This window comes from Aedes aegypti, chromosome 3 (assembly GCF_002204515.2).
Source record: "Aedes aegypti strain LVP_AGWG chromosome 3, AaegL5.0 Primary Assembly, whole genome shotgun sequence".
In the NCBI taxonomy this organism is placed as follows: domain Eukaryota; kingdom Metazoa; phylum Arthropoda; class Insecta; order Diptera; family Culicidae; genus Aedes; species Aedes aegypti.
Genome location: NC_035109.1, coordinates 78997915 through 79070003, shown reverse-complemented (window position 1 = coordinate 79070003; position 72089 = coordinate 78997915). Strand labels below are relative to the sequence as shown.

At 37.5% G+C, this 72089-nt stretch overlaps 1 protein-coding gene across 4 annotated transcripts; it reads left to right on the top strand.

The window, feature by feature from the left end:
* The first annotated feature begins 36301 nt into the window (after positions 1-36301).
* Positions 36302-68527, top strand: LOC5570169 (period circadian protein). Of its 4 annotated transcripts, XM_021854834.1 has the most exons (7): positions 36303-36453; positions 36512-37168; positions 64100-64467; positions 64585-66893; positions 66961-67257; positions 67363-67776; positions 67835-68527. In XM_021854834.1, exons 2-7 carry the CDS (start codon positions 36876-36878, stop codon positions 68066-68068), a joined length of 3915 nt encoding a protein of 1304 aa, XP_021710526.1. In that variant the 5' UTR covers positions 36303-36453; positions 36512-36875; the 3' UTR covers positions 68069-68527. The 4 variants fall into 4 exon arrangements, with proteins under 4 accessions (XP_021710529.1, XP_021710526.1, XP_021710527.1 ...); XM_021854835.1 differs by having other exon boundaries at positions 36303-37168; positions 66964-67257; XM_021854836.1 differs by having other exon boundaries at positions 36303-37168; positions 66961-67224.
* Positions 68528-72089: the final 3562 nt, after the last annotated feature.

The following is a 72089-nucleotide window of genomic DNA, read 5'->3' as shown; positions in this document are numbered from 1 at the left end:
AAAATGATTTTGAAGTGTAGAGCAAGCAAAATATGATTCGACACCGCCGTCAGTCACATTCGTCCTCGATTATGCTTTCAATTAAAAGCACCAAACGAAGCACATTGTGCTTTACTTCAAGAGTTTTAAAGAGTAGAGCTGGAGCTATCTTTTGTCTCTCACACAGTTACGGCACTACTCGCACTTTCTCGCACAGGAGACGCACGCAAAAGTCAGGCGCAGCACATGCATATTTTGCACCGCTCCGAGTTTTTTGCCATTTTCTGCCCTCAGCTTGGTCATGCTGAATAGCTGCGCGTTAACCGCTACGGCTATCTGGGCCTCTGGGCACGATGACTTGGATGACTGTTTCATTGATTTTGAATAGTTTTCAGATTTTTCCGCAAAAATTTCGTGAGCGCTCTTCAGAGAATATAAGATTACGATTTTAATAACACCTTGTTTTAAAATTTTGGTCGATCCAATGCTGAGGATATAACAAATGTTTTTTCAGTGTGTTTTATGACAAATGTCACAACTTTAAGTCAAAATTTAGTATACAAAATTCAAAAAATGTTTTTGGAAAAATACATACACAGTAAGAATAACTCTTTGTCTTTCGAATGCGGCTTAGAGAGTTTCAATTGGACGTGTAATCGCAGACACTTTTGTATGGTTTTAGGGGGTGTTTTTAGGAGTTGTATACAGAGCAAATCTCTGGAGCAATTTCTGAGACAATCACCGGAAAAATCAAAAAGTATTTTATGATAATAAGTTATAATACCATCAAACAACTCTTCCAAGAGTTACTGTTTTAAATTTGAAATAAAATATATAAAAAAAACAATCCTGGGAGAATTTGCTGAAGACTTTCATGAACACTAGAGAACTTCCTGACAGAATCTCTGAGAGTTTTCTGAGAGGTGTTTCCTGAAAGAGGAAGAAAATTAATATTTATTTTAGCCTTATAATAAAGAGTTCTTACAAAAATACTTTTAAAAAATTTAAAGTCAAATTTATCACAAAACATCATCAGATTTTTTATAGAATCAATCAGATTAGTTCTCACGCGTCTTTGGAAAGATTTCTGAGAAAGACAGTGAAAAGGTTCCTAAGAAAATTTCTGAAGAGATACCAAAGAAAATTACTTGAGAGGCTCCAGAGAAATTTGCTTGAGAGTTTCCTGAACTCGGGAGAGAATCTCTAGAGAAGTTTCTGAGGAAATCTCTGGTAACATTGCTTAGAGAATCTGGAGAGATTCTTAAATAATCTTTGGAGAAACTCATGAGACAATCTTTATACAAATTCCACAGAGAATTTCTGAAGGGACCAGAGGAAATATCTTATGAGCTTCTAGAGAGAATCTTTCAGAATATTTTCAAAAGTTCATATGTCATGAAGTCATGAATGAATCTTTGGAGAAATTTCTGAGAGAACCCCTGGATATATTCAGGAGAGAATTTCTGGAGAGGTTCCTATAATAATCTCTAGAGATATCCCGTAGCGTTTTTAATATTTGGGGCGCTTCTTGAAGGAATCTAGGGAGACATAACTGAAGACATCCTTGGAGAGATTTTATTTTAAAATCTTTGAAGTGATTACTAAGAACGTCTCTGGAGATATTCTTGAAGGTATCTATGGAGGAGTTCTTCGAAAGAATCTTCGCAGATTTCCAAGAGAAATCTCTCCATTTCAACGATAATCTTTTGAGGGATTCTAGAGAGAATATCTGCAAAGATTTCTAAGAGAATATCTAATTAGGTTTCTGAGTGAATCCCTGTAGATAATCCTGAGAGAATATATGGGAAGATTCCTGAAGCAACTTCAATATCTAATGAGGCTCATGAGTGAATCCATGTAGATATTCCTGAGAGAATATATTGGAAGATTCCTGAAAGAACAGAGAAAGTCAGTGAAGAAGTTCCTAAGAAAATTTCTGGAGAGATTTCTAAGAGCATCTGTAGAGAGATTTCTAACAGAATCTCTGTAGAGACCCCAGAGAAAATGTGCTCGAGAGTTTACTGAACTCTGGACAACTTCCTGAAAGAATCTCTAGAGAAGTTTTGAAAGAATTCTTGAATGTGTGCATATATCTGTGCACGCAAGCTCCTTAAGTAGGCTGCAGGTAGAAGGACTCATTGCATGCACAGTGAAATGGCTTCGGTGGGAAATTTCCACTGTCTTATGTACTGGATGCTGCAATCGATGGTCCGGGTGGTGTGATGATGGAGAGCTCAAGTTTGTCGATAGGGTTGCGTGATGTAGTGTGTGTGTGAGGTTCAGGTAGGAAAGGGTTTTGTTAGTGGTGGTAGCCGAAATACTCGCGGCGACTCGAGGTTAGTTATGTGGATACTTTACATAAATGGGAATAGGGGGGAATGGATTACATAGACAGGATCAACAACAGGGTGAAACGACGACTGAACTGATCAGGGTTGAAATGTTGCACACCGTTCGCGTTTTGCGTGAACAATCTTAGGAGAAATTCTAGGGCACTCCAAATCCGCTACAAATCAACGAAAATCGCGAAATCCACGAGAATCTCGAAATTCGAGACTGTTGTAACAGCCCTGGCAATAGAGTGCAGAGCTTTTTGGGCACTTCCATGATTCACTTTGGCATGGGGGATTTGTCGGCTGAATTGTCTGAAACTTTGTAATAAGATGCACTTTAGTACGACGCACATTGTGGCCAAATATGAGCTCTGTAGCTTTCAAAAAAACCCACTGCCGAAGTAAATCAAAATTGCCAAGAATAGGATCCGATGTGTAAATTACTATCTAATGGAGCTCTTTTTTGAATATAGGATCTCAAGAGCTAATCGATAGTGCTTCGTGAAGCCCAAGCAGGACAGTTCAGTTTTGCGTCGTCCGATAAATTTGGCTCACGGTTTCGCGCATGTTTTCGTCGCCGGAGATTTTTTTTTTTCCTGTTTTCAAGCGTCTTGCTGGGTAGTGCTTCGTGAAGCCCAAGCAGGACAGTTCGGTTTTGCGTCGTCCGATAAATTTGGCTCACGGTTTCGCGCATGTTTTCGTCGCCGGAGATTTTTTTTTTCCTGTTTTCAAGCGTCTTGCTGGGTAGTGCTTCGTACGCCCAAGCAGGACAGTTCAGTTTTGCGTCGTCCGATAAATTTGGCTCACGGTTTCGCGCATGTTTTCGTCGCCGGAGATTTTTTTTTTTTTCCTGTTTTCAAGCGTCTTGCTGGGTAGTGCTTCGTGAAGCCCAAGCAGGACAGTTCGGTTTTGCGTCGTCCGATAAATTTGGCTCACGGTTTCGCGCATGTTTTCGTCGCCGGAGATTTTTTTTTTTTTTTTTTTCCTGTTTTCAAGCGTCTTGCTGTATAGTGCTTCGTGAAGCCCAAGCAGGACAGTTCGGTTTTGCGTCGTCCGATAGATTTGGCTCACGGTTTCGCGCGTGTTTTCGGCTCCTAAGATTTTTTTTTTCTGTTTTGGAGCGTCTTGCTGGGTAGGTATTTGGAAGGCACAAGCAAGACGGTTTGTTTTCGGGACGCCAAGAAGTTTTGCTGTCAGTATCAGTTTTGTGTTCAGTCGAGGATGGATTACCAACTGGTGAGTTCGTTTCATTCTTGTGATAACACATATTTTCTTGAAAGCGTAACTTTTAAGTAATTTTAAAACAAACTTTGTATGGTTCGTCACTATAAGTGTCGGCATTATGTTTTTTTCTTATACAATTTCAATATACATATATTTGTCTCTTTTATACGTTATTAAAAATTATCTTTGAATTGTTCGACATTGTGAATGTTGACGTATTTTTTAAAACTTGTACCATATCGAGACAAAATGCACAGTAATACTCATATGTAATTTTCAAACAAACTATGTATAGTTCGTCACTACAAGTGTCGGCATTATTCCTGTTTCATATAATTTAAAATATATACATGTAATTTTCAGTTTTCGTCATTAATAAAAACATCTTTTGAATAGAGTAGTGTTTGATCCTTCGACCTTGACACTTGCTCCTGCTGGGGCGGGTGATGAGGGCAGGATCAAACATGTCGCGCGTCGGTAGTGAAGCGGTGAAAAAGTGATCGGTTCGTAAGTAGTGTTTGATCCTTCGACCTTGACGCTTGCTCCTGCGGGGGCGGGCGATGGGGGCAGGATCAAACTTGTCGCGCGTCGTTCGCTCAGAGAAATGAAAAAGCGCCGCGGATCGCTAGTAGTGTTTGATCTATTGATCGCGTCGCTTGCTCTTGCGTGGGCGAGTGACGAACACTTGTTCGGCGTTTAATGTGATTATCGAATTATTTCGCGAATCCGGTTAGGCGTGATTATATCATGGCTCGCATCACCAAACATTGGTGACTCCCAGATCTTTACCTTATCCCACTAACCCAATATCCTCTCCATGACAACCGTGGAGATGCAGAGGTGATCTCGGTCTCTAGTAACAACGGTAGTCACACTAACATTCCTTCCCTTCCCCGATGACCGTAAGGACGTGGCCGGCGCCGTTATTGACTTTTAAATTTGAGCTCTTGATTTGTGCACATTGAAGAATGGTAAGCTAATCCCAAGCCCCATTCATTAATTCCCTGTGCAACTTCGATTGTTCTGGTCAATCACGGAGTAGCAACTACGAATTGTACGGTCATCTATGCTTATGCTTATGCTTATGCTTATAGGATCTCAAGAGCTAATCCCAAGAGAATCTTTCGATAGCTTCCTGAGAGAATCTCTAGAGAGATTCTTTAGAGAACCTAGAAAAAACAAAAGATAATCTGGATATATGCCTAGAAAATCTTTGGAAAAATTCTGATCAAATCTCAGGTTCCTCTGAAGATATTCCAGAAAATCTTTAATCATGTTTCCAAGAGATTCTCTGGGGAATCCCTGGAGAGATTTCTGAAAGAACCTCTGAAGGGATTCCGGTGGGATGCTTCTCAAAAGAAATTTTGAAGACATCTCTACAGGAATCTTTGTAGTGTTTTTTGAAGGAAAGTTTTAAAGTGATGTCTTTAGAATTCTAAGGAAAAGTTAATGAGAACATCTCTGGAAGAATCTTCACAGGAATTCCTGAATTCCATCTATGTATAAAATCAGAAGAAAATCTCTGGAGAGATTTATGAGAGAATAACTAGTGAGATTTCTGAGTGAATCTATAAACATATTCCTTGGAGAAACTCTAGAGAAATTTCTGAAATACCTTCAGGAGAGATTCCAGAGATAATCTCTGGAGCGATTCAATGAATAAAGAATTCACTCAGATATAGATAACTTAGATACCTATGTCTAAAACCATTTGGGTACATCCAAGTGATTGAATCTCTGGAGCTAATCTCACGAGTATTTGTAAAGGTTCCTGGGAGAACCTGTTCAGAGGTGCCTGAGAAAATCTCTGAAGAGATTTCCAAGAGTGATTCCTGATTTTCTGGAGAAATTTCTAAACTGTGGATAACTTCCTGAGAGAATTTCTGAGGGGAGTTCGGAAGACTATGGAGATGTAGGTAGCAGAAGGTAGTAGAAGATCATTTTACAATTCAATCAGTTACGATTGCATAAACAATCGGTAATGGAAGTGAACAAAGACTGTTGTTCACATAGCTTTCCTAGATTACTTTATGTGCCTTAAGAGTATTTGCGTAGTAAATGTTTCAATATATTTTCCAAGAGTTGCATTCCAGAATATCGTATGATTTTTTCCTAAAATAGAATTTCTTCAAAATATTGAAAGTATCTCGGGAGAGATTCGTGGCAGAATATCTGTAGATACACAATCCCAAGAGCATATATGGAGTGCTTCTTGACAGAATCTCAAAGGAGATTCCAGAAGAAATCGCTAGAAAAATCCCTAAGAGAATCGGGAAAGATTCCTATATAATCTTTTGGAAAAAAAATCCGGTAAATATCTCTGGACAGGTTCTTTTGATTCCAGAGAGAATCTCTGGAGATGTTTTCAAAAGATTCTTTTGAAAATCTCTGCAGAGCTTCCTGACAGAACCTCTAGATAGATTTTTTTTAAGGAAATTTTGAAAGAATCTCCGGAGAGATTCTTGCGGAAATCTGTGAAGAGGTTCCCCAAAAAATCTTCTTCTTTCAGAAGTCTTTGGGAGTGTTTCCTGCAGGATTCTGTGGAGAGATTCTTGAAGGAATCTTTGAAGAGATTTCTTTAGAACTCTTTGAAAAAAAATATGAGAACATCTCTTGAAGAATTGTTTCAGGAATTACTGAAATAATCATTGCACTATGGTCCAGGAACCAGTTTTACGCGGAAAGATGCATTTTGAGCTTTAGAATGAAACATTAGACAAAAACGGTCTTCTACAAAGTTGTTTGTATTAGTTGAGCCCTTTGTTTGGTTTTATTGAAAATTAGGGTGGACCACATTTTCATTGAAATTGTGTAACTAACTTTCTTATTTGTAGAAATTATATTATACATGCTTTAGCAAAGTTATAGACCATTCAATTTCAAGCAACTTTGCCAAAAAAAGTTTTTTTGTGGCTCTTAAATTGACCGATTTAGAGTTTTTTTTCCTACGGTGACATAGGGTGGTCCGAACAAAACTGGTTTTCTGGCTCTAGAGTTTTCAATTAAAATTTCTCATCAAAGTAGTCTATGAAACACTTTTAGAGCATTGAAAAATGCGTAATTTGGTGAGTGAAGAAACTCGCTATCTCTTTCCGTTTAGGAGTTATTGTTGTTTTTCTCTCAAAAACATACCTATTTTGATTGTGAATATCTCTGATTGGGGCAAACATGAAAAATATCTTTTGACGACGTTCAAAAGAAAAAATAAAATTGTATATTATATCAAAAAAAATACAGATGTGTTATTTTTGTAACTCTAATAAAACGTCTTGAAAGTCAAATATTTTTTATCACATAAACTTTAATAACTTTTGAACTAAAATAGATATCAACAATCTTTTTGCATGAAAATTTGCGTTTTGTTAAGTTCTAAAAGTCGTTCATGGACGACTTTGACGAGAAAATAATATTAAAAAAAAACTAGAGTTGAAAAACTTTTTTTGTTGGACCACCCTGCGATGATTAGGAAAAAATGCTCTAGATTGGTCAAATTTTGAGCTACAGGAAAGCTTTTTTTGGCAAAGTTGATCAAAATTTCAAGTTCTACCGCTTTGCCTAAGAGCATATACCAGTATTTTGCAAATAAAAAAGTTGATTTTATGATATGTGTGATATTGTGGACCACCCTAGTTTCAAATGACACAGTATGAAAGCTTACATTTTGAGAAACAATTTTGTAGTAGATCATTTTTGTCTAAAATTTTATTTTCATGCTCAAAATGCAAAATAATAAAGCAATACATACCATGAAAATCTTCAAAATAGTTTTAAAGCCCTATCTTTCTTATTTCAGATTTCTCGTCAAAGCGGTCTATGAACGACTTTTAGAACTTAACAAAACGCAAATTTTCATGCAAAAATTTTGATGATATCTATTTTAGTTCAAAAGTTATTTAAAATGTTCTGCTTAAAATCCTTTGTTTTTCAAGGCATTTTATTAGAGTTACAAAAATAACACATCTGTGATTTTTTGATATAATATACAATTTTATTTTGTCTTTTGAATGCCGTCAAAAGATATTTTTTATGTTCGCCCCAATCAGAGATATTCACAATCAAAGTAGGCATGTTTTCGAGAGAAAAAAAAATAACTCCTAAACGGAAGGAGATAGCGAGTTTCTTCACTCACCAAATTACGCATTTTTCAAAGTTCTAAAAGTGTTTCATAGACTACTTTGATGAGAAATTTAAACTGAAAACTCTAGAGCCAGAAAACCAGTTTTGTTCGGACCACCCTATGTCACTGCAGGAAAAAAGCTCTAAATTGGTCAATTTAAGGTGAAGATGAATCGAAGCCAAGCCTCGAATTTTCAAGAGCACGGATCTGGAGAACCGAACACCCGTTTAAGCTGAAAACTTAATCGATTGGTCACCACCAGCGAGTGACCAATCGATTAAGTTTTCAGCTTAAACGGGTGTTCGGTTCTCCAGATCCGTGCTCTTGAAAATTCGAGGTTTGGCTTCGACTCATGTTCACCTTAAGAGATACAAAAAAACTTTTTTTGGCAAAGTTGCTTGAAATTGAATGGTCTATAACTTTGCTAAAGCATGTATAATATAATTTCTACAAATAAGAAAGTTAGTTACACAATTTCTATGAAAATGTGGTCCACCCTAATTTTCAATAACACCAAACAAAGGACTTAACTAATATAAACAACTTTGTAGAAGACCGTTTTTGTCTAATGTTTCATTCTAAAGCTCAAAATGCATCTTTCCGCGTAAAACTGATTCCTGGACATTGCAGACATTCTGAAGAAAATCTGTGAAGAGATCTATGGAGAATATCTGATTAGATTTCTGAGTGAATTTCTGTAGATATTGCTTAAATAATCTATATAGAAATCCATGAAAGAACTTCAGGAAAATTTCCAGAGGGAATCTGTGGAGCGATTTCTGAGATAATCGCTGGAAAAATAATAAGTCCACAAGGATAATAAGTCCAATAAGAATTCAACCAACAATTTATTCCACCAAGAGTTGTTTTCAGGAATTTCGTATGAGATTTAGTCAAAAAAAATCACCAGTTTCTCAATAGAATCCCTGGAGCTAATCCGACGAGTTTTTGCGAAGGTTTTTGAGAGATCCTGTGGAGAGGTTCCTGAGGAAATCACAGCGGAGATTTACAAGAGGGATTCCTGAGAATTTTTGGAGAGATTCCTGAAAGATTTGCTGGAGAGATTCCTAAACCCTGCAGAGAAACTCTGAACGGACTTAGAAGGAGATCATTGAGAAAAAATACCTAAAAAAAAAGGGGAGGGAACCTCTAAAGAAACCCCAGAGGGAATCTTCCCAGAGGGAGCTTCCATAAAGAATCACTGAAGAGATTTTCAAAAGTTTATTTGAATAGATTTACATCTTTGGAAACGTTTCTGTGAGAATCTCTGGAGAGATCCCTAAGAGGATTTATAGAATGATTGCCAATAGAATCTCTGAAGAGATTTCTGAGATAATCTGTAGAGAGCTTCGGTAGGGATGCTCTGAAGAGTTTCCTGAGAGGTATGCGGAACATCTGGAATCATAAAACTGATCTTAACAGGAACCTTTGGGGAGACTTTTAAAGTACTCTGTGGAGAGGTTACCGAGAGAAACTCTTGAAAGATTCCTGAGTGAATTTTGGGAATTGCTGGGAGCATTTCTGGAAAGATTTCTAAAAGAATATCTGGTGAGATCGCTGGGTGAATTCCGGTAGATATTTTTGTGACAATATATGGATTAATTCATAAAAAAAAAACGTCAGTAGAGATTTTTGATATAATCTCTGGGAAATTGAAAGATTTCTGGGGGATTCTTCAAACTGATTGCTCATTTCAATGTGATATCGAAAAAAAAAATCAAAAAAGGTCATAGATTTATGGTGAACCTGAAAAAGATATTTAGATAATACCTGTTAGCGAAATTCGGAATAAAGATTGAAAAATAAAAATCAAGAACTTCACGTTTCAACCCCCACAATCTTTCTCAAGTATGTCCAAAATTTACGACTATACCGCAAATTGCAAATATAAGGTCAACTTCACCGGTGGTCCTTTTTTTGGTCCAAATTTATGTATTATAATTATTTATGTCAGAATTAAATAGTAAAAATAGACCAAACCGCTCGCGCTTGCACCGGTTGTTGTATTTTTTTTTCGATCCATTTCGAATGAGATCAACAAAACCAAACAAATGGTATTGAATCAGCAAAATTCTTAACTTTATTGCCGGTATTTTATTTTTTTTTCATCTGCTGTTCACTGATAAGTGGAAAAACTGCTGCTGTGGAGGAATTTATGGAATCAACTTCGGAGTGATTCCGGAGAAATTCTAGAACTCTTGAGAAATTCCCGAAGGATTTATCAAAGGATTTCTGAGGATTCCGGAGTATTTCTGAGGAATTACTGGAGGAACTCTGAAGAATTCCTGGAGAAACTCCGATAAAATTCCTGAAGGAACAATGGTGGAAATTTGAAGGAATTACCGGAGGAAATCTGATGGAATTCCCCGAGGAACTCCAAAGTAAATTCATGTGGAACTCTGAAGAAATGTTTTGGAATACCTCCAAAAAATACTGGGAGAACTCCGAAAGATTTGCTGGAGGAACTGCTGAATAGTTTCATGTGAATATCCGGAGGTATTCCTGAAGGAACTATGGAGGATATCCCGGAGGAACTCTGCAGACATTTCTGGAGCATATTCAAAGGAACTCCGAGGAATTCATGGAGGAACTACAAGAAATTTCTGGAGGAGCTTCGAAGAATTCCTGCAGGATCTATAAAGGAAACCCGAAGGAACTCCCGGTGGGGCTTCAAAGGAATGCCCGGTAAAAGTTTTGAAAGATTTCCTGGAGGAACTTTTGGAGGAACACCGAAGGAATTCCTGGAAAATCTCTGAAAGTATTCTAGGAGAAACTCCGAAGCAAATTTTGGAGGAATTCCGGAGAAATTTTTTGAAGAATGCCCGGAGTAACTCTTAAGGAATTCTCGCAGGAAGTCTGGAAGAATTCCTGAAAGAACTCGTATGAATATCTGGAGGAACTCTGAACATATTCTTGGAGGAATTACCGAGGCAACCCTGGAGGAACTCTTAAGGAATTCCTGGAGGAACTGCGGAAGAATTTCTGGAGGTTTTGCGGAAAATTTCATGGGGGAAACCCGAAAAAAAACCTAATGGAACTCTGAAGAAATTCCTGAGAGAACTACGAAAAAATTCCAGCAGCAACTATGGAGGATATCCAAAGTGATTCTCAGTGAAGCTCTGGAAGAACTTCGGAGGAAATGCTATATAAAATTCAGAAGAATGGCTTAAAAAACTCCGAAGGAAATTCGGGAGCAGCACAGGATGAATTACTGGTGAAGCACCGCAAGAATTCCCGAAGGAACTCCGAAGGAATTTCCGGTGGAATTTTGAAGGAATTTCTGGAGGAACTCTGTACAAAATCCTAGAGAAACTCCAAAGGAATTCCCGAAGGAACTCTGCAGCAATTCTTGGAGAAACTCCGGTGGCGTTTCTGAAAAAAACTCCAGGGTTATTGCTTGAAGAAATCCAAGGACAGTTCTGGAGAAACTATGGAGGATATTTGAAGGAATTCCAGATGGAGCTCCGGGAGAACTTTACAGAAATTACTGGATGAAATCCAGAGCAATAGCTAGAGGAACTCTAGAGAAGATTCTAGAAGAACTCTGTGAGAATTCGTGGTGGAAGTTCATAAAAAAGTTTCGAGGGATTGCTGGATGAAATCCAGAGGAATTGCCGGAGGAAATCAGGAAGAAAGAATTCTCGGGGTAAGTCTAGAAAAATACCCGGAGAATTTTTTCGAAGAACCGGAGTCCTAGTAGAAATCCGGAGGATTTCCGAGGTATTACTAGAACTCTGAAGAAATCCTGAAGAAATTCCGAAAAAATATTCCGGAGGAACTCTGAAGAAAATACGGGAGGATCTCCAAAGCAATTCCTGAAGGAGCTCGAAAAATTTTCTGGAGAAAATTCGAGGAATTGCTGAAGAAACTCTGAAAGAATTCCTGGAGAATCCATGAAGGAAATTCAAAGGAATTCCCGGTGGAGTTCCGAAGGGATTCCCGTAGTAATTACGGTTTAATTCTCGGAGGAAGCAATTCCCGGCGGGCTCAGAAGGAATTCCCGGCAAAAAAAATCTGAAAGAATTCGTTAACGGAACTCCGAAGGAATTTCTAGAGAGACTCTGGAAAAATTAATTAAGGAGCTTTCGGAGGAACACTGGAAGAAATCCCTGGAGGAATTTTTGGAAAAAAAATCACCGAAGGAACTTCTGGAGCGAATCTCCGTTTGAATTCCTGGAGCAAGTGTCCAGAGGAATTCTATGAGGAAAACCCGGTGGAATTTCTGAATCAAATCTCAGGAGGAATTCCTAGAGGGAATCTTGAAAGAATTGCTGTTAGAAATCCCTGCAAAAAATTCTAGAGGCAATCCGTGGAGGAATTCCTGGTGGAAATTCTGGAGGAAAATCCTGGAGGAATTTCTGGAGAAACTCCTGGTGGAAATCTCAAGACGAATTCCTGGGTGAAATTCCCCGAGAAACGTCCGGAGAGAATCCCGTAGGAATTGCTGTAAGATATCCCCGCATTCATTTCTGGAGGAAATCCACGAAAAAAAAAGTATTATTACCGGAGAAATTCCCTGGAGAACTGGTGCACAAAATCGCTAGAGGAATTCGTGGAAGAAATTCAAAGAGAAATTCCTGGATAAAATACTCGAAAGAGTTTCTCGAGGAAATCCTATTGGGCAAGAAATGTCTGAAGCAATTCTTAGAGAGAGAATTGCCATAATTTGCCAAATTTGAAAAATCCAAACGAGAAAAAACGTGACAATCGATGCTTATAATTAATTTTGCGAAACTCGAATAGCGACCGACACCTCATCAAGAATAATCTCTCCATGCATATTCCAGTTCCAGCTCAGCTCAGCCCAGGTAACCGTTTATCATCGCGAATAGTTCAACTACTGGCGCGGTTCCTTTTGTTTGTGCCCGCCCGTTAGATAATGAGCACCCGGTAGAAAACGTGCCACGGCATTCAGATTTCCATCCTATCGCTATCGTGCTATCGACTTTGCTCCGAGCAAAACAGAGAAGCGACGCCGCACAATGGGACCATTTTAGATAAAAAAACAAGACGTTCAAAACCTCAGAGCGCCGATTTCTCCAGCTTCGCTTAAGCCGTAAACCCCTTTACCCATATGATTAAACAAGGTTTAAGGTCTAAGCGGTGATGAAGAAATCGCTTTAAGGGGTTTTAGATGGTAAGATATAAGAGGAAAAAATGATTTTGAGGTTATGTAACAAAACTACAAACAGTCATTTGCGAAAAAACGCATCTTTTACCTCGATATAAGGTTTTTTTTTTGTAGTTTAAATTGTAAATGTGATATATGAACAAATGAATATTTTTCAGATTTGAACAACCTACCAAGCTACCAATGCCAGCGCCTAGTATTTTCCTGTATAGCTGCGTATGTACTACTGCGGCTATCTGAGATCGTCTTTTTCCCACAACGGTCCCATTGTGCGCCGCGCCGTTCGCCCGCCGCCGACAAATTGGCTGTGAGGATATTCGCGGAAGCATGGAATTGGAGGGAATTGATATTTGCCGGTTCGCCACATGTTGGGTAACGTGCCCCCGATGGGGTGTGAGAGGCTAGGGGCGTGCCGTAATATTCCATCGATACGACGTGTTGGATAGCACATTCAAAGACAGAAGGAGAACCACGCGTTGCGTTGTCTGTTGCTGCCGTTGGGGTAGAATCGAACCATAGCTCCTACCACGTGGCGGATTTTCACGGCTTAGATTGTATGGCATTTACATTGAAAGCCTTACAACGTAACACTACGAATGCTCGTGAACGAACATGTGCTGATTGCGCTATGCCGGACATAATTTAAAATTGCGTAGGAAACGTTTGTATTTATATAAAGTCCTGCTAAATGTTATCGTGCCATTATTTTAAATATTCTAATGAAATTGACCTGCAATCGTATGAGGATAATGTCGTTTCTCTTCATGCCAGATCTCCTAATAGCACCCTCGAGTGCAATGTTGAACAGTATGTAAAGTCGAAAGTAATCCGTGTAACGTCACAAATATGGTTGACACCTCGTCTGCAATCCGATCAGTTGATTTCGAAACATCCAGCGTAGCATGTATCAGCCTAATTAGTTTCCTCGAAACACCATGTTCAGACATGATCATAAGTTATACTCCCAGAATTTATCTAGGATCATTCGCAAGGTAAACATCTAGTATGTTGTCGAACGGCCTCCACGAAAACCAGCTTGGTATTCGACGACGAAGGACTCCGCGGTCTCAGTCTGTTAAACAGGATGCGCGACAGTATTTTGTACACCGAGTTCAGCAGGGTAGGGGGGCTAGGGGCAAGTGTGCCACCCGGGGCAAGAGTGCCACCCTTTATTTTTCTTAGTAAAAACCATTATTTTGATTCGTTTGTGTCATCTATGCATTCTTCAAGATCTTTTTATGTACCGATATAGAATTCTTCAAAATTCATCAACAAGAAATACTAGAAAATATAGATTATATTATATTATACATAGATTATATTTACTACTATTATATTTATACTAGAAAATAAAGATTATATGTTAGTCTGTATTAACAGTGGTTTTGAGTTCAATACATTTTAATTAATTTTCTATAATCAATTTCAATTAGAAATTTAAATAATGCATGTCTGGGGCAAAAAGGACACACTTGATGCGGGGCAAGAGTGCCACTGCAAGTTCAATCATAACCTCAGTTTCACGCAAGCTACTGTCAAAAGCGAGTTTGTTTTGGAAAGTTGAGTTCAACAATGGTGCGGAATTATTGTGAAAATCGTCGCGAAAAAAGTGGTCACCGGCGAGTATGACCGCAGCTGTCCAAGCAGTAAACGTTCAAGGATTGCCACTGAAGCGAGCAGCCCATCAATATGGAATTCCACGGAGAACGTTGAAAAATTATCTGCTAGTCCCGGATGTCAATATCGTTACTCGGAAAATTGATCGTTTCGACACAGTTTTCTCCGCCTCGCAAGAAGAAGATCTGGTGCTAAAAATCTTAGATCAGGACCAACGTTTCTATGGTTTGTCTACGCGTGATATCAGGAGTTTGGCTTACCAACTTGCAGTGAAGAACAGCATTACACATCCGTTCAACACAAAAACTGAACTGGCTGCAAGGATTTCGTCGTCGTCATCCAGAAATATCGCTTCGTACACCAGATGCAACATCCGCAGCGCGCGCCCAAGGATTCAATCATGTTTCAGTCTCTCAGTTTTTCAACGTATTGGAAGCGGCATTCGAATCCGGAGATTTCCCTGCTAGCCGCGTGTACAATGTCGATGAAACTTCCGTAATGACGGTGAGGATCGAATAACGGTAAAATGACCGAAATAGCGAATTAGGGCAAGTGTACCATTAGTGGTGCACCTAAGGGAAAACTGCTAAAACACGGTGTTAAGATCATGAAATATATGATTTTAACGTACCATTCGATAGATCTCAAATCCTTCTATCATTCAAATGTATAAAAATCACGATTCATTTGAAATTTCCCTGCAAAAAGCCTTGCACCAATAATAGGAACACTGTTCCTTTAGTGGAGGTATATTTTTAGGATGGTTCCTTTAGTGGCGCAAACCATTGATTTCTTATGGAACCCTCCACTATGGGTACTGATGCACCACTATAGGTGCAAAGGAGCAAAAAAATTAAGCAAAATAATTGTTTTTAATAGTTTTACGGTTAAATTTCATGAATATTATTCGATAACTTGTATCATTTTCGCATCGTACATAATACAAAAATATCACATAATCATTTATTAGCGCGAAACATGCCAAAACACACTACCTCCACTATTGGAGCTACCTCCACTAAGGGAGCGTTTGCCCTAAAACCATTTCATATATTTTAGGTACAAACCAAGAAATCTAAGGTTTTGGCTCTCAAAGGCAGACGATAAGTAGGATGTTTGACTTCAGCTGAACGTGGAGTGCTGACGACTGCCTGCCTATGCATGTCAGCTACTGGTCACTACCTTCCTCCATTCCTAATTTTTCCAAGAGTGCGATTAACCGAGCAGCTCAAGAAAGGAGCCCCCCCTGATACTATCTTGAGTTGCAATGGAAGTGGTTGGATGACAATCACTGACTTCATCAAATGGTTCGACCATTTCCTCCAACATACAAAGCCATCCGCTGAAAATCCAGTGATGCTCATTCTCGACGGACACGCGACGCACACAAAAAATTTGGTCATTCTTGAAAAAGCACAAAAGAACTACGTGACCATTATTAGTTTGCCCCCACATTGCAGCCACCGCCTCCAACCGCTCGATGTTAGCTAAATGTCACCCTTGAAAAGCAACTTCTCCACGGAAATCGAAGCGTTCTTGAAAAATAATCCTGGCAGGGTAGTCACCATCAACGATATTGCGAATCTTTTTGGCAAGGCTTTTCTGAAAACGTCGTCGTCTTTCACGGCTATCAACGGATTTAAGAAAACAGGTATTGTACCGCTCAATCGGTTCATATTTAGTGAGGCAGATTTTGCCCCATCTCAGGTGAGTGATAGTTCGATGGAAATTGAAGTCCCAACAATGTCGTTTGAAGACCAGCATGATGAAAGTGACAATGCCTGCAATACCGCTGACAAGGATTATGAAGATTGCAAACGATTGGATGAGTCAAGGCTCATTACGAACCAGAGTTATCAGTATGCAGAATCCAAAGGCAATCAAAGTCGAGACTGAGACAAATCGCTTGTGATTGATATCAAATCAGAACCAAAAGACAACCAAAGCCACGGTTTTGATAAACCATCTGTATTCACGGCGTGTCTGGTAGAACAATATTATTACAAAAAAATAGGCATCGCTAAATCTTTCACCATTCGAAAATATAGGTTTTTAGCTTTCATTTGACGGGTTCCCCAAAAAAATCCACCGAGGGATCCCGAGCATTTTATTTTATTTTAAATTTTTGTTCCTTGTAGTACATTATTTTCAAATATAATCATGGTAAAAGACAGTTTTTTTTCTCTCAAGCTCGATGGAAGCCCAAATTTCAAATGAAAGTTGATATAACAAAGATATATAAGATTACATATTGTAATGGACATAACTGTCCTATGTGATCTTGTGGATTTAATATTCCATAAGACACTTACTCGTACAGTGGAGGACATACTCAGATAATTGTCATTCTTTTACCGAGATCCGCACAGCTAAGCGGTCAGCAAATTAATTTAACTGATATGTCAGCATAACATTAAGTTTACTTAAAACAGCACCATTGGGTGCCGTCACCAAACGCCACTTTTACTAAGATGTCAGCAAACGACCTTTTATCGAGATTTGCACAGCTGAGATCGGCATTCGAATTTAGGTGTGTAGTTGATTCTATTGTATAACTGTTTCTTTTCTGAATTTTCTTTTTCTTCTATCTGGAATAACACCCCTATTGAGACAAAGCCAGCTTCTCAGAGTTCTTCGCTTACTCATTGACTAAGAATTTGATTCGTCAAAATTTCCGATTTTAGCGTTATGTAATAAATGGACGCCGCCAAATGATTGATACGAAATATAGCTCTTCTGAACCATTTGTACAAATCAATAGCACTTGCTGCTGGGTTACTATTTTCATCTTTTCCACAATTAATATGATATAAAAAACAAAATGCCAAAATAGTGACTCTTTGAAATGAAAATAGTGTTGCAGTTGAGCTAACTCAACTGTTATATCCTTGAAAATATCGTGGTCAACATGCACCATCTGGCTTCATAAATAAGCAAAAATGCCACATTTGAGGAACAGAAAATCTATTCAAGATTCTAGAAACGCCATTCCATGACCAAGTAGGTACTAACAGTTTGGACCAGCGTTCGCGCCAAAAGAATAATTGAGCATTTTTTTTTTCAAGCAGTACGAAACAGTCGATGGAATTCGATATCTTTGGAAGTTTGTTCATTATGTATGTCTCTACACTGGAAATTCCATGCACATCTGATATAAAAAAGGGACACATGATTTGATTTTGTAGATCCTAATTTGAATCCTCCTGATTAAGGTTTATGGAGCTACTGTAAAAATAAAGGCAGACTCTTGTGCCGATATCATCGCAAAACCCGCCAAAAAGCTCCAAAAGGTAATGTAAAATGTGTGCTGCATGGAGCTCATTTTGCTACGACCAATAAATGCGGCCACTTGATTTATGTTGTTTTCATGAGAAAGCCCAAAAAATTGCAAAATTTTAAATTAAATAAAATACCTCATATTTAGAAATTTACCGGCGTAAAAGATAGCGTAACCTGTAATCACTGATGTGCGCACGAATGGGAAGGTATTTTTTCGAGATATTGAAACCCTTAGAAGAAAGCCTCAAAAATTTACTGTAAATTGCAGTTACTAACTCTACGGGACAAGTAGGCACATGAAATTTAACTTGTTAATCTACCTCATAATACTTTCCGTTACCAATAATCACTTAATTAACCATATTTTATGTTGAAAACATATATTATATGAATATTATATCAATTTAAGAGGAGTATAAAATGGTAAAAATGTCTTGTTTGTAAGCTGCTTACGTGTTTTAATTACTGCAGTAATTGTGGAAATTGTATTATTGTCGTTCTGCTTGTCAGAAAACCACTTTCACGGTGGAATTATTTTTATGATTTGATTTAACAGGAAATATTTTGCACTATATACTTATTAAATTTTGAAATTCCATGCTAAAACATCAAAAACATTACAATACTATTTAAAAAGTCTGTGGAGTGTAACTTACTCCGGGTGCCCCAATAATATGTTTAATGAGGATTTTTAAAGCTTTTTGCAAAGGTTAGCATATTCAATTTACTTTCGTAGACTGTTGTAATGTTGATCCATTCTACTTTTAACCTTTTAACGGTTGATTGAAAAAAAACTCAATTAATAACTAAGTACTCAACGAACTCTGAGCTGGGAAGCAGGCTATGTCCCAGCAGAGGTGTAATGCCAGACAGAAGAAGAATAAATTTAATGTATTCTAACCATGGAAGGAAACAGTGCTCGGTTAGATATACTTCCACAGTACGAATAAGTGAACAGTTGAACTTCCAGCATATCTAATCGAATAAGTGTCCTATAGCTCAATTAATCCTCAAAATCATATAGGACAGTTTTGTTTTTTACAAAATGAAACTCAATATATATGTATGACGGGGTTGGTGGTCTGATGGCTACCGCTTCTGCTTCATATGCAGAAGGTCATGGGTTCAATCCCAGGCCCGTCCCTTTCCTCGTACTTTGTAGTTGTATATCTCTCACTTGCTTCTATCTTCCATTCTAAATATATCACACTCAAACTATTCGTTCATAGCAAACGCTAGAACCAGAGACGGACAAGAAACCGTTTCCCTAACGCTTCCTACTTCCACGCGCACGCCTTTCTTACGCCTGATATATAGGCAGTCTGCTAACCACAAAAGCAAACCTTTCTGCCATACCTTTCCCCCAATCCATACACTCCCGCATGAACTGACGTGGATGCAGTGGAATATACGGTCTACGTGGGAGTCAGTTCAATGCATCATCAATTCCTCCCCCTTCCCCTCATTGGTCAGCATTCTGACGTGGCAGGTGCCATTGTTGCCTAAAAATAGAAGATCACCAGCACTTATACACTGAGAATGCCTGTTAGTCCCAAGCAGTCATTCGGTTGGTTCCTTGTGTAAGTGCAGCTGATCTGGCGATACTGGAGTGCATCCACGGGCGGCCAATCAAGCTCAAGCTCAAGCTCAAGCTCAAATGAAACTCAATATATATGTATGTATATGTAATTTATGAACTTTTATATGGAAATGAAACTTTCATCGAGCTTAGGACCAACGAAACTGTCTTTTGCAATGATTACATTTAAAAACAATGTACTTTAAAGAACAAAAAATTTAAATAAAAAAAAATATTCGGGATCCCTCGGTGGACTTTTTTGGAGAACACGTCAAATGGAAGCTAAAAACCTATATTATCGAATGGTGAAAGATTTAGCGATGCCTATTTTTGACGTAGAAGTACGTCTTTCTCCTCTATACAGGAGTGAAATTGGAATTTCAAAACCGAGAGCGTTACGCTGGCATGAAATATTTTAAACGTTTATAACTTTTCGCTGGCTTAACGAAATTTCTTGATTAGCACCTCAATCGAAAGATAAGACATCAAAGCTTCATGTCGTTTACTTACTGAATCCCACATACCTGTTTAAATAGTTTAATAACTGTTTTAAAATAGAATGTTGATTTCAAGCAAATCTATAAATAGGGGTGGCTAGAGAAAATTTGACGTCATTTGCTTTTCACTCTCCGATTGGCTCGCATCTCAGCAGGCGACAGATCGGCTTGCTCTGACCGGGCGTGCTTCTCAGGCACAGACATCGATAGCGAAGGACGCCCCCGTTTGTCTTGCTTCGCTCAAATCAAACTGTCGAGCGAGCGAGAGAAGATGTCGTCCGAAGCCAAAGTCATCACCGCTGCCGCCGCCAAGAAGAAAAAGAAGAAGAAGAGCAAGCAGTCCACAGGAAAATTTGCGGTCGAACTGTGAACACGGTCGGGTGAGTCATTCTCGCTTTATGGTTCACCGCTTGTTTGCGTTCACCCAGCCATCGTCATCGCCGCCGCAAATTTCATCGGCCGAGGAGCTGTTGACCCGCGCTTCAAAATTTCGACTCGTGATGAAATCATCATTGGTGGTCAAGAAGCAATCCCGTTAGGGGCAAATACCAGAAGCCCCCTGAGTTTTGCTGGTCCGAGCAGTGTTATTTATCCGTAACAACATCGAAGCTTACAAAGCCATCGGTTCTTTTCAGAGCCATCAAATTTGTGGAAAAGAGTTAAAAGAGAAATATTTCCGACTTTATTTATAACTTCTAATATTCGTAAATCAATTTCACGGCTTCATACAAAATTTCATTTGTCATGAATAATTTATGACTCAACCATTTGAGATTGTACTCGCGGACGCTGCTGCAGTGCCGTCGGGGTGAGTGCTCAACGATTATAAAATAGAGTGGCTTTTCCAACAGCGCCTTTTATGTTCCATATTTTATGGGAACACTTTGATTAGGAAAATTATCCCATGTAACAAAATTGCGACATGTTTAGAATGCTTTTGAAAAGACATTCTCATTGAACAATTGTAATAATTTTGGCACCCATGAATCAGAAATTTACCATCATAATAAAGAAAACTATTGATTATCAATAGCTCGTATTGAATATTTAGGAAATGCCAATCATTCCAACAATTCATGTTTGACCAATTTCTCACGTATTAGTATTCTCCACAATTTTCAAGTAATTCCAAGCCCAACACATTATTGGCACATACCCATTTCCCAGACTGGTCGATCAGAAAGAGCACAAAAGGGAGGAGCATCATCTGCTATTCCAAGGTTATAAAACATGCTGCCTTCGTTGGATTCAGTTTCATTCCATTTCCGCTTTCGAGCTGGTAAGAGCTCCTCCGAACTTGCTCACTATTGAGCTACGTTTCCAGATTTCAACTAAATCCCTGTGATCCGCTACCCTGTTGCTGTTGTGCACCCATGAAATATTTAGCTGGTTTGTCGAATAAACTGAGAACTTATTCACATCTTCTTATTCTTCTTCTTCTTTTTCTTCTTGGCATTAACGTCCTCACTGGGACAGAGCCTGCTTCTCAGCTTAATGTTCTTATGATACTTCCACAGTTATTAACTGAGAGCTTTCTTTGCCAAAGTTTCCATTTTTGCATGTGTATATCGTGTGGCAGGTACGATTATACTCTATGCCCAGGGAATTCAAGAAAATTTCCATTACGAAAAGATCCTGGACCGACCGGGAATCGAATCCAAACATTTTCAGCATGGCTTTGCTTTGTAGCCGCGGACTCTAACCAAACCACTCGGCTAAGGAAGGCCCCAACTTATTCACATGCATTTGCAACTTTTTCGATTTTCCATACAAAATGACCAACTTTGGTAAGTTAGATCTCAGTTATTTATGGAAATATTGTCGAATGAAACATTCACAGAATATCAGATGTAACTTGAGTTTTAACATATATTTTTGAATAATTTTTCCAATTACAAGTTTTTAAGTAATAACGGTTTGACTAAACTGTAATTTTCGACGAAAAATTCAAAACTTTTTATCTTAAATTCTGATAGCCTTACACAAAAACTGTATTCAGCAAACTTATTCATCTCGTCAAAATCTACAACTTTGCTGTTTAGTTATGTCAATTATAAAAAATCGTCGAAAAATTCACTTTAGTCAAACCGTTACTGCTTTTCAACGTGTGATTGGAAAAATCACTCAAAAATATATGTTAAAATTTAAGTTATTTCTGATATTCTGTGAAAATTTCATTCAAATCGGTTCATAAATAACTGAGATATGGTTTATCAAAGTTGGTTATTTTGCATGAAAAATCAAAAGAGTTGCAGTTTTTTGACGTAGAAGTACGTCTCTCTTCTCTATACAGGAGTGAAATTGGAATTTCAAAACCAAGAGCGTTACGTTGGCATGAAATATTTTAAACGTTTATAACTTTTCGCTGGCTTAACGAAATTTCTTGATTAGCATCTCAATCGAAAGATATGACATCAAAGCTTCATGTCGTTTACTTACTGAGTCCCACATACCTGTCCAAATAGTTTAATAACTGTTTTAAAAGAGAACGTTGATTTCAAGCAAATCTATAAGGGGGTGGCTAGAGAAAATTTGACGTCATTTGCTTTTCACTCTCCGATTGGCTCGCATCTCAGCAGGCGACAGATCGGCTTGTTCTGACCGGGCGTGCTTCTCAGGCACAGACATCGATAGCGAGGGACGCCCCCGTTTGTCTTGCTTCGCTCAAATCAAACTGTCGAGCGAGCGAGAGAAGATGCCGTTCGAAGCTAAAGCCATCACCGCTGCCGCCTAGAAGAAGAAGAGGAAGCAGTCCACAGGAGAAATTGCGGTCGAACTGTGAACACGGTCGGGCGAGTCATTCTCGCTTTGTGGTTCACCGCTTGTTTGCGTTCACCCAGCCATCGTCATCGCCGCCGCAAATTTCATCGGCCGAGGAGCTGTTGACCCGCGCTTCAAAATTTCGACTCGTGATGAAACCATCATTGGTGGTCAAGAAGCAATCCCGTTAGGAGCAAATACCAGAAGCCCCCTGAGTTTTGCTGGTCCGAGCAGTGTTATTTATCCGTAACAACATCGAAGCTAACAAAGCCATCGGTTCTTTTTAGAGCCATCAAATTTGTGGAAAAGAGTTGAAAGAGAAATATTTCCGACTTTATTTATAACTTCTAGTATTCCTAAATCAATTTCACGGCCTCATACAAAATTTCATTTGTCGTGAATAATTTATGACTCAACCATATGAGATTGTACTCGCGGACGCTGCTGCAGTGCCGTCGGGGTGAGTGCTCAACATTTCACAACGATTGCAAAATAGAGTGGCTTTTCCAACAGCGCCTTTTATGTTCCATATTTTATGGGAACACTTTGATTAGGAAAATTATCCCATGTGACAAAATTGCGACATATTTAGAATGCTTTTGAAAAGACATTCTCGTTGAACAATTGTAATAATTTTGGCACCCAAGGATCATAAATTTACCGTCATAATAAAGAAAACTATTAATTTTCAATAGCTCGTATTGAATATTTAGGGAATGCCAATCATTCCAACAATTCATGTTCGACCAATTTCTCCTGTATTAGTATTCTCCGCAATTTTCAAGTAATTCCAAGCAAAACACATTATTGGCACATACCCATTTCCCAGATTGGTCGATCAGAAAGCGAAGAGCACAAAAGGGAGGAGCATCATCTGCTATTCCAAGGTTATAAAACATGCTGCCTTCTTTGGATTCAGTTTCATTCCATTTCCGCTTTCGAGCTGGTAAGAGCTCCTCCGAACTTGCTTAGCGAGAAGTACCTCGCTGCTAGAAGCCTGCTGAGCTGTTAATCCAGAATCTGGTTTGTGAAATCGCTCAAGATTTCAAGATTGAGCTACGTTTCCAGATTTCAACTAAATCCCTGTGATCCGCCACCCTGTTGCTGTTGTGCAACTGAGAGCTTTCTTTGCCAAAGTTTCCATTTTTGCATTCGTATATCGTGTGGCAGGTACGATTATACTCTATGCCCAGGGAAGTCAAGAAAATTTCCATTACGAAAAGATCCTGGACTGACCGGGGATCGAACCCAGACACCTTCAGCATGGCTTTGCTTTGTAGCCGCGGACTCTAACCAAACCACTCGGCTAAGGAAGGCCCCAACTTATTCACATGCATTTGCAATTTTTTCGATTTTCCATACAATATGACCAACTTTGGTAGGTTAGATCTCAGTTATTTATGGAAATATTTTCGAATGAAACATTCACAGAACATCAGATGTAACTTGAATTTTAACATATATTTCTGAATAATTTTTCCAATCACAAGTTTATAAGTAATAACGGTTTGACTAAACTATAATTTTCGACGAAAAATTCAAAACTTTTTATCTTAAAATCTGATAGCCTTACACAAAAACTGTCTTCAGCAAACTTATTCATCTCGTCAAAATCTACAACTTTTCTGAAGATACCATGAAGCTATTCCTTCAATATGTTTAGATATGTCAATCATAAAAAATCGTCAAAAAAAAACACTTTAGTCAAACCGTTACTGCTTTTCAACGTGTGATTGGAAAAATCACTCAAAAACATATGTTAAAATTAAAGTTATGTCTGATATTCTGTTAAAATTTCATTCAAATCAGTCCATAAATAATTGAGATATAGTTTATCAAAGTTGGTCATTTTGCATGAAAAATCAAAAGAGTTGCATTTTTTTTCTCAGCGAAGAATTACACCATCACACACAAGAGTAATTTGGGTAAATCATGGCCAAAATTATTTTTTACCCTAAATGATCTGCTCATACTTTGATATTGATTAAAAAATTGTTATAACTCAATTAGGACTCATTTCGAACCGTTTCAGGACAATTATCCACATATCAATGAGTATTCGTATCGATAAAAAAATACCGTTGAAGACAAAAAGTTTTTGAGTTCATGTTTGTTGAATATTCTAGCAACAGATGGAAAATAGGTTTGTACGTCATAAGTTGATGCGCATCTATCTCGCCAAGAGGGTAAGCAATCGATGAATAATTAGAATTTTAACAGTTATTGGATATTCCAGCTCAAACATTTTTTGTAAGTATGCATAGAAATTCATTTCCAGATATTCTTTTTCTTCTAAAAGAATACAATGCAATATTACATTTGGAATTCATGAAATCAAATTTCTTTTTAATTGAATAATATTGACTGATATGTTATATCTGAAACGCTTTCTCCATGCCTTTTGCAAAAATTTTATGTATGGCTCATTCGTTCAAAAAATCTGATCCAAAAATTTCAAGATATCACGAACGGATTATTTTGACTCTCTTTATTTTATAAATGTGAATCGACAAAACTAGGAGTTAGCCTAAGTCCATCAGTCTTAAAATTTTAAAGAAAAAGTAGACGCATACTCATAAGAATTCTTTCATAATTAGGTGAACATAATTAGGTAAAAATTTGACAGCATAATCAGGTAAAAACATTACAGCTGGAACAACTCCTATTCCCATGAATATAAAATCATGACATTTGTTGCTTAATTCATCCATTTTTCACACACAACTTTCAAGTTCATTGAGAATCCTTTAGATACACGTCATTTCTGAAAGTTGGGACCATAAAACTCGATGAAACGGACTTTTAAGCGTATATACTGTCGATTTTTTCCAAACAATGGCGTGAATGAACGTTGTTGACTATTATTGGATCGAGTGTTGTGAAGATTTGTTTTTGATATTCACAAACATTCAAAAACAGCCTTAAAGTTTGGTAGGATGCCTAAAATACATATCCTAACAAGTTTTCATCAACAAAACTCATACCAATGAGCTCATTTTGTTGTAATAATTCAGTATCGGTTAGACATCAGGAAACTTTTTTCATAATTGCCTACATTGAGGCGTTTTCCGCAAAATTCTTGATTTTTTAAAAATTATTTCCAGAAATAGAATTTTTTTTCAAATTTGGAATGCATATTCGTATTCAGGGAGCTGGAATTCACTATGTAGAATAATTTCAAAAACTCTCAATAATCGCATTGACAAGTGATTATTTTCACTTCGAATCCCCCCAGTTTTTATTTTAGAGATTATTTTCAGCACTAGAACCACATTTGTTAGAAAATTTCTGTACATGAGCCGATGAGGTTTACCATCGTACTTGTTTTTCTGTATACAGTTGTTTGGCATTGTCAACATTAAAAATAACAGATAAAACAAACCGGGAAAAAATATCCATTTCAACCGAAACTACGGTATTCCTGAAAACCTATTAATGTGATGAGGAGTTTTAAACCATGGCACCATTGCGTCTCTTACAAAGCATTTCTGTTTATTTTAAAAATTGACAAAATCTGATTTAGCGATGTCATGTGTAAAAACTGTGATATACGTGATTTATAAAATTGACAATTTTACTTAAGTCAGTTATGCAAATAAAAGAAATATGTTTAAATTATAATTTTCTCAGACATCACATTGAACAAACGCATTAATAACATGCACTTTAATTGATTAGGGATAGAAGGTTATTGAAAAGCGGGCAAAAATATTCGAAAAAATGATAAAAATTGCAAATTTCAAAAGGCTTAAAATTTCAAGTGCGGAAATATGCGGAAAAGTTTTATGCTGTAACTGATAGATAATATATGTAAGTTTCACACTGTGGTCGAAACTTTGCCGGACATTGCCGTATAAGGTAACTTTTTCAATACTGAAGTTTACGAAAAATGACTAAAAGTTTGTTGTACAAACTCGCCTTAAAAATAAACAATTAAATTTTTTTTTTTGGAAAATTTCATGCAGAAGCTCTTTTTGTATTCATAAACAAAAAGTTCAGTAAAAAATATATGTTGATTTTGGAAAAATTGTCGCAAGTAAACAATTATTCTGATTATATAATATAAACAAATGAAAAATACTATTGAAAAACCTGCTTTTTTGAACTCTTTTAACAGTTTTTCCAGGTTATATGACGTCTTATCAATGTAGCCACAACATGCGGCATACTATTAGCTATGTTTAAAAAATATAGCCGGGTCAAAAATCTCAATTTTTCAAATTTGAAATTATGGCCACGAATTTGTTCTAGGTGCTCCTCTGTGCATCAACGAAAATAGCGCGAAAGCAATAACCAATCGCGTGCGAGTAGCGAACGGAGTGACGATACAACCAAGCGAGAGCCCCACCACTGGCCATCGGTGAACGAAGCTCGAGCAAATAAAACCACTGGTTGTTCTGCTCCCAGCTCATTCACAAATCGAACGGCATAACGAACGGATCAAGCAGCGGAGCAGCGAAGAAGAGTGCTTGAAAGCCACAGCAGTGTGCGAGTAGCGAACGGAACCAGAGAGCAAAAGCAACAACTGAAAATCATTCAGTGGACGGATTAGTAGTCAGCGCCAACCGGCGACCTGTTGGAAAAAAAACGCCAGCAAAATATACACCATCTGCCTCTCCTTACCATTCATATTCTTGTACTTGATGCATTGAATGAAATGGTTTGGTTTGGCGATAGAGCAAAGAGTTATTAAGGATGATTTTACTTAACAAAGAGTTGTTGATAAATATTCCAATCAATAAGAGTTGTTTTGAAAAAGTTCACTTTTATCAGAAATTTCCTCGGAATATTTCTGCTTTACCAAAGAGTTGTTAATGAAATTCCTGCAGCAAAGGGTCGAGTTTCTCCCCACGAATATATCCAGCCTGGACCAGTCATGGAGGACAATCCATCCCGAGCATCACGGCCCCCGCTTCCAAAATTCTCGAGTACGGAAATTGGAAAATTAATACATAATGCTCATCTTGTACATCCCTTGCCAAGACATCAATTTCATATAGCCTATTTCTCAGATTAACGCAATAGACTAACATGTAGAAAAATTTCAGATCAATAGTTGCTTATTACAATTGGTCAGAAAACAGTTGATTGAACAGTATTTAAAATCTGTCGCAATTTTAATACATTTTCCAATTTCCATACTCGAGAATTCAGGAAGTATTCCCCCATTATATGATAAATCAACGATGCTGTTAGAAATACCATAATGCTGAGTAGCATGATGTTATTACGGTCCGATAGCGCTGCAGTGGTAAATTCTCAAATTCATGTAATTATGTGGGGTAAATTATGTGAACCAAATTGTAGTATACCGCGATATTTAGATCATTATAGACAAATCAGTAAATATCATCCAATAAACCCATTATGTTGGCCCTGAAAAGGGCCGATTGAGCTTGGATGCTGTGACCACGAGTTTACCACGAGGCGAAATCTAGAAGCGCGGATCGGTCAACCTAGAAATCTTGAGCGATTCCACAGACCAGATGCTGGATTGGCAGCTTGAAAATTAACAGCTCAGCAGATTTCTAGCAGCGAGGTACTTCTCGCTGAGCAAGTTCGGAGGAGCTCTTACCAGCTCGAAAGCGGAATTAGAATGAAACTGAATCCGACGAAGGAAGCATGTTTTATAACCTCAGAATAGCAGATGATGCTCCTCCCTTTTGTGCTCTTCGCTTTCTGATCGACCAATCTGGGAAATGGGTATGTGCCAATAATGTGTTGGGCTTAGAATTTTTTGAAAATTGGGGAGAATTCTAATGCGTGAGAAATTGGTCGAACATGAATTGCTGGAAGGGTTGACATTAAGGTGAAAATAAATCGAAGCCAAACCTTAAATTTTCAAGAGCACGGATTTGGAGAACCAAACATCCGTTTGAGCTGAAAACTAAATCGATTGGTCAGTCGCCGGTGGTGACCAATTGATTATGTTTTCAGCTCAAACAGATCAATAACAACACAAAACTAGTACACTTACAAATTCATACACATGACAAATCAAATTATTAATCATCGTAGTTCTACGTCAACCCCGCGGTAATGTAATAGACATTACCCACCCCAAATTTTTTTGTTTTTTTTTTTTTTTTTTTTTTTTTTTTTTTTTTTTTTTTTTTTTTTTTTAATTTCTTTATTAGTATCATTCCAGACATTACATTCATTTCTTATATCTAGGTGTTCTGTGTTATTTGACAACACTATCATCCTAATTTGGTAAAACAAATTTAAGATTTAATTAACATTTTGTTAACAACATATTACATTTCATTTGCCGTAGCAGTTCAGATTTTTTACAGGTGAGTTGATTTCACCTGCTTATAAGAGAAAAAAAAAATGTTTTTAATATACTTAACCTAACTTAACCTAAACATATAACGCATTAATCGTGGCAATAGAAGATTGTAACGATTTTTGCCTGAAATTATTAATGATTGTATTTGACATTTGTTCCAATGTTTCAACATTGGATATTCTATGTAACTCATTGGTACTATACCAGGGAGGAAGCCTCAGAATCATTTTCAAAATTTTATTTTGAATTCTCTGCAGAGCTTTCTTCCTGGTATTACAACAGCTAGTCCATATTGGTACAGCATACAACATGGCTGGCCTGAAAATTTGTTTGAATATCAACAGCTTGTTCTTAAGACAAAGTTTTGATTTTCTATTAATAAGGGGATAGAGACATTTTACATATTTATTACATTTGGCTTGAATGCCCTCAATGTGATTTTTGAAAGTTAAATTCTTATCTAGCATGAGCCCTAGATACTTAACTTCATCTGACCAATTTATTGGAACCCCTCTCATCGTGACAACATGTCTACTTGAAGGTTTCAAATAAAGAGCTTTTGGTTTATGTGGAAATATTATTAGTTGAGTTTTGGAAGCATTAGGAGAAATCTTCCATTTTTGCAAGTATGAAGAAAAAATATCCAAACTTTTTTGCAATCGACTACAGATGACACGCAGGCTTCGTCCTTTGGCGGAGAGGCCTGTGTCATCCGCAAACAAAGATTTTTGACATCCCTGAGGTAGCTCAGGTAAGTCAGAAGTGAAAATATTGTATAATATTGGTCCCAAAATGCTGCCTTGAGGAACACCAGCTCTTACAGGAAGTCTTTCAGATCTGGAGTTCTGATAATTAACCTGAAGTGTACGATTTGACAGATAACTTTGAATTATTCTAACAATGTATGTTGGAAAATTAAAGTTTTTTAATTTTACAATCAAACCTTCATGCCAAACACTGTCGAATGCTTTTTCTATGTCTAGAAGAGCAAGACCAGTAGAATAGCCTTCAGATTTGTTGGAACGGATCAAATTTGTTACACGTAAAAGTTGATGAGTGGTCGAATGTCCATGGCGGAATCCGAACTGTTCATTGGCAAAAATTGAATTTTCGTTGATGTGGGCCATCATTCTGTTCAAAATAACCTTTTCAAAAAGTTTACTGATGGAGGGAAGCAAACTGATTGGACGATAGCTAGAAGCTTCTGCAGGATTTTTGTCTGGTTTTAAAATTGGAACAACCTTAGCATTTTTCCATTTGTCAGGAAAATATGCTAATTGAAAACATTTGTTAAATATATCAACTAAAAATGATAAGCTACTTTCTGGAAGTTTCTTGATGAGGATGTAGAAAATTCCATCATCGCCAGGAGCTTTCATGTTTTTGAATTTTTTAATAATAGTTCTCACTTCTTCCAAATCAGTCTCCCAGGCATTTTCGAAAACGTTCTCTTGATTTAGAATATTTTCGAACTCCTGAGTAACTTCATTTTCAATTGGACTAGTAAGTCCTAAATTAAAATTGTGCGCACTTTCAAACTGCATAGCAAGTTTTTGAGCTTTTTCGCAATTAGTTAGTAATAATTTGTTTTCCTCTTTCAAAGCCGGTATTGGCTTCTGAGGTTTTTTCAAGATTTTCGATAATTTCCAAAAGGGCTTAGAGCCAGGGTCCAATTGAGAAATTTTATTTTCAAAATTTTTGTTTCTTAATTGAGCAAAACGTTTCTTGATTTCTTTCTGCAAATCCTGCCATATAATTTTCATAGCAGGATCGCGAGTGCGTTGAAATTGCCTTCTCCTCACGTTTTTAAGACGGATCAAGAGTTTAAGATCATCGTCTATAATCACGGATTCAAATTTTACTTCACATTTTGGAATTGCAATGCTCCGGGCTTCAACAATGGAATTTGTTAAAGTTTCAAGAGCATTGTCAATATCAAGTTTAGTTTCTAAAGAAATGTTAACATCAAGATTGGAGTCAACATACGTTTTATATATATTCCAGTCGGCTCGTAAATAATTGAAAGTGGAGCTGATAGGATTGAGAATCGCTTCTTGGGATATTTGAAATGTAACAGGGACATGATCAGAATCAAAATCAGCATGAGTAATCAGTTGGCTACAAAGATGACTAGAGTCGGTTAAGACCAAATCAATCGTAGATGGATTTCTAGAAGAGGAAAAACATGTGGGGCTATCAGGGTATTGAATTGAGAAATATCCTGAAGAGCACTCATCAAATAAAATTCTGCCGTTGGAATTACTTTGAGAATTATTCCATGACCGATGTTTGGCATTAAAGTCACCAATGACAAAGAATTTTGACTTATTGCGAGTCAATTTACGCAAGTCAGTTTGGAGCAAATTAACTTGCTGCCCAGAGCATTGAAAAGGCAAATAGGCAGCTATGAAAGTATATTTACCAAACTGTGTTTCAACAGAAACACCTAAAGTTTCAAAAACTTTAGTTTCAAATGATGAAAACAGTTGATGTTTTATACGCCTATGAATGATGATTGCAACTCCCCCACATGCCCCATCAAGTCGATCATTACGATAAACAAAAAAGTTAGGATCTCTTTTGAGTTTAGATCCAGGTTTTAAATACGTTTCGGTAATAACTGCTATATGCACGTTATTAACCGTAAGAAAATTAAACAGCTCGTCCTCTTTACCATTCAGAGAACGAGCATTCCAATTTAAAATATTTAAATTATTATTTGGATCCATTAGAAAAACGTAATCCAATAACAATTTGATTTGTAAATTTTACACCTACTTGGACTGCTTCAGTCATAGTGGTGGCTTTGAACATTGCATCAATCATTAGATTCAATTGTTCAGTTAGAAAATTAAAATCAGAGGCAGACATGTCATGTGATTTCCCATTGGAATTTCCGGTAGACGAAGAAGCGGAGTTACCTGTGGCGGTAGGGTTTTTTCCATTTGATTTGAAACAAGTAGAATGGGTACCCATGGATCGAACAGGGGAGGAGTTCAAATTTCCTGCTACGATATCGGCAAAGGATTTACCGTGGGTAGATACATTCGAAATAGAAAGATTCGAACGGCTAGCCGACGGATTAAAATTAGTTTGTGAATGAGCATGATTATGATCTTCCTGATGGGTATGATTCATGATCAAGCGATCGTTAACTGAAAAATGAGCATTGTTCGATACTCTACCAGGCAAATTCCGGAAACGACCGTTATCGTAACGGATATTATCTTTCATCTGCCTGGCACGAGCCTCAATGACCCTTTTGCGTGAAGGACAATTCCAAAAATTGGACTTATGGTTAGCCCCGCAATTACAACATATGAATTTGGTGGTATCTTCCTTCACTGGACAGACGTCTTTGGCGTGAGAAGAACCTCCGCAAATCATGCATTTAGCATCCATGCGACAATTTTTTGTACCATGACCCCACTTTTGGCACCGACGGCACTGAGTGGGGTTCTGGTAATTTCCTCCAGCTTTCTGGAAATGTTCCCATGTCACACGGACATCAAACAAAAGTTTTGCTTTTTCTAAAGCTTTAATATTATTTAGTTCTTTTTTGTTAAAGTGAACTAAATAAAATTCTTGAGTAAGCCCTTTCCGAACAATGCCAGATTGGGTTCTCTTTTTCATAATGATTACTTGGACTGGGGAAAAACCAAGTAAATCATTTATTCCATTTTTGATCTCTTCAGGTGATTTATAGTCACTTGAGAGACCTTTCAAGACAACTTTGAACAAACGTTCAGTTTTGTCGTCATAAGTAAAAAATTTGTGCTTCTTCTCTTCAAGATGTTTGAGAAGAAGTTCACGATCTTTAAGAGTTTCCGGCAAAACGCGACAGTCTCCTTTCTTTGCGATTTGGAAGGAAACCTTGATTCCCCTAATGGAGTTCAAGATCTCCTGCCTAAATCCCCCAAATTCGGAACAACTGACCACGATAGGCGGCACTCTTTGCTTCCTCACTTGAATCAAAGAGCCTGGGCTAGAGGCTGCTTCGATTTGGTGTTCGGAAAATTTGTCTAGAGCATCGAACTGATTGCTCATTTCGATACAATTATTCATTTCACCCTTGGAAGAAAGTTCGCATTCCGGAGAAACGTCCTTTCTTCCATTCTTGCCACGTGTAGTGACAGTTTTAAAACCCACTTTTTTGGAAGGAAGTAGTGAATTCAGAGATTCACCCTTCCTTTTGTTTGTTGTTGATACCATGTTTAGTTAATAAACGAGAAAGACGTGACCTTCGAGAGGTTTTTTCCCTAGACGGTGTCCAAGAAGGATTACCACCGCTAGCTTTCGCCAACGGGTCCAACGAAAAATCGAAGGCACGGGTCCAAACAAGGATCGTAAAGGGATCAATAGTAGAAAAATAGTACTGAAAAGTACTGTTTTAGTAGCACTGAAAAGTACCGTTTTTAATTTTAGCACTGAAAAGTACTGTTTTTGTAGCACTGAAAAGTACTGTTTTATTGCTTTAGGTAGTTTTTAAGAAAACTTCCAAGAGCAGAGAGAATTCGTGTACGCACAGCACGAAGGTACGATGCGCACTGACCTATTTTTTTGTGATAATCCTTTCCCATATACACGCCGTGTATTAGATGTGACACCGGATGACTTCCTGCCTGTGCCCAGTATGCAAGCCAAACGAATTTCTAAAAACACAAAGCGTGAGAAAACTGCCAATATAATATCGATTGAATATGTTGATTCCCTCAAGGCAGCGCAAGCGTCGAAGGACATCAACCTACTACAGAAGGATAAACGACGGTCTAAGCAGGCATCCGAAACTAAAAAAAACGCGAAAGCAACGAACAACTCAAGGAAAAAGTTCGAAACTCAAGAAAGTCGAAGAAGTGCAAGATACGCTGTGCGACACCTGTGGACAGGTTTTCAGCGACGCGGATGATGGTTTGAAAAGGAACAAATGCCAAAGTTATCTTAGGTTAGGTTAGGTTCCATACAAGCTGTCAAAAGGAATTCATTTCGTGCGCTTTGTAAGAACGGTGCATCGTTGGACTGGTTTGCATATTTTTTAATGAATTCGATGAATACAAATTGATTTTGATATGAATTGATTATATTCACTAATTGTATCATATCTAAGACCCCTTTTTCCCTAAAAGAATTGCGTAGTTCGTGTAGGTTTATTAAGCTAAGACGACAATTTTGCTTCTATTGTACCAAATTTTGGGCATCTCGGACAACTATCCAATTCTGCCGATTTGAGTTCATATACAATCGTATAAGTTCGTGTAAATCTGTGACTTTGGTCAACCCTTTATGATATCCTAAATTGTTTAGTGAATTATGAACTGCTAGTTACAATGAAAATAGCTTTCTGACTATTATAACCATGCATAGCCCCATACAGGTGGCACTCTTGCCCCGTGCTTTCGTTTTCAAGTCACTAAAACAGCGGTTATACAATTTAATATTTTTTATCCTTTTCGTATCTTTTTGAGTTTAAAATTAATACCATTTCTTAGTACAAACCTGGGATTGTCACATACATGCGTTATTACAAGTTTTCAAATGAAAATTCATATAAAATTTTACTTAAAATGCTTAGGGTGTCCTTCTTGCCCCTATCCCCCCTACTCCTCTCTAATTGGAACACTCCAGTCTGTGCCCTTTTTCGTAGATTGGGCGACCATTTGTACTTCATTGTTCTACGTACGATATCTTGAAATAAACGCAAAAACAAAAACCGTAGAAAACAACTCAATTTTGAGCTTCTGAAATAAAACTAGACATTATCATACTGCCATAAAACAATCGTTTCCTAAAAATAACACTGATTCGATATTCATTGATACGTAGAATATGACTTTTTTTACCAAAAACAAGTTGAAAAGACACAAGACAATAGTAAATATTCCCGTTTTACACCAATTCCTCTTGCCGGCATGAAGAGCTGATTCGCAACATTCTCACGCACACTCACCGATACGTTTCGCTACAGTACTTAAGTGCTTGACTGCTTAAGAATGCATTATTTACTAAGCTCAGTACTAGCACTACTCCAGTAAGGCAAAACGATCAGTCTACGTTCACCATCTCAGAAGCACCCGTCTTGAGGCTTAGTATTGCCGGCACCGGTTGATGCACGGGGCTGCACAGAGAGTCAGCCACAAATACTGAACTAGTCTGTTATGAAACTCACGTGGCACGAAATGTGAAGCTCTCTGTTCGTGTTGCCGTTTCGGGAAGCCGTCGGGGGCGGTAGACGAAGGCACTGTGAGTGTGATTGACTATGTAACTTTCCACCGTCGAACCCACTAACTACTGGCTACTGGCGCAGGGAGCGCTCGTATAGAAACTTGGGACATTCCTCTTCTGTTCGAATGGATATTGTTTCACTTGGAGTAGGGAAATTGACTCTTACTACAACTTTTACACTTACAGTACTGAGCAAAATAAAGTACGCATTTGCTTAAAAATCACATTGAGGACATTCAAGCCAAAGGTACAAATATATAAAATGTCTGTATTTACTTATCAACAGAAAATCGAAATTTTGTCTTAAGAATACGCTTTTGATCTTCAAACAAATCAACAGGCTTGCCATGTTGTATGCTGTACCAATAGGGACTGTTCATTATATAAAGTGGACACTTTGTTTATGGTATGTTAAATTGTATGCGTTTTTCTCCAAATATGTTGATCGGAAATCTTGGAATAACATATAATGAAAATAATCCATAGAAAATAAATTCGAATTAATTGCAACAGTGTTGCCAATTTTTATAATTGTTAGTTTTATGATTTGGTAATTGCGCATTTGTAGTGTAAAATTATAAATTTTGATTCATAGAATGATTCGTAGATTCATCTTTGGGGAATCGCTACTGATTAAAATTGGTTCAAAAATGGATTTGCGAGAGCGTTTCAAAGTTATAGGCTACCCTTTTCTTCCAACGAATTTGATTGCGACTTTGGCGTAGAAGTGCAGTGTAGAACGTGCTACTTTTTTGTAGCGTAACTCCTAGAGGTCGCTGAAAGCTTCTTTAAGCACGGATATGTTTGTTTTCAAAAGTTAGGTGAAGTCAGAGAATTTCAGATTTTTAACTCTTTATAAAGTTGTAACATTAGTCAAAAATATTCCCAACAGAAAATGTTCGGTTCTTCATATGTATGTTCTTGAAGATTTGAATTTTAGCTTCGATCCATCATCATCTCAAAATTTCGTGTCACGCCTTTTCCAAACTGTTTGGTAAATTTTTGCCTTTTTCATTTTTGTTTTATTTTCGATATTTTTTTAATAAAAAAAAACGTTGCGTACTTTATTCTTTCCTGTACTGTAATTTTCGCATTTCAAAAGGCATGATATGAAACTCTTCAAAACCGCGTCTCCAGTGCCAACAAATTTAGAATGTACCACCCGATGTAGAAAACGCGAGGGTGTTCGTTTCAGGGCAGGAAGGCCTGGGGGAGCCTCAGGTTAGTAGAACCGATGTTACGAATTGCGGCGGGACTGGAGGAGAACTCGATGCCAGCGAATGTTCAGTCACTAGTCACCGGTCGTCGCGTTCGGATTCATTTTTATTTTTGTGGTGTTTTGAAATTCAAAACCCCAAAACGATGAGTTGTAAAAAGAATCAAGCAAACCAATTAAGTGATACTGGCTAAGAATATCTTTAGGACTGTAAGGAAATAGAACCAGTGATCTGCTGAATCTGCTGTGATATATTTTCTTATTTCAGAATAGAGAGAAAGAGGGGAATCTTTTGGTAGTGGTTCATACGGATAGGGCAAAAGTGCGCGGATTTAGATAGAGAGCCGTTACTAACTAGCCCAAGGCAGTCGAAGCACATGTTCTAACGTGTGATTCACATCGCATCGTCATATCAATTGAAAGCATCTAATGAATACGAATGTGTGTTGAGTACAAATAGTGTATTGCAACGTGTATATGATACAGTGGCATAGTTTTATGACAAGCGAAGCGAAAAAATAGTTTTGTAACAATCTGTTAATACGACTCATCTACTGAGTCCAGAGCTGTGATATTAGAACAGTTAGTAAGTGAGCTCCATATTTTGAGACATCTCGAAAAAAGAAAATTGCATGAAAAGAACTAGGCGCGAAAAGGACGAGGATTGTCGTACTGCAGCAGGACTTGAAAGATCGTCCATCGGCTATCGGGTGAAGAAGAAAGCCACCAATAGTGAGGAACATCTACCCGGTCGAAGTGGCTGCAGCAGTGCCATCAAGCGGATTATCATCCAACGGTTGAACAACATCGTCACAATGAGTGCCACCGGGACGGAGAATTTGGAAGGAGCCGAGTCCACTCACAATACGAAGATTTCCGACTCGGGCTACTCAAACAGCTGCAGTAACAGTCAGTCCCAGAGAAGGTAAGATTTTTGAATTTGCGTGTTTGAAATAGGTTTTAACGGACATTTTGTTTAGTAGGTAAATTTCTTGACTTACATGAGACAATTTTACGTTTGAAAGTTAATTTTACGTGATGTAAACTTCATTTCATGCAAACCCGTATATGAAACAAGAAGTTAACCTAACTTAAGTACAAATCGTGTAAATTTACGTTCTATATGTCATGTAATAATGTCTTATATTTGGAATTCATATAATATGTCTTGTAAAGTTACAGCATTGCATACACAGCACGAAATATGTACATCCTTTAGACATAAAAATGTGGCCCGAATGATGTAAGTGTTCGCCAGATTTCAAACACTATTACGTCTGAATCAGAATATGACAACAATAGTGATATAATTTTACTGCTCCTTGACATTTAAAATTACATTTATCATTCTTTGATTTTTGGAAATTGATCCTTCACTATGATTTTAAAACATGATAATTTTTTAAAGTGTACTTTATGACACTTCCTGAGGACTATGTCAAATAAAAATTTATTTGAACAATATTATCTAGGGGAGTTATTAGTAGGTTGGGTCACCTCGATATTTTCCATTTCTTGAATGAAGGCCTCTAATGTTTTTAAGGTATATGAGTGGTATAGAAGCCTTCTAACTGTTGGGCTGCCCCTACTCGCATAACAGTCCCATATTTTACGGGATTTCCTATATAAATGGGACTGTTATGCGAGTATGGGCAGTAGGAGTATTGAGGAATATTTATAGATATTGCTTATATGGCAGCCTTATGGTGGTGAAAAAAGGTGCCGAAAGTTAGTCTATTCCAAAAATGCTCGCTAAGTGTTACTTTAATATAAAAATATTGCATTTACAATTCACTGGTAGGTAGTTTTATCATTCTATTTTTATAATACATACACTTTTGGGCATAAATTATTGTGAGTGCAAGAATATGGATTAAGAATGTCACGGGGGCAAAGGCCCGTAGGTTGGGCATCTCATTTTTTGTTCTCCAGTGTTATGTTATTGTATTCTTCTTCTTTCTGGCGTTACGTCCCCACTGGGACAGAGCCTGCTTCTCAGCTTAGTGTTCTTATGAGCACTTGCACATTTATTAACTGAGAGCTTACTATGCCAATGACCATTTTTGCATGTGTATTAGAGTGGTTCAAAAAATCGTTTTTGCTCCACACCACTCATTCGATTCTAGATCAAATTCTGGGTAACCTCCCAAAATTTGAGCTGATTCGGACGAAAACTGAGACTGCACAAGCCTTTCAAAGTTTATATGGGAATTACTATGGGAAAAGCAAGCAATTCATTCAATTGGTCATAGTGTTTGCCCATGTGCTCTTGGTGATTAGAGCTACGTTTATACTGTGAGATACATTCATCAGCTACAACTTTGCCGAAGACCGTTTTCAAATCGGACGCCTCAGTAATTAGTTATTGATTTATTTGCAGTCACAAATTCTTCAGCAGTGCTCATTTAACTTCTTAGCAGGCAACATTGCTGCACCTGCCGCGAAAGATAGCACGCACAAATCATGGCTACTATGTTTTACTGCATATATCCAGTGATGCCTGAAGAACAGTCCAATAATTATAGCCAAAGTTTTACAACTCATTCAAAAATCACTAACTAATTACTGGGGCGTCCAATTTAAAAACGGTCTTCGGCAAAGTTGTAGCTAATGAATGTATCTCACAATATCAACGTAGTTCTAATCTCCAAGAGCACATGGGCAAACACTATGACCGATTGAATGATTTGCTTGGTTTTCCCATAGTAATTCCCATATAAACTATAAATGGCTTGTGCAGTCTCAGTTTTCATCCGAATGAGCTCAAATTTTGGGAGGACACTCAAAATTTGATCTAGAATCGAATGAGCGGTGTGGAGCAAAATCGATTTTTTGAACCACTCTAATGTGTATATCGTGTGGCAGGTACGAAGATACTCTATGCCCTGGGAAGTCGAGAAAATTTCCAACCCGAAAAGATCCTCGACCGGTGGGATTCGAACCCACGACCCTCAGCTTGGTCTTGCTGAATAGCTGTGCGTTTACCGCTACGGCTATCTGGGCCCCTTTATGTTATTGTATGCAAATAATCCATAAAATTGTTATTTGTTTATATAAGTGTTTATATATGTGTGTTTCTTTGTATGCATCCGTTTATGTGTGATAATTGAAAACTCATCTATGTATCGTAATTATTTTGAATTATCTTAATACTTGTTACGCCGCATATTAACGCTGGAAATACAAATTAAAATTCGGATATAAACTACTCACACACACACACACATACGTATACATAACATTCGAATACAAATTCAAGCAAATGTATTCATAAAATTCAATTTCTATAATTCAAATAGCCAATGCTCATAATCACACATACATGGCAATGTACGGCAGCGGGCTATTTGGCATAACGCCGTTTGGAATAATAATCATTTGGCATAACCTAGGGAGTGCGGACTCGAACATTTAGGTCGTTCAAATTGAACACAAACTTTTCCACGAGTGTTAACCGTTGTTTGTTTGGTTGTCTCACAGCCTGAGTCACAGGAAACCAACAGTAAAAGTGCACCCTTAAAATACTTCACACAAATTTTCATCATTTCGGTGTAGACAATTAACCCAATAAATATACTAAATCAAAAAGTTGCTAGCCGTATGTTAGTTAGAAACATATTTCAGAAAAGTTGTAACATACCCATGCATAATTTAGATCAAGTAAAACTTTACTTAACCGCTGGTGGTCTTTGTATTATACTGCCCATAACTGCATATTTGTAACATTCGACAGGCATTGGAATACCAAGCGTGCATTTTATGGCAGTATGGGAGGAAATTAAAATTTTTAAAAATTACCGGGAACTCAAAAGTGCTTAGAGGCTGATATTTTGTACAAATCATATCACATACTAGGTGAATAGTCAGAAAATAATTCTGATAGAAATTTCATTGCTATTACATTACGGGGCTCATTTATAATCTCAAAGTGACTGTTATGCGGTCATAATAACCAATGTGACAAAACAACTTGGTATTTTTTTTTTCAAATTTTTTAGAACAATCTCACAGATTTCAGTAAGTTGATCGTAAGTATTTATCATTTGATGACTCTCCATGGTATTAATTCCAATTTGTCAAAAATGTCGAATGTGACTGTTATGCAGTTAAGGGCAGTATATAAATTATATAAAATTTTTAGCTTGACGAAATCTTGACCGTACATTTCTAGGCACTCTCAGATCATTTTTACGAAAAATTTAATATTGACAGCAGCCTGGCTGCTTGTTGATTTCCAGTTCGCATCCCCCAGGGCATAGCTAGAACTATATCCTTTCTTTCGAATGATGGCTGTTCTCCATGAGATAATGTTATGCCATATGACCATTATGTCAAATGTCCTTTATACCTAATGACTCAGACCTGTAACGATAAACGCGCAGCTAGTCAGTAAGACCAAGCTGAAGGTCATGAGTTCGAATCCCACTGGTCGAGGATCTTTTCAGGCTGATTTTTTTTTCGACTTTCCAGGACAAAGAGTATCTTCGTACCTGTCACATAATATACACATGCAAAAATGGTCAACTGGCAAAGAAATCTCTCACTTAATAACTATGGAAGTGCTCAAAGGAACAATAAGCTGATAAGGAAGCGCTGTTCCAGTTGGGAAGTATTGCTAAGAAGAAGAAGAAGAAGAGGAAGAATGAGCTATGCAATCAAACAGAAATACAAAAAATCACACATACATTACAAACTAACTCACGTACCTATAGACATATTCAAACACATTTTTATCGATCGTTTTTCAATTTTGTGTAGGTTCGGCCACGCAACCTACAGACCAATCTTTTAAGATCATGTTAAGAAAGCATTTCTTTTTATTCTAAAATAATGTCAAGCCATAAGTTAGCCACTTAGATGTACTCTTCGAGGCCACATTAATTTTGAATATATCAATATACACTCGTTTTTTTTTACCAAAACTCATTTTTTTATGGTAGCATAAATATCAGTGAATTGAGTATAGTGAGCATGATTGTTTTCGTCCCTGGTTTGTGACATCTATTTTTCACTACTTGATAGAAAACAAACTATATTTCATTCAAGAAAAATTGTTGGTCAAATAAAATTTAAATGAAATATAGACAGTATTGTCACAAAATACTGAGTGGTAATTCCACACAATTTCAAGCAATATTCAATCAAAATCTTGGACTGGATTCTCACAGAATCATTGACATGAATTTTATAGGAAACTTGGTTAGGCTTCTCATGCGCTTTGGGCAAAATTCTTACAGAATGGAGCAAAACACTCGCATAATTTTAAGAGGAATTCTGATATTAGCAAAATGAATATAAAATCCTAGACATTAATTTCACAGATTACAGGATTACAATATAAATCTTGGACAAAAACTGATAGAATTTTAAGCACAATTCTTGCAGAATCCTCTGTAAGGTTAATTATTGGCCAGATTTTGGAAAAATATTGCTCACAAAACTCTTTTCATTCTCACACAATGCAGTACATGGTTCTATTGGAATCCTGGCAAAACTTTTAGGGGCAAATGTTCTGTAGATTTTTCACCGAATTCTGAGAAGGTTTCTCGAACTCTATTCTTATAAAAATCAAGGCAGGATTCAAAGAAAAAAAAACTAGGACGCAATCCTGTATACAGCTCTCACATAATCCTCGGTGAGCTGCAAGTATTCATAAGGAGCTTCATTATTGCCTGACTTTTGTTCGAGATTTGTTTGTGATCTAAGACAAATTTGGCCCGCCACCAAATATTGTTGGTGGGATTTGCGGTTCAAAAAGGTTGAGCAGGTCTGGTTTAAGCAAAGAGCCTAATCGGAATTCAATTTATGCAGATCTTATAATGCCGCATAATGTGGTATTAATCTCCCGACCGTCAAAGGCACCGCGCTAATGCTGTGTACGAAAAGCGAGGTTTTATTACATGTGTTGCACATCATATTACAGCGCGACTTGTAAAATGTTAATTACGACATTTGCTTAGACAGGGCGTTATGTACCTCTTTTCCCTTTAATAGTGGCCACCGATCCTACTTTATAATGAGGTCAAATTTATATTTCAAAAGGAACATGGGTCAATATGCACTGATGAGGTAATACGACCCGACTCATAAATTCATTCATTTATTCATTAATTATTTATGTTAATGAAGCAAGATATGGTGATTCTTCATCACAAAAATATGTTACGAAAAGAGAATCAGTTTTCTGCAGTAACGCAAAGAGAGCAACGATGGAGAGGAATCGATGAATGCAAATTAGCCCTTATGAAAAAACAACACAGATTTCTCGCGTTCAGTATCATAAGGGCATAAATTCAGTGATAGATTTCTTTTATGCGATTTTCTCTCTTGATAATTACATGGCCAGGCGAATATTTCGTCTGTTTGACTTTCAGTAGAACTTACCTACCGCCCTTCCACCATCCTGCGTTGTAAAATGTTACGAAAATCATTTGAATTCCGTGCACTAATCCAAAGAGAAAGTCTATGAAGCGAAATCGATCACTACAGATTCGCTTGTATGATACTAAACTCGATATTTGAACAGAAGGATATCTAAATATTATTCCGAAGAAGCTTATACAGCTACTTGTCCTGGAGGTGGGACGTTTCGCATAAGTATATTTGGCATAATGACAATTATATGCCTCCTTTCAAATGCTACCCGTCCGTATGTGAAACGTCTTTGAGCGAAATGGGTCACCATCACTTGTCCTATACCAGTGGAGACAAAGCAATGATAATAACTGCCAACACAGCTTAAAAATAGCTGAGTAGATTCGCCAGACTTGTTGGTAAAATGATCGCATAGAAGCTTTCGTTCGTGTGTACAACGCATTAACTCAGCATTAGAGCTTCGAGAATGATTACATTTGCACTAAATGCTAGTCATGGTAACCAGAAAAAAAAGTGATTATTGACTTTATGCGTAAAACAAGTCAAAAAGTTAAAAAGGTGAGACCAGTGAATCAATTGTCACCCAACTCGCAGCAACAAAGACATTATCATCTCCTATTCTTGTTGCAACAATTTTATTCCGCAACATCAGTTTATCACCACTTGAACAGAATATGACAATGATCGATCACCACGTACGCAGCGATTTTCTGGGCTTCGCATTGCAATTTTCGAGAACTTTCTCCATGTTGGTAAACATTGAAACATTATCGAACAGCATCCATAAAACAAATTTGGTTTTGTGTTTAAAATAACTGGTTCATCGCGAGTTGAAAAGGTTGCAACAATGTTACGCTCTGTGATTGTCATGACAATTTTGCTTTTGATTGTATCCTTATCCGCAACAGTTGGGACAAACGGTTGTGAGCGAGCTTGCTCTGTTGTTTGTTTTTCGTCTGTTTTGATGACAATTTGATTCACTGGGTGAGACAGATTTCTATAGGAAATCACTCGAAAAAGCTTTTCCCTGTTACTAAATTTGGAAATGAAATATAAATAAATAAATAAAGTGGTAACAATAAAATGGGCCAATTGCAATTGCATGCCGAATAGAGTGACTAATAATCGTGACAAGGTAACCCATAATAGTTTGGGCGGTGTAAATATAGGACAAATGTGCTACATTTGTCCTATATTAAGGGGTACACCTAAGTGAAAACAGCTAAAATATGATGATAAAATCATGAAATATGTGATTTTAACATATCAATCGATAAATTTCAAATCTTTCTATAATTAAAATGTATGAAAATCTTGTTTTATTTTGAATTTCCCTGCAAAAAAAATCTTGCATCAATAATAGGAACACCGTTCTCTTCATGGAGGTATGTTTTAACCATGATTTCTTTAACCTTTCGGTCGTCGCGCGAATTTTTGTAACGCGAGTAGTCGCGCGTTGTACTTTGTACAACACCCTTACTTTTGCGGATATCCCAGGAGTCTGACCACTTAGAAAGATGACGTCTTCGGCAAAATTGTTCAGTATCTTAAGGGCTGTTATTATTATAGCCAAGAAATTCGGGTTTTTGCCACTAAGTGGCGCTAGTGAGCATAAAACTTTTGTTTCTCAGATCTCATGATCCTGTCACTTAGAAAGATGACGTCTTCGGCAAAGTTGTTCGGTAACTCAAGGACTATCATTGTTTGAGCTAGTTGTTTCAAAATTTTGCAACCAGGCGGTGCTAGTGAGCAAAACACATTTGTTTCGCAAATATCTCAGGAACCTGATCACTTAGAAATATGGTGTGTTCGGCAGAGTTGTTCAGTAGCTCAATTTTTTTCTTTGTATAATCCTTAAAGTTCGATGTTTTGCAAAATAATGATAGTCCCTGAGATTCTGAACAACTTTGCCGAAGGTGCCTGTCTAAAAAGTCGAGATTTTGCAGTATCCGCAAAACAAACATTTCATGCTCACTAGCGCCACCTGGGGCAAAATATCCTATTTCTTGCCTCAAATAATGATAGCCCTTGATAGCCATTTGTCAGGAAAATATGCTTATTGAAAACATTTGTTGAATATATCAACCAAAAATGATAAGCTACTTTCTGGAAGTTTCTTGATGAGGATGTAGAAAATTCCATCATCGCCAGGAGCTTTCATATTTTTGAATTTTTTAATAATAGTTCTCACTTCTTCCAAATCAGTCTCCCAGGCATTTTCGAAAACGATCTCTTGATTGAGAATATTTTCGAACTCCTGAGTAACTTGATTTTCAATTGGACTAGTAAGTCCTAAATTAAAATTGTGCGCACTTTCAAACTACATAGCAAGTTTTTGAGCATTTTCGCAATTAGGCATTAAAGTCACTAATGACAAAAAATTTTGACTTATTGCGAGTCAATCTTCGCAAGTCAGTTTTGAGCAAATTAACTTGCTGTCCAGAGCATTGGAAAGGCAAATACGCGGCTATGAAAGATATTTACCAAGCTGTGTTTCAACAGAAACACCTAAAGTTTCAAATGACGTAAACAGTTGATGTTTTATAAGCCTATGAATGATGATTGCAACTCCCCCACATGCACCATCAAGTCGATCATTACGATAAACAAAAAAGTTAGGTTCTTTTTTTAGTTTGGATCCAGGTTTTAAATAAGTTTCGGTAATAACTGCTATATGCACGTTATTAGCTGTAAGAAAATTAAACAGCTCGTCCTCTTTACCATTCAGAGAACGAGCATTCCAATTTAAAATATTTAAATTATTATTTGGATCCATTAGAAAAACGTAATTCAATAACAATTTGATTTGTAAATTTTACACCTACTTGGACTGCTTCAGTCATAGTGGTGGCTTTGAACATTGCATCAATCATTAGATTCAATTGTTCAGTTAGAAAATTAAAATCAGAGGCAGACATGTCACTTGAAGTGGGTATATTATCTGATGATTTCCCATTATAATTTTCGGTAGACGAAGAAGCGGAGTTACAACAGAAAGATTGTGCTCTTGCTGTTAGTAGTAATAAATTTCAATTAATTGAAAACACAAGCGAAATATTAGCGATTGAATTATTTAACATTTTTTTCAATCATTCACCTTGGGATGGCTGCTCGAAAACGAACATAGTGGAGAGACAAAAACAATCAAGCAGTGTGTGAACCGTTGGCAGCGCAACGCCTGATGGTATTGATGCTGCTGCTGCTTCCTGTTTTGGTTGACTGGCAGAATCAATGAACTGTGGTAAATTGTGATCACAGTTCCCAAGCCTGGGTGTGAGTCTATTGGTGGGCAGAATCCCCAATACTGTCATTAGAATTATACTTTAAATTGAATTATACAGGGAAACTTGCTCCAATTCAATCCCTGATCTAAATCGAACCAATAAGCATTCTCCAATCCCGGCGCAACTGTAAAAATCTACTCACAGCCTGGCGCGGATCTACACACTCAATCTGTTCGGTAAAAATAACTGGGTTTTTGAACTACCGAAAAAGTCAGTAAACTAAAAAAAATGTCAGAAATCAAAAACAGAGATTTTTTACTGAAATTTTGCAGAGAGCTTTCTTTTTATATCATATATTGATAAAAAATAAAACATGGTGAAATTTGCTTTTCAATTACGCGTGGCGGCAGTTTTCATTTTACTGACTTTTTCGGTAGTTCCAGAACCCAGTAAAATTTTACCAACCCCAGTAATTTAATCTAAGTGTCTAAACACAATGAAATTGACACCTTTCAGTTATTCCGTTTACTTTTTACATTAGCATGTTGTTTTGAAGTGCTCTAGTGTACTGTCGGTTAGCACTATTTCCAAGTTTCTGTAAGCGACAATAACTGTACAATCTTTCCGTGTTAATTTAAAAAAGAATTCTCTCAGTTTAAACGTTCATCTGACACTATATAGTCTGTTGATATGTCTTTGTACTGTTTTTACTCAACTGGGTGAAAACCACAAAATGCACTATTTGCACACCTCACGCCTTCACGCCTCCTCAAGTTAGTTATCTGCGATCGATTCCAATGAGGTCGATATCGTCCTCAACGCTCGAGCGATCCAATTCGTCTTAGGGGTCGTCCATAAATAACGTTACATTTTAGGGGGGGGGGGGGGTGGCTGCACGAATTTGTGACGAGGGGGAGGGAGGGTTCTCTACTAGTGGACGTAGCATTTTGAATCATGTCGCTGAAAAAAAAAACAGTTTTTTCAACCTAATAAACTTGGGTTATCAATTGATAATTCAGCTTCAAAACATTTTTAAGATAAGACTATTTTTTTTAATAAATTTTAATTATTCCTTATAAGCTCAACCAAACAGATTTTATAAACTATTAAATATGTATGTGAATATTATATTGTATTTATGTTCAAATTAGTTTAATTATAAACAAATAAATTCAAAGTTTAATAAATTAATTAAAAATCTATACTTTATCGACTTGGAAAATATTGTTTTCCCATTGAACCAATCAACCGTTTTAGTTTTATTCATATTTTTTGTTGGAGCTTTATTTCTTCATAAACTACAATTCAAATTAACGTTATTATAGAAAAACAAGATGTTTATTCAGTGAATTATGTTGTAGGAGATCTCTAGCTCATTTATTTTGATATACCAATGTTCTTGGCTATTAAGACATCCAATTCGAGTGTAATCGAAATTGTCCCATCATTCAGGAAACTGAATTTAGTCAGGGAAAAGGCATATATATCATTTCATTATTTCATTTTGAGTTGTGTAGCGAAAATGAAGTTTAGTTGAAATAATAATAAAGATAAATAATTTGTATGAAAATCGCTTAGATTTTCTAAACATTCCAAATATAGGGTGTCCTAGAAAGTATGGACACGACTTTACGATACTACCATTTTGTGACTAGTGCAGATAAAAATCTGATTTTCACACATTTTATTCTTGTACTTATTGAGAGCAGATTTTGAATTTTCAGCGATTTTATCGCTACCTGTTTGTTAGTGGTGTTACATTTCTAGAAGCTCCTCTTATCAGTTTTGCACAAATCGCGTTATATCTGAGCAAAATTAAAGTCTTAAGTATATGAAATTTGAATAGAAACTGATAATTCGATTTCAGTTGGAGTCGATTTTTAAAATGGGCATACGTTAAAACATGCAAAAATAGTATCGATAGAAATGTATTATTTTTATTTATTTTGAAAACACCTGAATAGCTATTATTTTGTAAAGTTATCTTATAAGGGGTGAAAAATTAGTATTTATTTTTAGAATTTTACCATTTTGTCAAATGTTTTCTAGCAAAGCCAAATAAAATTTGAAACAAAAATTTGTGTGGAACGTCCTAGATACAATGTTCTTGAACTCATCGCATCGAAGGATTTTTATAAAAACATTAATTAGTTAAGTTTCAACCAAACATAAAAAGAAGGCGTTGTACTGGTTAGATAAGAATTGATTTTATAAAATTAAAAATTTCAATGTTAGAGGTTATTTTATCAAAAAAAAATTTCACGTTCAGCATTTAAATTTCCCCAAATACAAAATACAAAATATAAAAATATTTATTTTTTCGAAAAAATATTGTGAATATTGCCAAAGTCAAAGTTTGGGCACACTTTCTGGGACATCCTGTATTACAATTGTTATTTTTTCTCTATCTGGCCACTGTTTGCTGAAAGGATTTGAATTTAGATAGTAATGACGTTTAACCCCTTGGGGCCTGATTTTTTCCAAGAACTATTATACAGTTTTTTGAACGCCTTTCAATAGTTTTGGTGCTCAAAATGCTAAACATAACAAGAAATGATGACAAATATTTTTTTGGGAGGTGCTAGGTCTTCCAAACTGCTCTTGAGTTCATAACTTGAAGTCAATGCTTGTAATAACAACCTTGTTCATCATACAAGGTGATGAACTGCAATCTACCGTATATTCTGAACCTTCTGAGTGTTCAGCAAATATTATCAGATCATTTCGAATGTTCTAGATTATCTAACTTGTCGGGATGTTCAGTACATAAGATCTACAACGCGATGAGAGTCAGGATTTAGTGGTAATAAATTAATAACCCCGAAACGAAGCACTTCCGAAACATGGTGTATTCGACAAAGTTTCCAGTCATAATTAGCTACATCTATTCTGAAGCATCCATAAATTATGTCACGTAAAAATATACTATTTTCAACCCCCCTGCTTTTCACCTTTTGTTTGAGAACAATTTGTGAAAACGTCAGTAGAGTCTAAATGCGTAAACGAGTAGAAACACGTTTTGAATATATGTGTTTGTCGACGAATCTTCTTCTTTTTTCTTGGCATATCGTTCCCACTGGGAGGAAGCTGGCTTCTCAGCTTAGTGTTAGTTTAGCACTTCCACATTTATTACCTGAGATCTTTCTCAGCTAATCACCTTTTTGCATGGGTATATCGTGTGGCAGGCATTCGCCCATACTCTGTGCCCAAGGAAGTCAAGACTCTTTCCTTTACGAAAAGATCCGGTAATCGTCATACAAATCTCGAGCTCTACTTCTTTTTTGCAATCGTGCAACACGACTATCCGTGTAGAGGCGTCACTACTGTACTGTCACAGACAAACAGACGTAACACTCTTGAGAAGCTCATGGTACATGAGTTTAACGATGAATTTGAATTTCATTTGACCGACGCGATTGTTCCACCAGAGGCGCTAGTGTTCGACCGCTTTGATTTTTGATAGTGTACACGTTGCTGAATGATGCGAACAAAACTTACAGGCAATTCGTGTAGTAGTGTGCGTGTTAGGCAAACGTCAACTAAAAATCCATCATGGCAGACAGTGCTTCGCGCGGTTCTTGCAACAGATGGCAGTGTGGACTATAAGACTATCCATGAGGACACTTCGCGATTGGGTTGACAGCTCAAAGTGCAAGCACAGTGAACACTAAACTTACCGAAATTTCGTTAAGCGTCATCAGTGCTTACCAATCTCCTTTGTTCCCCAAGCGATGATTGTCAAAAATTCATGGTAAACAAAAAAAAATTAGCTGATCACAGCTGTCTCATGGATTACCTTATTGTCAGTTAAGCACTTGGTAAACTCTTTGCCATGACATGAAAAGACATGTGAAGCAGCGTTCTTCTTGACATAATAGGTATGTATTACCAAGTACGAACATCAATTGTATTTACAAAAGGCATTTTAAGCTACTTTTATACTAATTATTCTATTTGTCAGACTTTTGCATGTTCAGGATGTTCTAGGTTGCCAAGTAGGACATTAAGGCATACACCTAATTTTTTTCTCTGACAGGGAAGTATATTTGCAAGGACTTTTCCGAAGACAGTAAATTTTATTCATTGGTTTTTTTTATGCAGCCATTTTCCGACTGCGGTCATAAATGACCGTGCCGGCCCCAAAGGGAAAATTTTGATCATTTTAGCGAGAAAAGTTACTGGAACAAGGGTAGACCTGAAGTTCTGAACTCCAGGGTAAATTGGAGGGCCTGGAATATCACCAACGTTCCTTGAAATAGCCAATTGGTCTGTGAGAAGGTTCAGTGAACATGGTAGATTATATAACTTCACTCAGTTTAGAAGGTAATATTACTGGAAAAAATGTAGACCTGAAGTTCTGAAGTCCTGGGGAAATTTTGAAGGATCTGCAATACCTCAATCGTTCCTTGAAACAGCATATTGATCCATGAGAAGGTTCAGTCAACATAGTAGATTATATAACTTCACTCAATTTAGAAAGAAAAATTACTGGAACAAGGGAAGACCTGTAGTTCTGAACTCCAGGGTAATTTGGAGGGCCTGGAATACTCCAAACGTTCCTTGAAATATCTTTTTGATTCGTGAGAAAGCTCAGTGAACATTAAATAACTTCATCGTTTAGTAAGAAAAATTACTAGAACAATTGTAGATCTGGATTTCTGGACTCCGGGGTAATTTGGAGGGCCTGGAATATCCCAAACGTTCCTTGAAAGAGCTTATTGATCCATGAGATGGTTTAGTGAGCATGTTAGATTATATAACTTCACTCAGTTTGGTGAGATAAATTACTGAAACAAATGTAAACCTGAAGTTACGAACACTAGGGTAATTTGGAGGGCCTAGAATACCCCAAACGTTCCTTGAATTAGCCTATTGATCCGTGACAAGGTTCAGTAAACTTGGTAAGTTATATATATTTACTCAGTTTAGCAAGAAAAAATACTGGAATAAGTGTAGACCTGAAGTTCTGAACTCCAGGGTAATTTGGAGCACCTATAATATCCCAATCGTTCCTTGAAGTGTAGCCCTGAAGTTTTGAACTCCAGGGTAATTTGAAGGGCTTGAAATACTCCAAACGTTCTTTAAAACATCCTATTGATACGTGCGAAAGTTCAGTGAACATGGTAGATTATATAACTTCACCCAGTTTAGCAAGAAATACTACTGGCATAAATGTAGACATGAAATTCAGATTTCCAGGGTAATTTGGAGGGCCTGGAATACCTCAAACGTTTCTTGAAGTAGCCTTTTGATCCGTGACAAGGTTCAGTAAACATTGTAGATTATATAACTTCACTCAGTTTAGCTAGAATAACTACTGGAACAAGTGTAGACCTGAAGTTCTGAACTCCAGGGTAATTTGAAGGGCCTGGAATATCCCAAACGTTCCTTGAAATAGCTCTTGAGATTCTCAGAGGTTGGTAGATTCTATTTGAATTTGTAATGTTATTGTTTTTAACCCAAACAATTACTGTTACGGTTGTAGATTTCAAAGAGTGTGCTTCAGGACAGTTTGGACGTTCTAGAACATCCCAGGACATAGCAAAGCAAGTGAAATAGTGTTTTTGTTAAAAGAGTAATTCTGTATTATCTAGCCTGAACATCATTTATGTTCACAAACAGCATTTCACGCTTCGTATGTACTTATAGTTAAATTTTCCAAACTTCAGGATGTTCAGGATGTTCTAGGTTGTCAATTAGGTCATAAAGGTATATACTTCATATTTTTCTCGGATAAAAGAGTATATTTGGGACAATTTTGCCGAAGACAGTATATACATTTGTTCATTGGTTCTTTTTTTACAGCCTTTTTTGTACTGCGGTCATATATGACCGCGCCGGCCCCAAAGGGTTAAATGATAATAATAATGTTTAAACTGTTTTCCAAATGACTTTTGAGCACTATGGTATATCAAACTTTTATTCATCAGATTATCCTGACGTTTCTGTCAGTAATTAATATCAATTGTTATCAAACTTTGTTTTGAATTTCCGGATTTTTATGCTTTTTGGGCTAAAACAATCACTGAAAAAAAAAACAAATAAAAAAATGATAGGGGGGGTTGCTAGATATGCTACGTATTTTTCAAGGGGGGGTATCAGCATTTGTGACTAAATGCTACGATGGGGGAGGGGGGAGTAAAAAACCAGTGAAAAAATGCTACGTCAGTTATGGACGGTCCCTTACGTTACAAACGAGGTTGACAGCTCGTCTGCAATCCAAACACTTGATTTCGAACCATTCAGCGTAGCACGTATTAGCCTTATTAATTTCATCAGAAAAGCATGTTCAGACATTATCTGCCACTTTTCATTTCTTTTCGTTGAATCGTACGCCGCCTTGAAATCAATGAACAAATGGTGAATCCACAAGTTATACTCCCGGAATTTATCTAGGATCATTCGCAATGTAAACATCTGGTCCGTTGTCGAGCGACCCTCGCGAAAAGCAGGTCTCTTCGAGCGGTATTAGTCTTTTAAACAGGATGCGTGTGTACAGAATTATGTACGCCGATTTCAGCAGGGTAATTCCTCACTGTAATTGGCACACTCCAGTCTGTGCCCTTTCTTGTAGATTGGCCGTTTGAGGCCATCCTAACGACACCTAATTGGAGCTGTACTTGCCTTTACCAATTTGTTAATCTTAAGTGTCCTTGTCGAAACATGTTTTACGCTGATTAATTAAAAATCGTTGAAAATACTGAACATGTCAACTAGCGTTTTGATAGCGGCGCAGCCGATAATTTTTTAATTGAGGACATTCTTTGTCACAAAAACGACATTTCATACCATCTATTACTGTTTCAAAATAATTTCCCTGAGTGGGGCCGAAATTCCCTGAAAATTCCAGGTTTTTCCAGGTTGAATAAAATTCCCTGATAATTCCAGGTTTTCCAGGTTTTTCCAGGTAGTAGACACCCTGCTTTCATCATCGTAGGGCATTTCCTTTATTAGATTCGTGATATTTTATTAGGGTGGCTCACTTATATTCCATTGGTGTTTGCCGAAAATTAAAAAAATAATCAAGAAATTTTGAATTTGATCCTTTTTTTTAGCACAATAGTATTTTAACACCTCGTTTATAATCGTAGGTCATTGTCTTCATTTTTGTTCAGAGAGGCTTTAAATTCCTCTGAATTCATGCGCCTCTAGTTCCATTTGATATGCGACATCATCGTAGGACATTGTTAACATATTTCATTAGGGAGTTTATCTCATTTTCCATTAGGGTGCATCATTTTTCCTATAGTTTGAAACCATGATATCTCGCAAAAGTCTCGTCCACTTTCCTTAATTATGGTGTCATTGTAAAAATTTCAACCTTAATATCTACAGACCGAAAGATTATGGTGTGGACTACTACATAATATTTGCGTAATGTTCGACGGAAAATGTAAAGATAACTTAGTTAACAACAAAAGAGTTTTCTAGAAAGCCTCTCATTGTTACAAAGGTCCTTTTGAAAAGTTTTGCGTGATTTTCATTTCCATCTGTGCAAGCTCAGATAAAAAAAAAATCAGAGTTATTGGTGAGAAGGCTCTGAACTGTAACCCCGGGGCCCTTAAAATGGGAAACTGTTAGATTTTGCAATGGTTGTAGTAGCAATAAGGTAAGCAACAAAAGGGAGAGGAAAGGAATTGTGATATTAAAAATATATATTTCCTAAATTACATCTGATTCGTTTGGACTTTTATACATTTTTCGATGTTCTTCGACTAATTGCAAAATGAACTGTTTCTGATTTTCATCGGTTGACAATTTCGAATTATATGTTTTAATTAATGCAATACCTCGTTCCGCATTGTCATTTACTACTTCCAAACTTTGAATACGTCTTTTGGCATCTTCATATTCTTTTTTTCAATTCCACTGCGTAATATCAGCATTGGCGTAGGAACAGGGGGGGCCAGGGGGGCCTGGCCCCCTCCAGAATCATCCAGGCCCCCCCAGAATTTTGGATGATAATAAAAGAAATAACATGAAGCAAAATTTTCTGAACCAATGTATATGACTCTTGATATTGACAAAAATTTCTTCAGGAATTACGTTATTTTATGTTGTACAACTATACTGAGAAAACCTTGCTCTTCCAACACAGCATCAGCGTGGCGGTGCTGACTTCAGTGAATCTCGCGTCAACCGAAATCTGAACAGTCTGGTTGTCGTGCGATTGGTTACTGTTAGAGCTAGCTACTTGTTGTATGTTTCAGCATAAAGCAGCATATTCGCTACATTCTGATTTCTCATGATTCTGGAGGATACCCTGCTCGAGATATCCTGTGATGATGATTTCCCTTCAGACAATTCAATAAAGAAATCCATATATTAACTTCAACTCGTATAATTTCCGAAAAAAATATTGAACAATAGACAAAATTATTTAAGGATTTTCTCAGGCAATACATAGCTGGAATTTTTGTCGTAAAATAAGGCTAAACTTTCAAGGAATTTCGGCATGGCCAAGTTTACTTCAGATAAATGGCAGACCTGTAGGCATATTCCGGCGCGTATTTTCTTCAAAGAAAAGAAAATTTTGTTGCTGGTGGATTATGGAAGAAAATTTCTTCTCTTCGAAGTAAATGTGCGCCGGAATTCACCTGCTGGTGTTACAAAATGTACCAAATTAACCATAGTGTTTCATTCCAGTATTAAATTCGCTTTTTGATTTCAATTATAACAAATTCTTCCACGAAGTCCTTAAAAAATCTCTCCAAAATACGTCGTGAATTGCGTCAAAAATTCTTCAATGTTTTTTTCTAAACATTTTGCTTCAAATCTCTGGATTATTCAAGAATTGGAAAAAATGTTTTTGAAATGTCTCTTGCTTTTGAATCTTCAGGTAAAATTGGTTAAAAAACCCCAGAAAAACTTTTGTTTCCGAAATTAGCATTGTAGTATAGGAATCTGTAGAGAAACATGTAGCAAAGAAAGTGGGAAGGGGGAAAAGATTTATTAGGATATTCACTTAGATATTCATAAAGAAATTTATATTGATCATCTTTAAAACACTTCTTTAGAAAGAATTTTACCAATTATTGGCAAAATCCATATTCTTGGTTTGAATTTTCGTGTGATACGTGGGCGGAATTTCTATAGACTTTCAGGCAGAATTCTAGGAAACTAGAAGAAAGGAAGGAAAGTTTCTAAGGAAGAGTGAAGGAACTTATTGAGAAATTTGGTTTATTTGTAAATTCATTAAAGAGGTTTGAACTATCCTGTAATTTACATCTAGGAAGAAATTTATAAATTACCTTTCATTGTACCTCTGCCCATCTATTGTTCAACCAGCTTCAATATTTTGTTGTTTCTCCTTCCTTCGCATGACGGTATGAAGAACTTCGTGCGAAAATCCTTCCATACTTCAAAATGCAATATTTTAAATAATCTATGAAAAGGTAAATTATAGGAGTTTCAAAAAATTTCAGATTTTCCATACGTGTGGTTCCTGATTTCTGAAATTCCATAAAGAAATTCCTCAAAAAAATTTAAAAGTAATGCAAAAGTTTCTCCTACCATTTAAAATCAGTCAAATCTTACATTATGAATTTACTATTATACTTCTTAGGTATTATTTTTTTGAATACCGGCATTTTTGACGTTAAACTTCTACAGTACTACAAAATAATCGATAAAAGACCCTTCAAAAATGTTAGTTTGGAATTTATAATGGTAGGAAAAATAGGTTCTACATCAATATATTAACCATAGTATCATGAAACTTGGGATTTCATGCAAAATATTATCTAAGATTTTTGTTTCAGTGAAAATTAAATCCGTTTCAACACCATTATTTTTTTTATTATAAAACATAATAGAAAAGAACAAGATTTTTTGTAGTTAACCCTACAAGGGTTACTTAAGTTTTTCTATGAGGTACATTGTCAACAAGTTTCAGAAACTCTGTTGTTTACTTGTTGAATTTTATGACAGGAATTTAGTAGATTTTTTCGAATTGTATTCAAGCTCCAATTATTTAAAAATTTACCAACAAAGTTCATTCAAACCTTTTTTGGATGTGTTCCACTAGAAATCTGATATGGTGTGATTCACAGAGGAATTTCAAAAGCAATCCCTAAAAAAATATTGTGATATACCTGGAGTACTTTTTGAGCCAAAAATTGAGAGTAAATAAATTTTTAAATGTAATTCACAGAAGAATCCTTAGAAAAATAAAATGGAGTTATTTACAGAAACTGAATGAATACTTTATGGAACTTCTAAAGTAATTTGTTGAGAAGTTTATCTCGAACTTGCAAAATTTTAATAAATCTGATTATAAATTCCTTCGTAAAAATCGCAAAAGAATCGTTAGTGTGGTTTAAAGAAAAAAAATCTCTGGAAAATACTTAGATGGATCTCTGGCAATTTTTTCGGAAGAATCTTAGGGAAACAGTAATATAATTTTCTGAGAAATCCCTGGACAAATTACTCGCGAAATCATTGAGTATTTTTGCGAAAAAGTTTTTGAACGAACAGTTGAACGTATTCCGCTAGGAATGTAAGAATTCTTTGAACATTTCTTTTAAGGCATTTTTGAAAAAAAAATATGAATACATATTTTTGCGACAGTTTTAAAGGAATGTGGGATGCTCCTTGATCTTAGAGAAATCTTAAAAATAATTATCTGTGAAAAAATGCAGAATGATCTGCGGAGAACTTTTCTGAGGAACCATTAATAACATTTTCCCAATTGAATTCTTTTTAATTGCTCATGAAATTCTTGTGGAATATTACGAGAAATCCTTACAGTAACACCTGGAGGAATCATTTATTTTATTACAGGTAGTCTGGATAATTTTCGCTGCGATTTTTTCAAACAATCGTGTAAAGAAACTTTAGGAGTAAAGTTGGAAAAACTGTTGGCGAACTTTCTGAAGAATTCGAGGAATTAATCCTAGCTTGAGACTCTTAAAATGTTTTGTACTACAGGTTGGACTCGATTATCCGGAGACTCGATTATCCGGGATTCGATTATCCGCAATTTTAGACTCAATTATCCGGAATTTGTTTTTTGATGTTCATGTTTTTTTTAATTCTTATGCATAAATCTGAGATAATTTTGTATTGCTATATACAATATGAATGGTTTTGCAGTTTTGAACGTATTCAAGGAAAGGGTGATTTGAAAAAGTGTTTTTTGTGTACGCTGATCAAAAAATTTTTTTTCTTGTGAAGACTCCTACTGTTCTTAGAAATAACTTCTAGCTACGCCACCGCATCATATAAATAAAACAACGAAAAAAGATAATTTTTAAGTTCTTTTATCGAAGATTTCAATTTTTTTCTTAGTGATTCGATTATCCGGAGTGAAAAAAAGTCGATACTCCGGATAATCGAGTCTGACCTGTATTTCCTTTTTTGGAGACATCTTCAGTAATTCTTGAAAATCCTAAACAAATTATTAATGAATAACTTGAGGATACTGTAAACTAATAACTGGAATTTATTTGTAATACGTACGTAGAGGACCTTCCAGGAGAAACGATTAACAGAAATTATAATACATTCTCTGGTGGAATTCTTCAAGAGGTTTTCAAGCAATTCGATAGAGATTCTTCGAGAAATTTTCTGGTGCGATCAGAAAGTCTTGGATTGATGTTTCGTGAAAATCCTAGGACGAACTCAGTGAAAACTGCTTAAGGAGTTCTTGGAGAAAGCGCTTAAAGCACAAAAATAATTCATGAAGAAATTCCCGTAGGAATTCTCAAAGGAATGTCTTCAAAGCACATTCAAATACCTGTTGAATACTTGAAAAGTTTGTGGGAGAATCACAAAGCATTCCTTGTGAGTTTTTGCTAGAATCCTTAAAGGATTTTTGACTGGGTTACAAAAAGAATGGATCTTATTTGTAGCGAAAATTGTAATTTACAAATATCACTGATGTGCCACGAAATGAGACAAAATAACAAATAAATATATTCTTACGATATCTGTGAAATTCATGATTATTGTGACCGACATTACTTCTGTCAAACAAGTATTTGCTAGGCCCCCCCTAGGCCCCCTCCAGAAAAAAATCCTAGCTACGCCAATGAATATCAGTTTCCAAAAAGGATTCCGGAATCTCTAGAGCATGGAACATTTTTTTAGTATCCTGACATCCTTGTACAAACGAGTGTAGCTCGAGTGTTGAAACGTCGTTTGATTCGATTATGGATTTAGCAGGTACAATTTTTTGGGTATCTGAAAATCAAAATATTAATAATTTCGGTACAACAAATTAAACAAAGTATTTACCTGATGTGTGTAAGGCTTCCCTAATTCTTTTCTTATCTGCTACATCCAACTTTTCGTCAAACACACACAATCCGATGAGATTGCTATCTAAATACTGCAGGTGATTCAAGAACCCTTTATGTACTGCTTCGGCAACTTCTTTGTCAACAGCCTCGTAAATTTGAAGCGATTTTAACAAATTGAAGTCATTGTTTGCAGACATTGCAGCACACGAAGAAAGAAACCAGTTTCTTAGATATACTTTCACAATGAATACATTAAATCGTGCTAATCCATCTTTAGCTGTCTTATGTAACGCAAAAGTGTATCGGTAAAGGAACATTTTTAAAGAATAAATAATTTTAGCCATCCATCTTGCATTATGGAAAGCTCCTGGTCTCTTATTTTAAAATTTTCATCAATTTTTCCACCCGCGGTGATGATGTTCTATTAGTTGTCGCTCAAAAAATTCTAATAGAATCGCCCTCTCGTTGTCTGTTATTGATGATTTAACGAACGCATCATTCAAACCAGAATGGTATGAACTCTTTTCTAAGTGGTGCCATTCCATCTGAAATCGCTTAAAGATCTCAACATTTGGAGATTGTCCTGTTTCAAATTGCAGTACCTTGAATGCCTTGCCAACCAACAGCTCGTGTATGTGATGTCTACAGGGAAGTCCAATAAGCTGTCTTTTAAACATATTGTTTAGATGATGACACGCTCCTTTCTTTCGACCAGTGTTTGATGCAGTGGTAAAAGAAACGAACGTTATATTTTAGAAATTATCAATAAAAAAAATTGAAGCTAAAAAAACTTACCTGTCTTTAAGACCCCAATCGACAACTGCATTATAAACTGCTACTGCTTGTTCTATTCCTGTTGAATTTTGGATGGGAGTTGTTGTTTTCAACTCATGGTGCTTTTGCTCAAGATTTTTTTTCTTGAATATCTAATGGACTCCTTGTTCAACAATAATGTTGAAACGTCGTGCCGCAGATTTCGCTATAGATGAAATTAGAAATACCGCTTTTCGATCACTCACTTTGCAGCGGTCCAAAGCAGCAGCCACATCGACAGTAATAACGTTTTTTAATTGTGGTTTTGGAGTTGAAGATGATTTTTAAGTACCTAGAAGAAAATATAAAAATCAAAAATATTAGAATCCATGAAAAACATTTTAAAACATACTTGCAATGTATTCAATTCACACTTACCTGGTATCTGTAAATCTTCGCCGATAGTACCGATCGAAGTAAAGGACTCACTCTGGGTTTGAGGTGAGGACTCAAAATCACTACCAGTCAATGTTTTCTTTTGCTGTAGACTTGCTTTTTCTGCTCGCCAGTTGGCGGATTAGTCTCTTCTGTTGCCTGTAGATTAGCTTCCTCCTCAAAATCACTACATGAGATAGTTTCCGTTGGACCAGTCTCAGTTGTTGTTGGAAGAGTGGATTGTTCTCGTTGTTCTTGCAAATACTGAGATGCTTTTTTCTCCTTTTTAGTTTTTGGTTTATACTTCTTTGCGATGTCGAAAAGGTTCCGCTATGAATGAGAGAATTCATTTCTCTTTTCAGTTTCTTTCGCCAACATCCTTAGTATGTGCTTCTGCAAGCTTTTCCAAGTTTCATAGTATCGCAAGATTTTTTGTTCCACTGTCACGTCGTCGATCAAATGGTTCAAATGCTTTTTGTTCCATGATGTCTTCATAGCTTGTGTTGTTAACTGGGCGCTAGCTCTAGGCTTTTGCTTCTCTGCTCGCAAATGAAACATGAATTTCCGGAATACTCCACTGTATGTCGGCAAATTTGCTGATTTAGGGAACAAAGATAGATATTTTCCAACTAGCCGAATATCCTCCATTTTTAACAAAAAACGCTTGCACACGCCTTGATAAATTTTTTTGACACACGACTTGCTTTTCTTATTCACTACTGAAATACAATTTATTTGGAGCTTCTATTTTGAACACGCTTAGGTATAGACAAAAATCTACCGATTTGATTTTCTTCATTTTAGATATAACTTATATTCTATGTAGGTAGAAAAAGCAGGAGCTTTTAGCTACATCTTTGAAGAATAAACGAGAACTGATTGTTAATACTGGAATTGCCTACGTTGTCACAACCGAATCGCGTGTACCATAGCAAGCAGAAGGCAACGTACTTTTGTTTCGGGAATGAAGGAGCCCAAGGCTGAGAATCTCTTTTGAAAATATAAACTAAACACTTTTGTTGCCCTTCATCGTCGCCCATCAAGCTATTGTCATAATTTGAATACGTCAAAAATTATTTCATTCCTTTTTTATCTGTATTTTGATTATGGCAGTTAGAGTTGTGCTTCACTGAATCCACTGATTATTGTTATTGGAACGTTTTATTTTAACTATTCAAAAGAAAACCTTAATGAAAATATCTTAACGAAGAGTTGCATGCCAATAAAGAATCATGATTCAATACTATAACAAACAATGTTGATTTGTTAGATCTGTTGAGAATATTTTTTTTAATTTACAAATTAAATGATCACCCTTATGCAAAACTGAGGACAATAGCCCTAATGAAATATCACATATTATATGTTAACAGTGGCCTACGATGACATAGGAGATGTTTAATTAAGGACTGTTCATTTTATAAAGTGGACACCTTGTTTATGCTATATCTTTTTTATTTATTGATGAAATCGTAAACGGTTTTCTGTGCATCGTTCAACTATTATTCTACAATGTTATGAAAATACAGAAACTTACAAAATGCTTTCGGTTGAAGAACTAAATAGTTTTTGCAAAAACTCCTAAGAAAAACTGTTCGTCAAGTTTAGGCATTATTTTTCGCATGAAAAAAATCCTAAATTTAATGAACAAATTGTATGTTGGTATCCTTTACTATTCAACTTAAGGTAGAGCTTTTAAAAACATCAATAATATTCCATCAGTTCCTGACGCTGAGTCACTTTAGTGATCTATTCCTTATGGTCAAATTTGCGGATACAACATCTTTTTACTACCAGCAAAAAAGTAAAGTAATAAGCGTGTTCAAAACTGGTTCAGATTACTAAAGAAACTATATATGTATAAAAAAAAAAGCAAAATCTTGAGTTTTAACCGCATTCTTGGGTACCAAATTTACTCTTTATGGTCGTTTTATTGAAAAATCCCATACTTTTAAAATTATATACGCATGTTTATCGATCTAGAGCAAACTGTAAGCGTTTTTCTTAAAATATTTTGATAGGTAGTCTCAGAATAAGACATTCTGAAAATAATACATGCAAAATAAATTTGATTTAATTCAAGCAGTGTTCCCAATCTTGATGATTGTCATTGTGCTTTGAGTGGTCTTCTGAAAATAAATTATTTGTTTTTCTATTGTGCTTAAAATATGACGTGGGGACTAAATCAGCAACTCTATGAAGGCGTAAGTTATTTTTATTATAAATACTATATTATTACTTCCGTCTGGACGTACTCTAAACCTTAAAATTCTACTCATATCAGTTCCATTTAAATTTAAGATATTTTTCTTTAAAAAAAATTGATAAAAAATAATTTTATGATATCTGCAAAATTGCTTCTCCAAAAATAACTTGATATTTTTTAGCAAGCTTCTAATTGATGATGCTTTCTAAGTACAACCATTTTTTGAAAATAAAAAATATAAATTGTCGAATTTTCCTGCCGATTTTTAATAATCCTTGATTTTGATAACCTCCAAAAATCGACCGTTCTAAACGTTGTGCCTTATTTGTGTGAAATAATATTATTTTGGTAACTTTTTTATTACCACAGCATTGTACAATATTAGTCGAACGATGTACGGAAAACCGATTTCGATTTCATTGATAAATTAAAAAGATAGGGTTTCGTTCTACTTCGTCGTAAGAGCTACAATTCGTCGTATCAAACTTAAAGTGTTCCACTACAGCGGATATTCCAACTTACCTGCAACATAGATTCATTTTTCAAATGTAGTTCTGTGAAATCTTTTATGATTCGTCCACCTGTACACCAAAAATGCAATGAAACTAATGTATTTCGATAAATAACTTCAGTTCAATTATCCACTTTACACTTTTTCACCGAAATCGCATGGACGAACACGATTTGAGAGAAATGCTTAGAGATCGACATCAGTCACACCACTTTCCAACACAAGTTTCTTCCTGCTCCCGTGGGTGACTTACTTCGCCGAGCACTTATTTTCACTATGGAAAACCTTCGTACTTCTTCACTGAAGGATCTCATTCCAATCAAACGCCATAAAACTACAATAAATCATCAAATTTTACGAAATTTCCTCAACCGCCGTGTATGATTGAGAATGTAAACAAAGTTCTATCCGTCGTACTGAGAAAAAAAAAGCTTGTGCGCATCAATGTGTGCGCGACGCTCGACGTAAAAATACGGTTCCTTTGATTGTGTTGTTTTCGCTGTACTGTGAACAAATGCCATAATTGTACGGTCAAAAGGAATTGTGTTCATATGTTTGGGCTGAATTTTGATGACGAACAATTAATTTTAAAGGAAATAAGTATATTCCAACATGCTGAAGGAATGGAGGGAGATGCCCGTAGATCTATATAATCTAGTGAAACATTTTATTATAGCGTTGATATGTTGTGTTTTAACCACTCAATACATCACAGTGAGCCTTAAGTTGTGAGTCGAATCTGGAAACTGATTGCGACGGAGTTGAAAACGATACGTAGGATTGAGAATACGGTAAGATGCATTTTCTTTGCATTATTTCCAAGAACAGATCAAGATTTATCAAAATGTTATTGTACAATGCTAAAGCCGTTTTGAGAAAGAATTGTTTGGCATCGGTTTGTATCAGCATCATTCACTGCAATACTGGGCAAATTGCAGTTCTCACTGATCAATGCTTAATACGATGGATACTAGCACATCACCCTATTGCATGTCCAAAGTGTCCACTTTATAAAATGAACAGTCCTTACTCTTGTGTTTACTATTCCATTCAAATTCTCAATTTTTTTAAAGGACCACCGTAATGGAATATAAGTGAGCCTTCCCAATGAATGGGTCATGTTTCAATCCTTATGAAACTTTCACAACTTGCTTTTCACTACGATATCTTTCCGAGAAAAATATAAAGATCATCAAAACAAGTTACATTTTTGGTGTTCCATGGTGCGAAAGTCTGTAGTGGGACTGATATGCGGTTACATTTCATTATGAGACAATTTGACTTGCAGTTTTTTCCTAATTTTTCCGAACAAATCATATTATTTCTTTAGTGCAGCTGAAAGAGCATTGGAAGAGATGTTGAAAACTGAACTCAACTCAATTATGACGAAAATGCAGATGGGACTGACTTGCGATTCACGGCAGTATAGCAAACAAATGACAAAATTTGCGGGTCCGAATTAGAAATTTGGAACAGGGTTGGACCAATTCGAACCTTCTAAAGAATTTTGTTCAGAGATGTCAGTCATGTCCTGTAAGATATAGCACACTTTTCCCACGCTGAATCAAGCTTTCAAGAAAACATAAAAACTTTTCATGCCGTTTATCGTCCTTTAAAATCTATGGCCCACAAACTGTTACTGTACCTGAGTTGTACCATGTTCGCCAAATTCAAATTATTAGTTTAGCGCGTAATTAAATTAATTCGCATCGTGAAGCTTAGCGTTAGCAATTAGTAGTACCGTTTGTTATTGTTGAATAATGAAGCTATTAAAAGACCATTTGAATAACCACAGGAAGTATAAATTTTGTGCAATCATCGCTATAATGTTCCACCAACTCCCCGCGTATGAAGAATGGAAAGTCAAATAAACTTTGTTTCACAACAAATTTCCATGTCCCACTCCTTTCGTAACGGTTACGTTCTCTAAAAACATAACCAGCCATGGATCTGAAAATAGCACAAAACAATTGCAACTCGAAAAAGTTCAACTTCCCAACTTGATAATGCATCGGACTAATCATTCCTACCAGTTTATTGTTCATTTAGCTTCGATTATCCAACCAACAACCTCACTCTTATTGCTTCCATCTTTTGCCTGTCGTTACAGTGGCAGTTCCAAGTCTCGGCACAGCGGGAGCAATTCGTCCGGTAGCAGCGGCTATGGAGGCAAAGGGAACATCCAGGCTGGTACTGATGTGCCCCTCCAGCACCCACCGGCCAAGCGCACAAAGGACAAGGATCGCAAGAAGAAAAAGTTGAAAACGTCTGTTGAACCCACTCCGGGTGGCACTGGCGTTGCGGGGGAGGAACCATTCTCTACTGGTGCTACAGCTGGGGGGAATTTCACAACGGGCTCGGGAGAACAAGTGCAAAGCAGCGTCCACGCGTCCACAGTCGGACAAGGTGAAGCTCAACAGAATCAGAGTCACGTGGACGATACGGATGTCCCCGGTGGAGATGAACCCACAGCTAAAGGTAAGCCATTCGGTCGCGGTGAATCGAACGGAAATAGAGTTCCTGGTGGTTGGTCGAGCATTCCTAGAACGGGATTTCATAAAAATTATGCGTCTTTCTTTTTGTTTGACTTTGCAGAAGATGTCTCGGCTGTACAGGATTCAGCTGTCGGGGGAGAAACCACTAAGTTACATTGTGCTCTACCGGGACCGTCGCCAGTGGCTTGCGGAGTTACAGCGCCCGAGGAGAACCAAGAAGCCGTTTGCGAAGAGGTGCAGGGAATCCAAGAATCCGTACAGGGCGGAGGAGCGACCCCCGCAAACGCTAAAACAGAAACGGAGAATGGCTTCTGCTGCGTCATTTCGATGCATGACGGAGTTGTTCTTTTCACAACGCCCAGTATTACGTCTAGCTTGGGTTTCCCGAATGATATGTGGCTTGGACGGTCTTTCATAGATTTTGTACACCCGAAGGATCGATCGACCTTTGCCAGTCAGATTACGTCAAAGGTGGTTGTTCCGTTGGGCGAATCCAAGAACGGTGTTGGCCACAAAGATCAGAAAAATTCTCTCTACGTAATGTTACGGAAATACAGAGGCTTGAAGAGCGCTGGATTCGGCGTTACAGGGACGAACGTCAACTACGAGCCGTATCGGCTGGTATTGACCTTCCGCGAAGCACCAAACGACACCAGTGAAGACATCAAGAATACGGGAAGGAATATTCTATTGATTATTTCGGCAACTCCGGTCAAAAGTGTCTACACTGTATCCAACGAGCAGCTGCATGACAAAGAACTCAAGTTCAGTACGCGTCACTCTACCAACGGAGTGTTGAATTATGTAGATGGGAATTCGGTTGAATCTATTGGTTACTTGCCACAGGATATTCTAGGCCGTTCGATCATGGAGCTGTACCACCCGGAAGATTTGCCAAGCTTGAAGAATATCTATGAAACGGTTATGATCAAGGGCCAAACTGCTGGAGCGTCATTTGTGAGCCAACCTTATCGATTTTTGGTGAACAACGGCTGCTACATTGTCCTCAAAACGGAGTGGGCTAGCTTTGTGAACCCGTGGTCAAGGGAGTTGGAGTTCGTTATTGGAAATCATTATATCCAGCAGGGTCCATCAAATCCCAATGTTTTTGCATCGAAATTCTATTGCAAGGATCCACTCCTTTTCCCAGATGACCTTCTGAAGGAAGCAAAGATGATCGAAGAGCAGATCTTACGACTCTTGAAAGAACCCGTAGCGAAGCCTTCCGACATGGTTAAGCAGGAAGTCACAAAACGATGTAAGGCGCTTGCTTCATTCATGGAGGAACTGATGGACGAAGTAGCGCAACCGGAACTTAAACTGAATCTATTGAATGAATCTGACTTTACATTTTCCGAAAGAGATTCCGTCATGCTCGGGGAGATTTCACCTCACCATGAATATTTCGATAGTAAAAGTTCCTCCGAGACGCCTCCTAGCTACAATCAGCTGAACTACAACGATAATTTGCAGCGATTTTTCGAGAGTAGACCGGTGATGAATGTAAAGGAATCGTCGAAGATCCATTCATCGGGTGGGACAAACACAGAAACTATTGATGATCAGAGGTTTAGTGGCGACGGAGGAGAAAGCGGAGGAAGTGCAGGTAACTTCAGCTCTGAAAGTAACGTTCAAATGGATAGCGTTACGAACACTACCAGTAATACTGGTACCTCTTCGGGCAGCTATCAACCTCCGACGTTGACTGAAGAGCTACTCTGCAAGCACAATGATGATATGCAAAAGGTAATGCTTAAGAAACATCGTGAAGCAAGATCTCTGGCAAGGGTAACAGACAAGAACAGGAAAGGACCCCCGGATAAAACCTATGCCAACATTATTGCTCATGGAGTTAAACGCGGTTCATCCCATTCATGGGAAGGAGACATACACAAGACCTTCAAACATCAGCACAATCCAGATAATACCTGCGACTACCAACCGCAATCATCCCAGGCTCTTGCAACTCCAAAGCCTCCACAGACGTCTTCTGCCATTTTGGACGCTTGCACGTCAATCGTTGCCACTACTGCAGTTACCGCAACGCCTCTTCTATCTTCAGTCTCTAACGCGTTCCCAATGTCTCGTGCTGTCGAACTATGCCCACCATTTTCCGTGAGCGTTACAACCATACAGGCTACCCAAAGCAACGCGACCACCAACATCATGCCGACGAGCAACATCTTTCCAACCTTGTACTACATTCCGGCACCTCCGCAGCCAACTCCAGCAAGTTCAGCCTTACAAATACCTCGCCTTAACCCGATTACGCTTCCATATATGGCTGGAGTCATGTATCCACATCCGCAGCTCTACCAACAATCCGTACTCTATCCACCGATGATGTACCATGCTATGCCTTACCAACCGATTCCTCCGCCGTGTGGACTAGCTTCCGGCAATCGATCCGTAAGTTTCCATAACTTAAACCATCCTTTATATAAATACTAACCCAACAATCTCTCCTTATCAACAGCAGCAGCAACAATCGCAACAACAACAGCAATCAGCGCAACTCCCTTCGAACCAATCCGGTCCGGCCCGTATCTATGCGCAGCCCGGATTCCTCGATGGATCTGGCCTCTACGACACCTCCAACTCCGGAGGCAACAAACAACAGCTCCAAAGTATCCCATCATCGATCGGCGGCGGCGGCGGACGAGGTTCTCAATCGCAGCATCTCTTCCAACGGCCGCCCTCGCAGGCCACTTCGGTCAAAACAGAGCCCGGATCCAATATGGGAAGTATTGCATCAGCGTCGATTGTTAACCGGGTAAAACAAGAAATTCTCTCGTTACAGATTTTAGTACACGTTCGGTGTCGCCGAGAAAAGGGGATGCTTTTACACTAATGCTTTGGGTTGTTGTACTTTGTTCAGGCCTTTTCAGAATCGTCCAAGAAGGGATTGGCAGACTCGCCGAGAAATTCGCACGTCGAGGCAGACTTCCCTCAGGAAGATATGGAAAAGATTAGGTCCAGGGGAAGCAAAACTCCTGGACCGCTGTGGGAAATCAGTGACGATATGGACGAATCAAGCTTCTCCAGCTTCTACTCCAGTTTCTTGAAGACGGATAACTCGTCGGAAAGTAACTGCGCCGAGAAGAAAGAATCGACCGAAATGGTTTGGGACACCAGCTCAAACAAAACGAGCCGCGCGAAGCGGCGTCCCAATCCTCCCTGGTTGGACAACGTCTGCCAGACGAAGGAACTGTTCTATCAGTATCAAATCACCGAGAAATCGGTACAAGATCTCCTAGACGCTGACATGCTAGCGTTGAAAAGTCTCAATCAAGTAATTTCACGCCAACTCAATCTCTTTGAACACCCATCCTAATCTCCCTCAATTTCAGCCTATTCTAGTCAACGAGCAGCTGGGGCAGCTCTATCTGGATCTCGAACTGGAAGGACTGTCGGCGAAGCTTTCACTCAGCGACACCACTTCCGGTAGCAGCAGCGATGATTGCGAAACTCAAAGTAAGGTCAAGAAAGCTAAGCGAAACATGAAATACAGCAAACTGGTAATGATCTACGAAGAGAATGCTCCGTTCCCACCGCCGGCAGCTGTCGGACGTCACGGTAAATGATTCTGGAACGGAGGAGCGACCAGTCCACGCCGGTTACAAGTCAAACACAGTATTTTCTGAGAGAGGAATATATGTGTGAGCGGAGGAGAGGAGCAGAATGGTGCCTAATCGACACTCGGAACGGAGCGCAATATAATTGCGATTCGTCAAGCGGTGTCCGAAGGAGATTGTTCATTGTTTACAGACTGTTTTCAGAGAGCTTTGTAGTTTGGATCAAACTGGTCAGACCTATTTATATTGTCCACTGACGTGTTTTCAATGACTTACGGGGCATCTACGAATGACGTAGAATTCTACATCCCATTGCGTATTTTACATTATCTGGTACATGGTTTATCATCAAATCAACTACTCTGCGTCATTTGTGGTCGGTGCCTTGTTGACTGTGTTATAGATGAATATTTTTATCATTCATGAAGCATAAAATTTGTAGTAAAATATGAAAATAAATAGTAAAAATTAAATTACGTGTTAATAATTCGATTGTCCGAACAAACTGAAATGCAGCTATGATCGGATATATTTCGAACCCCCCGGATTTGTAGCGAACACCATCTTTACTGGGCTGTTGTCCGGCATTCTTGCAATAGACCTGCCCAGCGTATCCTTCCAGCTTTAGATGCTGGGATCGCCGTAGAGTTGAGCGTACTCGTGATTCATTCTTCGCCGCCACACACCGTTCTCTTGCACGTCGCCGAAGATCGTCCGTCTACGTCTCTTGCCCGTAGAGGACCATAAAACGCTCATAAGAACTCTTATGGTCTTATGAGCGTTTTGTACATCGTGCATTTGGTGCAGGGGTGAATCTTTCTCTTCTACTTCCGTCTATCGTGCCCTGCTTCCTAGGCGGGCCCTGTCGCACTCAGTTCCGCCTATCCGCACGTACGATAGGCAAAATAAAGAGCCCACCTTACCAGTTTTCGAATTTCTCTCATTGATTTGGTTCAAATTAAAGTTATAACACTTAAATCTTTTTTGATATTTTTTTAAATATGTACCTACGAAAATTTGACAATAAAAAGAGTTTTACTCAAAGAAAAAGAAAATTAATTTGTATTGTCCTCCTTTGGCCTTAAGAACTTGCTGGAGGCGCTTCGGCATGCTTTTCACCAGGTTTTGTAGGTGTTGTGGATCTAGTTCTTCCCAGGCGCGCTCCAATGCTTCAAAATAATTATTTTTGTTGGTAACACCAGTTTTGTCAACCATGGCATCGAGAATCGCCCACGAATTCTCCATGGGGTTGAGGTCTGGGCTTTGTGGAGGCCATTCCAACGGTTTAATCCGACAAGACCGGAAGAAAGACTTGGTCTTATTGGCAGTATGCTTCGAGTCGTTGTTCTAGAGAAATATGAATTTCTCTTCAAGGGCCGTCTGGATCAGCCGAACCTCTAGATTTCCCGCAAGATGTTGATGTAGGAATCTGCCGTCATTATTCCGTCGATTTTCACGAGGCTTCCTACTCCACTCCATGAAAAACACCCCCAGACCATCACATTTCAACACATCACACCTCCATGCGTCACCGCTCCTTGGATGTGCCGCTCCTGAAGCTCGAGCTATTTAACCGAAAGCGGCGGGCTCGTGTGTGGTGCAGAGCGCCACATCCAAGGAACGGTGAAGCATGGAGGAGGAAATGTGATGGTCTGGGGGTGTTTTTCATTGAGTGGAGTAGGAAGCCTCGTGAAAATCGACGGAATAATGACGGCAGATTTCTACATTAACATCTTGCGGGAAAATCTGGAGGTTTCGCTGATCCAGACGGGCCTTGAAAAGAAATTCATATTTCTCTAGAACAACGACCCGAAGCATACTGCCAATAAGACCAAGTCTTTCTTCCGGTCTTGTCGGATTAAACCGTTGGAATGGCTTCCACAAAGCCCAGACCTCAACCCCATCGAGAATTTGTGGGCGATTCTCGATGCCAGGGTTGACAAAACTGGTGTTACCAACAAAAATAATTATGTTGAAGCCTTGGAGCGCGCCTGGGAAGAACTAGATCCACAACACCTACAAAACCTGGTGAAAAGCATGCCGAAGCGCCTCCAGCAAGTTCTTAAGGCCAAAGGAGGACACATTAACTATTAAATTGCTTTTTATTTTTCTTAAATCATCTTTTCTGGGGTCAAGAAGGAAGTGGGCACTTTTTTGTCACTATTTTTTTTTTCAATACAAATTGATTTTCTTTTTCTTTGAGTAAAATTCTTTTTTATCAAAATTTCGTAATTGCAACTTTAAAAGAATATCAAAAATAAAATATCAGAAAAGATTTAACTGTGTTAACTTTTGAACCAAATCAATGAGAGAAATTCGAAAACTGGTAAGGTGGGCACTTTATTTTGCCTATCAGTGTACTTTGTTATCGACGCATTCACCATTAGCCCGACTCTTGTTGCTTCGCGTTTCAGGCGGGTGAAATCTGCAACCGTTTCAAATTTTGTAATTGTAATTGTAATTTGTAATTGCTCAATCCACACCCTGGCAGACAATTATCCGCCAATCTAGACACGGGCTGGGTGAGGACCTACCAAGCCTCTCCCGTTAACATGTCCTATACCGTTTAGCACTCCGGGATCTTCCACAAGCAGGCGCCGGAATTAAAGCGGTCCCACAAGTTTCAGATACATTAAATAGATATAGTCCCACTGGTACTAAACCGAATGGCGCCCTCCGCTTCACCACTAGTACTGACTCCCTGCATGCCAAACACAATATCGAAAGTAGCGCGTTGTATAGCAAGTCAGATGATTTATACAGTACACCACCTCTGACACTATGCCAAATGTACAGGAAATACAGCGCGCCACTTGGTTTAGTGCCAGAGGGACTATAAATACAACGAAGAAGAAATGAAAAGATAGCAGAGTTAGTTCGGTTGTTAGATTGCTGAAACGAAAAAAAAAAAACAGAAACAAAATGTTAACATGAAAACGGGGTTTTATAATTGATAAATGTATCAATAGTTTCTCATCTGTTACGTTTCCTAATCGTAGCGCATCTGATTGTTTCCATCTTCAGGATGTTCGTCTCCGTGAACATTAGTGTTGATCTACTAATAAATTAATATAAGGCCGCACGGGACGTCATTATAAACACCCTATCCATTTGAAGAAGCAAATCTCAAGTACTACTCCATATATCGATGCGAAAAATTAATAAATATATTCTATATATGTAGTATACAATCCATAAAATTTTCAGCTTCATCGGTTTACTAAAACTCGAGATTTGCTTCTGCAAAGCTTGATGATAATTGTTAGAGTGAGACAAAAGGTAGGGAAAACAACACGGTCTTCCGTGTCATCTTAATGTGCTTTCAAGTCCCTGAGTAACTTGCAACCTCCTACTCCTGTAATACATCGGAGACATGCAGGTTTAGATGTATGTGTACGATCTATGCCTAGTTCGGCTCTGATCGACAGGCAATTAGTCTACCTATTTAGTTTTTCAACTAGCTTGAAGCGATGAACGTTTCAAGACAAGCTCTCCACTATATCTGCTAGCAATCACCGGTCGTCGATAGACATTTCGGTTCTTTTCTGGTAAAGAAAGATTCGATTGTATGCTCATGCTTTTCAATACAGCTGGAAAAACAAGAACTACACCCAGCACCAAATAGTATGTAACTATGAGGCGGACCGGAAGATTTGATGAGCAATCCACACCAAAAAATCTGCAACCGTTTCAAATTTTCTCCCAATAATAGAGTAAGGTGGGGCAAAAGTTCGACCTTAGTGGTATAATCAAAATTTCCAGGAAAACAATAGAAGTTGAAACAAAACAAAAACCATACAGTGAACCTTCAACATATTGGCTATAATTTTGCTGAACAAACTTGTGTCAAAATATTTACTCATTTTGAGTTATAACAGTTTCAAAATTGATTGTCCTGAACGAACTTTTGCCCCACCGGTGGGGCAAGAGTTCGAATCTAGTGTGGGGCAAAAGTTTGCTGGCTAAAACACAAAACATCGATACTTTTATGACAGGCATACTTTATACCAACCGTAAACTTTAGTTTGCC

Excerpts from the sequence above, each read along its gene's own strand:
- LOC5570169 (XM_021854834.1), top strand. The coding sequence starts at position 36,876 with ATGAAAAGAACTAGGCGCGAAAAGGACGAGGATTGTCGTACTGCAGCA. Across the intron at positions 37,169-64,099 it reads AACAGTCAGTCCCAGAGAAG|TGGCAGTTCCAAGTCTCGGC; the intron begins GTAAGATTTTTG and ends CTGTCGTTACAG. Across the intron at positions 67,777-67,834 it reads CGTTGAAAAGTCTCAATCAA|CCTATTCTAGTCAACGAGCA; the intron begins GTAATTTCACGC and ends CCTCAATTTCAG.